The sequence below is a fragment of the Crinia signifera genome, chromosome 2, assembly GCF_055691185.1.
Source record: "Crinia signifera chromosome 2, ASM5569118v1, whole genome shotgun sequence".
NCBI classification, from domain to species: Eukaryota; Metazoa; Chordata; class Amphibia; order Anura; family Myobatrachidae; genus Crinia; species Crinia signifera.
The window spans coordinates 113,326,724-113,398,812 of NC_139218.1; the positions used below are offsets into that span (position 1 = coordinate 113,326,724).

The following is a 72,089-nucleotide window of genomic DNA, read 5'->3' on the forward strand; positions in this document are numbered from 1 at the left end:
AAAACACAGACTGTATCGACCCAAATTTACCACTAACTTGAAGTACAATGTGTCACGAAAAAACAATCTCAAAATCACTGGGATAAGTAAAAGCAAAAAAAAGTTATCCCCACTTAAGTGAGACATGTCAGATTTGAAAAAAAGGGCTCTGTCATGAAGGCACAAACTGGCTCTGTCATGAAGGGGTTAACAGGTTCTAGCTGTAGCCGAAAGTGCCTAAAGATCAAAAAGCATCTCAACAGGGAAGGTTTTGCAGGCATGGCCCTCTAGCTGTTGTGAAACTACAAGTCCCATCATTCCTCGCCACAGTTTTGCTATTAGGGAACGCAAAAACTATGGCAAAGCATGCTGGGATGTGTAGTTTCATAACAGCTGGAGGGTCACAGTTTGTTCACTCCTGGTTTAAGGTCTGAGACAAATTACATCAATGGTCCCTTTATACTGCTACTGTATGAGGGGTAATGTTGAATAGCTTCTAAAAACTAAGGTGATGGCTGCTATGGGCTACAATCAGATTATATTTCTCTATTGCTTCTTAGAGGATGATTGGTTGCTATGGGAAACATCACCTATTTTCATTTTTAGAAGCTTTGGTAAATTTAACCCTGAGAATAATGCAAAGTAAATTCAAGCAGTATCTCTGGTAAAATGCATTGTGAGTCCCTTACAGGTTTTGCACAGTAGAGGTCATTTCAAGACCGTTCTATAGCTTGTAGCTATAGACACAGACTTGGACTAAAATTAAAGCTTTGGTTAATGTTAGGTCCGGGGGGGGGGGGGTTAAAGGTAAGGGCATGTTCAGATATGTAAGGGATAAGAATACCAGAACATATTACTAAAGCCCACCTGAGCGCACACAGTTTTAGCAGTATTTTATTGTTAGCCCTCTGCTTTAAGAAAGTGAAAATAAGTGGGACTGTAAGCACTTTGGGGCAGATGTATGTACTAGCGGTAAGTGCATTTCTGCACTTAACACCAGTTAACTGGAGGGAATTACATTTTTGCAGCTGTACTAAAAGTGCACATAACATGCGCTAGGGACAGCCCGCTGAGTAATGCTCGGCGGGCCGGTACCCTGCAATAACCCCATTAGCGGCCGGGGCGATGTTTGAACAGCCACCTAGGCGTTAAATCACCCCAGGCGCATCGCCAACTCAGGCTAGTGTTGTCCTATCCCCACTGCGGGTACAATGCTGGCTCTGGGCTGCTCTGGAGATCTCGCGATAAGTGAGATCTCGTGCATGCCCAGAGAGCTGGCCAGTGGGGAGAGAATGTTTTGTTTTTTAAACGGGCTTGTGCAGCGTTGTGGGGGCGCCGATAAGGAGAGCCGTTAACTGTGGGCATAAAGGCTCTCCTTATTGATAAGACTTGTCCCTTCCCATATAAAAGTAGCAGAAATTTACAAAAGGCTGGGAAACAGGATAGAGAATATCATGCCTTTTATCATAGCCTTATTTGACCTCCCGAGAAGTTCTTGCGACCACCAGAGAACCCCACTGCACAAATCAAATATCGGTCTGTGGGCCTATTTGTCCTGAATTGTTTTAGGGCATATTACCCAAAAACATATATAGGGTTTCTCTGGTACTCTCCCTAGCAATAGCCAACGTGCATTCATGATCACAGTAGATGGTGCATGTGCTGGAGTCTCGGCACAGGAGTGAAGAGAACACCAATGGAATGCGCCACCTTTCCCTGATGGTGCTTGTTATATATGGGCAATATAAATGCATACTGCATTGCGATTGTGAGTCCTAATAACACACCCAGATCACAATACAAATGTGCTTGTTGATAAATGATTTGCCCCATATTGTCAAACTCGTGCGCACCGGTTTTTTTTGTAATTGAGATTTGCCTCCTTTAAATAATGTGCTGCAGTGGAAGCCAACAAGACAATACTATACAGCAGAAAGTGATGTTTTTAATACCCGTATCTCCCACATCATTTAATCTATACATGGATAACTTCATTTGATGCAGTTGCTTATCAATTTGGGCTGTGTTATTCTTATGCTGCTTATGTATTTTATTTTCAATTGCAAGCTTCATCATGAATAGTACAACTTTTTGCTGTTTTGGAAAGACGGAATCATACTTTTATCAAAAACCGTAGTATTTCATGGTTTGATTTGTTCCAAAGATGTATGCAGATGTTGTAACAAGAAGGGTTGATAATCACTTACTATAGTTTGCACATGATCGTGGCATGAGTGTATTTTTAAAAACCGAAGCTTGATGTTCTAGATTCTGAAGGCAACGCATTACATTTGGCCTTTGTTTTAGTGTGAATGAGGTTCTTAGGATTTTATTTATTTATTTATTTTGGGATGGGGTTAGGTTTTATTGTTGACCCTGTTTTTTGATTTAGTATGCTTACTTATTTGTTTTTTATACACCTACTTTGCATAATATAACAAATACAAGTCTCTGTTTCAAGGTTATGAACATTATTCTATTGTACGAGTATTAACACAAACATCGGAGAAGATTTTCATCCTGGAAACATTATTTATTACCAGTTATTTATATAGCGCTTTACAGAGGATATTTTGAATATTCACATCAATCCCTGCCCCAGTGGAGCTTACAATCTATATTCTATAAGACATGTACATGCAAACACAGACATTCTAGGGTTAATTTTGTGGCCGCCAATTAACCTGCCAGTATATTTTTGTATAGTGGGAGGAAACGAGTGCCCAGAGGAAACCCAAGCAAGCACAGGGAGAATATACAAACGTTGCACAGTTAGAGCCATGGTGGGAATTGAGCCCATGACCTCAGCGCTGTGAGGCAGTAATGCTAACCATTACACCATCCGTGAAACATAATTAGCATTATACGGTGAATATGAATTAATGGAAAACAATTCTCACACAATAGCACTAAAGCTGGGTACCATTAGCCAACGATCAGTAACAATAGATTTGTGCATATCAGCTTATTTCAGACCTGACCACAAAGCACCTTTTATCTCAAATGGACAAAACCATGCTGCACTGCAGGTGGGGCAAATGTAGAGAGAGATTTAGATTTGGGTGAGTTTTTTTTTTTTTTGTTTCTGTAGGTGTGGATTAATAGGGCAAAAGGCAGATACAGGAAAAAGTTGACATGAGTTTTTCACAGGTTTTTTGGTATCTGTTGACATTTATCACCATGATCACCATATTTGTGACCGCGTCGCCTTTCAAGGCTCGCTGCTCTCACCAGCACCTTTTGTTTTTGTCCTATATAGGCAGTTTTCTGCTCCTGAATCCTTTTATCTTCCCTCATAAATTGTGCCTGTTGCCCAAACACTACTGCAAAGACCACTACTATCTGGTACAGCTTCTTAATCTCATACTCCTAATAATAAACAGCCCAGGGAGATTTTGCTGGTGGGAAGTGCATGCCAGAGAACCAATGGGACGCCAATAACAGTTGCTACAGGCATTTAGCTTGTTGCCATTATTAGCAACCTAAATATGCCGAGGGCTGCAACAGCAGAAAAACAAATTATGTAAGTACAGTTATGAGTGGGTGAGGCTGGAGAAAGTGGAGGGGAAGTTAAAAAAATGGTCTGGGTTAGGGTAAAAAAGAAGCGTTGGGTTGTAGCAAAAAAAAAAATGAAGGTTAGCAGGAAAGTCTGGTTAGTCAAGATAGGGTGTCAAATGTGAGGAGCAGTTCAGCAAGAGTTAAAAAGGAGGCATAGGTCAGAGGCAGGACAATAGTCAAACCGAAGTGTGTATGAGTAGTTTAGTGATGTATAAACAGGAAGCATTTGTAATACCCCTTAAGATTCACATTAAACCTGGGTCGCCCATTATACAGAGGATGAGCTACCCTTCTTATTAACCGGGTCGAAATGCCGGGTTGATCGACCCAGATTATTTGGTGTGATCCGTTAACACCACACCTAGATCCGGGTTGACACGTCGCCAACCTGGGTCCGACTTGGGTTATTTGTGAGATGTGAAGGGGGTACAAGTGTGGGTAAGTGGCTTTAATTGAATTTCCTAGGGAAAAGTTCCTCAATTCCAGTCCTCAAGTACCACCATCAGGTCATATAATCTGTATTTCTTTAATCATTCAAATCTATTTCCTTGCATCCATACTGAATGACAGTCTGGTTCTGTTTAGGGATGACCATTGATGATTCAATATCATCAATGGTTTAGGGCCGATGTAGAGTACTTTTGCCATCGATGGGGGAGAACCAGATGGTTTACCTTTATCGATGACACAGTAAAAAAAAAAATGGATGACCATCGATAGGTAAAACATTAATGGTCCTCCATTGCATAGTTTAACACCATCGATGGCCAGTTGTAGTATTGGCAACAATGGCCATCACTACTTCTGTTTGGAGAGCGGGTAGTGGGCAGGAAGGAAGCAGCAGGGTAATTATATGTTAGTTTGGCGCCCACTATAGTAAGTACGCTCATACCCCCACTATCCATGTCGGCATGGAGTTGATTTTATATAGTGTGGCGAGCGGATGCGTAAAACTAAGCATATAGCTTAGTGGGCGCCCAACTAACCTATAAGTACCAGCAGCAGTAATTGTATCTCCAAACACAGCTTAATGTGAACATCCAAGCACAATATGTGTTTCTGGCCATTATACGTTGGATGTCAAGTATACCACTCAGGGATGCTGATTTATGTACACTTACCACACAATAAGGAACGTTCACTATCTCAAAGTATCCATCCAAAGGGTAATGCAGTGGTTCCCAACCCTGGTCCTCAAGTGCACGTTTTCCAGGTCACCCCTGCCGGGTGCACTCATTCAGGCACATTTGAAAAGATCCACAGGTGGAGCTAATTATAGCACTTGTCATTCTGTGTGGTTGGGAACCACTGTTCTAGGGGAACATTTACAAAAATAGTTTTTGTTTGAGATTAAAACCGCTATCCATCATTGGAATACAGTAAATTTGTTCACGACCAAATTATTAAGGAGGAGATGTATGGCACATGACAGGAACTCTGGGGTAGATTTATTATAGCAGCGCTAAAAGCGCCGCTATAACACTTCCTGCTTCGCCTCAGTAGCGAGGCGAAGCAGGAGGGGAGAGCGGCAAGATCTACTAAAATATTGCTGCCGAAGCGGGGGAGCGCTAACTCCCCCCTCCGGTGATGCCTCCTCCACCTGACAGCGTGTCAGTTAACACTGAAGCGCTGTCTGCTTCTCCCCGGCCGGCTGGACTGCGTGGGATCTCGCTACTCACGCGAGATAGGGGTAGTGGGATTAGGCATTAAGGAGGGGTTAGTTAAGGGGGCGGGATACATGGGGTTTGGTTTAGGATGGGTCAAGTATACTTACCTGTCCCCCAGTCAGGATTCCCTCCTTTAGGCTCCCAGCATCCGCATCCTGACTGTTGGCCACCCATATGTATCCCCTTCATACAGTTCATTTGATCTTGTCTACATAAGGGCCACTTTCAAAAATCTAAAGGGTAAATTTACTAAAGCTTCTAAAAATGAAAAGTGGGGATGATGTTCACAGAAACCAATAGATATGATTGGTTGCTGTGGGCAACCACTTTTCCCTTTTAGAAGCTTCAGTAGCGCTGATTGCTTCAAGTGTTACAAGGGAGGAATCTATGTATTAATATCTCATATGTCAGAATAATATGTACCCCCTCAGCGGTGATCCCCACCAGAGAGCACAGTGCACCAGCCCAGAGCTGCCCCTAACAAAAACTATGGGAACAGTCAGTGCTATGGACTGTTTGTGCTGTTATGGATTACTGTGCCCCACAGTAGTGCAGCAGATTTGGAGCTAAATTGCATAGTGAAAACTTTTTCTGCTTTTGTTTGTAACAATAATACAAAAAAACACATTAAAAATGCAATGTAAAAAAATCCCAAGGGGGTTGGGGTTATGGGAAACCAGAGATATCAATGTACCAGGCACCAACCCTGGTTGCAATGGGGTTATGTAAAGTCCCAGAATTTTTTTTTTAAAGTGACCAAGAATTATTGCCCCAAAAGCAGGCATTATATAGAATTGTGCGTAGACTAAATAAATCAAAATGACGATCCTAACCTCTGTGAAAATCAGGACTCGTACTGACCCCATATAAGTAAACTACCTATTATTCCAAAAGTGGTAAAATCAATACATTTTAACTGTAGGGAGCCAATTTATCATTAATTGCACTTTCAATGTGATCTGGACATGATAATAGAGTCCAGGATCCCATAACAAAATGTGATGACATTGGGTGAATGTATTATCATGCACCCATAGGGTTTTTGGCAAAGCCCTGCAACGTTCTGCAAGTGCTGCTCGCATGCACAGTCCTGCTTACCACACATGCGGAGCATCTATTGTTGGCCCAGGTTTTTGTGTGAACCTTCTGGAACTACAGATGCGATGTGTAGCCCATAGGCTACAATGTGCTGCCATCATCTTCAGATGGCCGTGGGGGCACTGGCATACCAATGCTACCACAGTCCAAGCGGTGAATTATTCCATGCTTTCTGGCCTCCTGCATGGAATCTGCTGAAAACGGCCACCGCCTTTGAGGAGACACGTGCTAGAGGTCCTACTGGATCTCTAGCACCTGTCAGGGGAGCGCAGCTAATATAGATTTACCTGGAAGTGGCAGATTCCAGGAATGCTTGCACACTTAATATTTACAGTTAACCCCCGAAACAGGTGTTTTGGGAGATTAAGTCTCAAATATGCAAAAGTGGGCCACTTCGGCAATACTGTACCTTTTCCAATATTGAAGATCTTCACTTAACTTCGTTCAGTATCAATAAATCAAAGGTAGAATCCTGAAAACACTGGTTTTGGTTGATAGAGCTACAGTGCAGTGTCTAGATCGACAGTCAATAAGTCTACCCCAAAAGATTGACATGCAATAGGTTGACAGGGTCAAAAGGTAGACAGATGACAATGTCAACATGAGTTTTTCACGATTTTCTGTTTAAACCAGCTTGTTCTGACTTTACCATTCATGTTGACATAAAAGGAGAATATGAGAGCACGCCAAGCCCACTAGCCATGCGTGGGAACATATCACACTAATTGGGTGTCCATGTCGACTGTTGTTGACATTGACAACATTTTAAAAAAACCTCATGTCAACATTTTGTTCCTGTTGACGTATTTCATGCTGACCTATTGACTGTCTGTCTAATAATCCACACCTGAAAAACATCCCTACCCTACAAAAAAGAATACAAGCGACCTTCCCCATGTATTAATGATGTCCATCACACAATGATATGGAATTCACAGGGACTCCCCTTCCTGGCAGCCATTATGGGAAATCACTTAGGATTGGACACAGCTGAAGGGGAGTTCTAGGAATCCCCTCTTCCTCCCCCTAATAGTACACGTTTTCTGTAGAACTGAAAATACAAATGTTACAGTGCAGCAATTGTGAAGATTAGGGGCAGGATTTAAGCACAAAAACTGGCTGTTATACAACAGTAAACAAGGTATTTAATACAGCTACTACAAGGAGAGTCTTTGTTGGACATAATCCTGCAGACGGTCTTTCAGTGAATACAACTATGTGTAATCATAAAGGACTTTTTACAGTGTTTTGTCAATGAACTTGAGGAAGAAACAACTTTCTTGCAGGAAGTTCAGTTCCAGGACTCCAAGAAAGCAAACGGCAGAAGTCTCCAGGTCATGGCAGATGAGACAGCCTCTGCCAGTAAGCCTCTATCGCTGTCATTCTCCGGCAGTGGGTTTTTATCTTTGTATCAGATCGGAGCAGTAAAAGCACTTCTAGAGCTGGCCCCTGAACTAGTGAAGTCTGCTCCTAAGGTTTACGGAGCCTCAGCAGGATCTCTTGTTGCAGCAGCTGTAGTCTTCAACGTGGATCTAGGTAAGCAATGCACTACTACTACTACTACTGTATATTATGGCATGTAACTAATCTTATTACATTGCATAGTATTTTAGGAAATAGACCGGTGACAGTGTGATGTCTGTTGTTATTCTGCTGATTTAGCTTACTTCTGCTTAGTGCTACTCAACCTGGGGAGCCCATAGATCTGACACACAAGTTGCACACTGACTGGGTTAGACAGTGTTTGCTAGGTGAATGAAACTGAACAGTTGTGTAGCAAAATCCCAGTATATTACCATGTCAATTAATCATTTATAGTTTTAGGTTTATTGCTAAATGCATCATATGAGTGCTACAATTTGCATTACTGTATGTCTCTTTAAAGAGAAATTACATTTAAAACACCTAATCCTTAATATTGTCATATATTAGCCATGAAGGTAAATCATATAGTTCAGTGTTTACCTGACATTCTCCTACAGCTCTGTTATAAAGCCTTACTTTGTTATTCCCATATCGTTAGTGTGCTCAGAAGCAATGTGCGGGAATGGGCAAAAACCAGAACTGGACCTGACGGGCTCTATTCATCAAACTCTGCCATTCTGGAGATTTTGGTGTTCCATCCAGCCGTGCCTGTGATACCTGTCACCAGGGAAACACAGGAGGAAGTGATTACAGCCTCCCTGTATCATACCTCCCAACATGACCCTTTCCAGGAGGGACACAATGCTCTGTTCCTGGACTTTCTTGCCCGGGCCGTGACAGTTGCCAAGGTGAGGCTAAAGCCCAGTTCAAAATTCAAATAGGGGAGCAACACCAACTGCTACCCCAAACACTGTTAAATATCACCAGCTGGGACTTACTTGCAGCTGGAGCAGCTCCCCTATTTGAGTTTTGGACTGTACCACAGCCCCACTTCTGCAACTGCCATTTGCAACTAGGTCCAGGAATAGAGCATGTTGTCCCCCCAACTGGACAGGGTATGATGACTGGAGCCTGTCTGGACAGTGGGTCCAGTCTGGTTCTGGCTTTTACCTATGGGATGTACAGTACGCAAATGGTTGGTACATTCCGCCCAGGGAGAGTTGGGACTGCTGCAGATACCTTGCTGGTTGTGATGTAAGCTGACACCAGTAGGTTGGAGTGCAACATCGGATTTGAGGGGATGTCGTGACAGGACCCATGCTTCGCTACAGAATGGGGATGGCAAATTAGAATTATAGTTGTTTGTTAATTTATGTTGGGTTGTGGAGGCGGGATGCAGTCATTTGGTCTACAGCATGATGGTCGACACCATTAGGGGTAGCCAACTCCAGTCCTCGAGAACTACCAAAGGTTAATGTTTTCCAGAGCTCCTCACAGAATCATAAGTGAAGTAATTAGCTCCACCTGTGGATCATTTAAAATGTGTTAGTGAGTAATGAGTGCAGCTGTGCAGCAGCTAGGTTGTCTGGTAAATGTGAACTGTTGGTAGCTCTTGAGGACTGGAGTTGGCTACCACTGTTCTAGGTCATTAGTTTGACAGGTCATTAGTTTGACAGTGTCTAGGTCGACATGGGGTTTTTCACAGTTTTTTGAGCCGACAGTTGGTATTTCATGCCCTACCATCCACTAGGGCGTGGTGGGAGAATAAAATAGTGTGCCGACGCATAGCGAGCGATGCGGTGCACTTTAAACTTTGTCTATGTTGACTGTGTTGACATTCAGGTAAAAATAAAACATGTCGACCTTTTGACTGTCGACCTAGACATTGTCGAACTAATGAACTGTCGAACTAATGACCTTTTGACCTAGAACCATGTCAACCTTTTCGCATGTCGACCCAATGGTGTCGGCCATCATGCTGTAGACCAAATGATCCCAACAGCAGCAGTGAATGAGGCGTGGGGAAGGGCCCCCCTAGAGCCGCAATCTGACCACATTTGTTGTTAAACCCCATGTACTCTACCCCCTCTATGCTATAGTATATCTTGCTTCCCCGACCCACTTAGTGTAGTGGCCGGACGCCTTTTTGGGCCCCCAAAGGACCCTTCTCTTCCCACTATACAGCTCTCAGTCTGTGGCTTTCTGCTGTCTCCATTCCCCTCCTCACATCATGTGAAATCATCAATTTATTTACAGTTTCTTATATAGCGAATACCATTATGCATCTCTTGATATACTCTGTTCTGCTGGGGGACCCTGCTACTGCCACTATAAAATTGTGTGGGTTTGTGTTATCACCATTCCTCTCCTCACATCATGTCACTGTCCCTGTCAGATGCAGCCCTGTCATTACTGACATATCATGCATGTCCTGATATGGTATGTGCTGCTGCCCCACCCCTAGGGGTGCTAGAGGTGTGTTACCCCCACAGTGTTTGTTCCCAAATTTTAAATAATATGTGTGCAAAGTTTGTTGTAAATTGCTGCATGCATTCCAGAGTTATGCAGTCTCCTGATATAATATGTGCTGCTGTTCCACCTCTAGTGGTGCTAGTGGTGTCTTACCCCCACAGTGTTTGTTCCCAAATTTTAAATAATATGTGTACCAAGTTTTGTGTGAATTGCTGCAGCCATTCCGGAGTTATGCTGGCTCCTGATATACTCTGTGCTGCTGTCCCACCCCTAGGGGTGTAATTTAATTTAAAAGATTTTTTTTAGTTGCCTCGGCCGTGTTTTAATATGCTTGTATGTAAAATTTCACGATCTTCGCTTGTAAACTGTGGGTTTGTATAGAAAGACAGAAGGGGGGTGTCATTTAAACAAAATTGCATCATCGTGGACCCAAAACAATGTAGAGGTTAAAGACCTGGGACGTGATGTTTCAACCTTGTCTAAAACCCCTTTCATATTATTGCAAAGCTGGGTCTGGTGTTTTCACATTATATAGAGGGCAACCCGGGTTTAACCCTTCTGATAATGCTGCTTTCCCACAAACCTGCTTTGACCCGTTTTTTTAAACGGTTCTTTAAACGGGTCAAAGCAGGTTTAACCCCTTTCCCACTGCATGTAGTAAACGGTATATTATTGGTTAATTACCGTTTTTGTACCTTTCACATTGCACCCCTTGTGAAAGCTACAAAACGGTAATTAACCAATAATATACCCTCCCCTGGTACCTGCCCTGTGCCCACCCTGAGGGTGGGCACAGGGCAGGTACCAGGGGAGGGGGAAGTAGTGTGGGATTTTAAATACTGTTTAAGAGGCATTCCCACTGCCTAAAACGGTATTTAAACGTGTAGGACTCTGCTTTTTAAACGGGTTGAAATACCGGTTAAATCAACTCTGGCGCTTTCCCACTGCAGCCTTAAACGGTAAATAGTGGGGAAAAAATGTCAATTTACCGTTTAAGAGCTGCAGTGGGAAAGGGGCATAACCCAGGTCGAACTGCCGGGTCCGAGGTACGATGTGGAAGGGGTATAGGAGGGACCTGACCACTAAATACACCTCTAGATCTAATAGAATCTAAGAGGTCTAAAAGCTGACCTCTGACACCCTACTGTGGTACAAAGTATTTTAACCCTTTCCCTATTTCTCTTAACCATATCCCACCCATCTTACAGCTTAACCCTAACCCCAAGGCTAGTGCTTACCTTTGGGGAATTTGGAAAATCTGATCATTGGGATTCTGCTGGCGGTATCCAACTGCCGAGATCCTCACCAGATCCCTTCATTGGCCCTAGCTTGGTCCATGGATTAACCAGTCCACTCTGTATACTTCTGAATGGCAAGGCTGATTAGCTGTCAGTTACTGCCACTGTGATTGTTTTCATAGAGAAGCAAGACAATATGGTGAACCTCTTTGACTGGGTTGGGATCGTTGGGTCGACCATCACCAGGTCGACATGGGTCAAGGTCAACATGACATTATGTCGACATGGGCTAGGTCGACAGTCAAAAGGTCGACATGAAGTTTTTTACAGTTTTTTTTTACCCGAATGTCGACATGGACACAGTTTGAAGTGCACCGTATCCCCTCACTTTGCTCGCAATTATTCGACACACTATTTTATTCTCCCACCACACCCTAGTGGATGGTAGGGCATGAAATACTGCATGTCGGCTCAAAAAACAGTGAAAAAACCCTATGTCGACCTAATGCTTGTGTTGACCTAATGTCATGTTGACCTTGATCAATGTCGACGTTAACCTATGTTGACTTTGCTGCATGTCGACCTAGTGGTGTCGACCCAATTCTTGTCAACCTAGTTGTTGTAGACCTAATGACCGTATCCCCTTTGACTCAAGTCATTTTTGTATATTATTTAGCTCCATAATATACTGCTTTTCATATATTAATGACAAATAGTGGATTTGCTTCCCCTTTAAATATGTATTATCTGCGCGTGGCTGCCAAATTTAAAACAAATGAGTATGTTTCATTGACCCGAGTGTGGAAACAAATTGTAAACTACTGTAAAAGATGTTAATATAATAATGTTTACATAATGCATTCTTCCGAACTGACCCTTTCAACTAGTATCTTTCTGTGCTAATTTTTTTTCTTTTATACAGTATTTTGCAGATCTTGACATACACATAGCTCGTAGCATGTTTGGGTGTTCTTTCAGTTTTAATCAGTGTATCATAAGCCCAACAATAATGCCTCACCTCCCCCCCCCCCCCCTTCTGTCCTTTTCACTTGTACACCGTTATAGATATGCAGCGTTTTTCCAAATTTAGAGCTGTCCCTACCAGTGGTATAACTAGATATTTGCAGGCCCCATAGCAGAAGTATGTAAGGGCCCCAATGTGCCACCCAGTGGTGAAAAATGTTTATAGCACATGTTACATTGACAGGGAAGGTGGGCCGCTTTCAGCTGCGAACCCCATAGCAGCTGCACTCCCTGCACCTATGGCATACCCTCCAACTGTACCGATTTGTCCGGTACAGTTCCATTTTTTAATGTACCAGCAAAAAAACAAAGTGTACCGATTTACCGTTTTCCAGCCTGGTTCCAGGCGGTCTTTCTTCTTTTCCTGGTCGGCGATCTGCCCTGGCGGGTAGTAAACACTGTAATGTAGCTGTAGTCCTTTCACACCCGTTCCCAATGGTGCTTTGCGGATCCCGGCCAGCATGTGTCGCTCTGACGTCACGTGGCTCCGGTGCGGACCCTCCCGCACTCCTCCTCGTGCACCCACCGGCGCATGCGCTGTTGAGTATACAAGACGCTATGGAGGAGGATGACTTGGGAGCACCTGTGGTGGCTGGCGAGACACGGTGAGAGGGGAGCGTGGTTCAGCAGCACACAGTGAGTGGGCATACACACATATATATTCCGGTATGATATGTTGAACGTCAGTAGGTTTATTGGCATAATATTGCCTGCTGTCCTTTATTCCCAATCAAACTTTCCTTCTGTCACCAAGCTCACTTTAGGCTGTTATTAGGGCTAGGATACACCAGAAACATTCTAGGGGTCATACAGTGTTAATTCTCCAACTGAACCTGGAAGCTGTGATGTAATCTGTACTTTAGTTTCAACAGTATACCTGGCAGATCGCTCTCTCGCAGTAAAAACTCCTATCTTGGATGGGCAGTACCGTCTTTTAGGGTCCCATATATCAACACTGGCCCTCATTCTGGTTAACTCACGACCACCATGGCTGTCACCCAAATTCCCTGTGCTGTGCCCAGCCCTAGGTCCTCCATCAGCGTGTCTCACACTCTGGCGCTCACCTCCGCTCTTGTTCCTTGTCTTGGTGGGGTACATGTTCCCACACTGTCACCGCGTGGTGACAGTGGTGCTGTGTGCTCCGGTGCCATGCAGGGCATGAGTGGCGTGAGACATGAACCGCCATGTATGTTTGTGCCTGGTTAGGCCGCTGACTGAACGCCGGCAGCTGCGCACGCTCACTGCCGGCTGGATTCCGTCGCCTCCGCTGGCGGCCACCATCTTTCCGGATTCCTCCGCCTCTCCCTGTCAAATGGCTATCCAATAGCCGCGCAGCTCGCTATTTAAGTACTGACTGGCCGGGCAAGACCGGCAGTCAGTACAATGATGTCTATGCCTAAGCATCATTGATCTCTTCTGGCTCTGTAGTACTCACTACAATCCTGTGCCTCCGGTGAAGTGTTCAACTCCTGCTGATCGTCTCACTGCTCTCCCTGTGCACCAAGGAACCTGCTGCCGCCAATACGGACTGGACAAGGTTATCCCCCCAAAGGGGTATTATCTTTATCCTTATTCCCGACGGTTATTATCCACGGTCACTCCTGATTGCAGCTACGATCTAATCCAGCAAGGACAATAGACTTCTTCACTTATTCTTTATCCAATCCTTCAACCAATCATCCAATCCTTCAACCAATCATCCAACCCTTCAGCCAATTTTCCAATTCAATTCAACCAAGCCTCCAATATTCTTTCCAACTGCCAAGCATCTTCATATTCTACAATAAAGTATTACATTATTGACTTTTATCATCGCATAAACCTACAGTATACTATTTGTGCCATCATTAACAACTTGTACTGCAGTATCTTTATTAAACCAGATTTATATTATCTCATTTCTTCACTCCCTTCTGTCGTTGATGCAACAACCTTATATTAAAGCAACAACCGTTATACTCCAGCTGGTGCTTCACGAAATGTGGTCCGTTCAGAGCTGGAAATGACCGGAAGCGTAGGGGCTGACTGGTATATGAATTGGGATGCCCTGATAAGGCTACAACGCATAACCAGGAAGCACCCAGGACCACAAGGTAAAAAGCACTAGTCTTTATTTATACCACAGGTGGTACAGATGGTACTGGTGAGACTTGAGGAGAATATGAATGGCAACAATACAACAGGATTCAGTACCGTTAGATAAACATGAATAACAATAAGGTGCAGTTTATGAAAGAACAGCATGCTTGGTAGCAAATGGAGCAATGTAGCACACTGAGGAGTCCTAATTAGATGTGATAACAGATGAAGGACTGGCAATTGGTGCAGTGTGAGAACACTGAGGGAGTCCAGATAATAATAACAATAAGGTTCAAAAGATAAAGGGCTCTACGCGTTTCTTCATGGAAGGACCCACGTCTCCTTCAAGAGCATAAAGCAGAATCTGATGGTGGAACATAGATAGCGCTGAGGGTCACTGATGAACCTGGAGAGTTGTCAATGATGTAGGAGAATTACCGATGGTGGAAACCGATGATGAATATAGCAGGAGCTGAAGAATCACCAATGATACTGAAGAATAATCAATGGTGAATACCGATGATGGAACATCAATGGAGCTGAATAATTACCGATGGTGCTTGGAAGTCACCGATGGTGGAACTTCAATGGAGCCAGGCGAGCTGCAAATGTAGACTCACAAATATAAGTTAGTGGAGACTGACTTATATTTGCATGTGACCAGACGAAGACAGGACAGGCGGCTGACATCACACGACCCCCGGCACGTCCTCATTTACATAGGAACGCCCAGTGGTTGCATGGGAACGCCCATGAAACACTGCCACCGCCCCCTGTGTGAATGCCATGCCGACTGTGCAGGTCGGCGAAAGCATCTGCACATGCGCATATAACAATATGCGCAGTGCCAAACCATTGGTCCCCCTTGCGAACGTGCGGGAGACCGAATAAATCAGAATCAAGGCCAATATTTGTGGCTATGTCCCCGAAATCAAATATTTCCTGGTAATAGCCACAAATATTAAGTATCCCTGCAATGAAGGAGAGCTATTGCAGCAGGCATTTCTTTTTTTATTTTTATTTTTTATTGAGTTTTGACAAAATAAACATAGCGAAACATAAGCCCCATAAAGCTAGAACAGAGGCATCCTCGACATATGCTGGAAGCACAGATGAAATATAGGCAAATGTTACATATTCATACAGAAAAATAAAGGCATTAGGAGATAATTCAAACAGTGCAATGTATCCGCTCCCCCATTATCTGTGCCTCAAGACTGGTAGTCTAATCCCGAGGGCGCCATTTGGGTAAGACTATATAAATTTGTGCAAAATGTACATCAATACATTAGTCAGGATAAGGCAGCAGTTCCCAAACTTTTTTGAATCATGGCTCCCTAGAGTATCAAAAACATTTTCAAGGCACTCCTAGGCCAAATGTTTCTTATTGAGAATTTCAGGGAAAAAAAATATTCAGTACATTGTGATTATGTCACAGTTATGTGGTGAGGGACAGGATTTTCTTCTGTTTGTCCACATATGTTATGATTGGAAGCCACCAGCACTGGTTTTGCCTGTTACATTTCCCATTAATAATATGAATTGATCCTATTCCACGAACCCAAGGCACCCTTGCAAGTGTCCTGAGGCACTCCAGGGTGCCTAGGCACACAGAGCCTTATTCTAGTTCACTCTTTCTGACAAAATCCTTCTTAGATGGACAACACCATGTGCACTGCAGGTGGGGCAGAAGTTACTTGTGCAGAGAGAATTATATTTGGGTGGGGTTTTACTTCAAAGTGAGATCTATATTGCAGTGTAAAAATAAAGCAGCCAGTATATTCCCTGCACAGAAACAAAATAACTCACCGAAATCTAATTCTCTCTTTACATTTTACATCTGCCCCACCTGCAGTGCACATGGTTTTGTCCATCTAGGAAGGATTTTGTGAGAGAGACTGAACTAGAATAAGGCCCACAGTTTGGTAACCACTGTGATAAGGGTATAAGCTTCCACCTGTATAGTGGAGGACACAGAGAGCGTATATAAATAAAACTGCAAATAGATCAGTTCTACACAACACATATCGAAGCACCAGAATAGTAAAATAAAATATTAAATGAAAAACCAACACAATCCCATCCCAAAACTCCCCACCCTGTATAGCCTAGCCCCAAACTTTAGTTATACCTGGATCCCTTGAACTATTTTAACCTAACACATCTAAACTACTCTAACTACCTAATTGAATATCCCTAACCGACCACAAAAAGGTAAAGGTAAATGAGTGGTTTTAGCCATTAGTAGTTCAGAAAATATTAAGAAAGTAAAAAGAAACCAAAAAACAAACCCAAGTCAACCTCACTGTTAACTCCAATTAACACAACTATATCTACAATTCAAGCTTATAGAGGTGGACAGGAGCAGAGTATTTTGTATTTGTAGCACATAGAGAGTTGGAGATCAGTTATCGTCATACAAAACAGAGATCCAAAATATAAGGGAAGGGTAAGAGATGGAAACAAGAAAAATCAGAGGCATTGGTGCAATAAAAAAATAATTAGTCCGGCCAGTCTTCGATGTCAGTAGATGAATAAGTTGTGACACCTGGTTTTCCATCAACAGGATAAGTTCCAAAGCAGTTAAGACTACAGAACCGAAACGGTGTAGGGAGCATTAGTCGTAAGCATGACATTTGAAGCGACTCAGCAGGGAGTACAGGTTGGTACAGCAAAGTATTCCACAGGGCCTTGTCGGAGGTTATATGTTCCTGAAGGTACATGTCATGAACACATATAGGGGTTATGGCTGGGTGGATTACGGAATGAACAAGCATATCTCGAGGCATTGTAGCAGGCGCATCATGGAGCGTAAAGGAAGAAGTCTTATCCCTGGAAGTGCCTGAGAGTGCGGCAATGAGTCTAGTTGTAGAGGCAGTAATGGCCTCCAGGATCTGTTGTATTGGGTTTCCCATCTTGCTCCTAATATTTGGAGGGGACAGTAGCGCAAAGGCAGTCTCCCAATTATGTACACGGAGGAGAGAGTGGGGGGCGGCTAGCACGCCTCCTATATCGCAGTGAGGACCGAGAGCACCTCCCGCACAATGTCCCAATGTAGAGATGGGAAGACTGAGTGATCCAGTCCCACACCCTGAGTATAGAGAGGATGGCGCCTGAAATAGCCCCATGAGGTAAGATGCCCGCTGTCCCTACCTATGTCCACAATGCACGGCAGGATTGCACACAGCTCTGGATAGGAGAAGATGATAGGCTCTACAGGTGACCAGCAGAAGTGCGGCAGCACAGGAGCGCACAAGAGGTGTAGCTCCGTAGGGCTCTGAAGCTCAGCCTTTGTGTGTGGAAGCAGCAGCAATATGGCGCTGGCTCACAAGCACCGCCATGGCACCTCACCACCACAGGACAAATATTCAAACACCAGGTGGCCGGTTCCAGACTCAGAGACAGCCGGAACGTTGCCTGGAGGTTCCCCCCACAGGCCTGTGGAGCCAGGAGCACCAAAGTGGTCGCAGGATGTCCACAATGGATAACTGCTGCAGCAGGTATTTATAATACCTGCTGTGGCCCCTCCATTCACAGCGGCAGCCACATCCCCCATAGGTTTCTTTGGGGTATGTAATGCTGCCAGATTCCAAATATTAGCCCCCTCTGATATTAAAATATTCAGTTTGTGGGAGCCTATTGTAGCCTACGGGCTACACATAGCAGACTGTAGTTCTGCCAGTGTTAGCCAGGAGACCCCTGTGCATGGTGGTAAAATGGCCCCTGTGCATGGTGGTAAAGGTGACACCGCATGCACCTGGACACCACGCTCGGCACATCACAAGTATGGACTCATTTTGGAGCCTTTGTCCCTGGTAAATGGGCCTTTTAGTCTGGCAACTCCCTCTCCCTCAGCAGAGGGTGACACCCCAGACGGGGACAAGGAACTCCAAGGGTTTGGATGCAGGGTGCTAGAATAAACACTACCTCAGTCTATTTAACCTGGCTTTCATTCAAACAGTCCGTGCATTGTAGTGATGATTCTTTTATCAGTAATAGGTCTTCTTTCGTTTCATACAAACACTTATTATTTATGTATACTGTTCCAGTGTAAATTATATAAATCACATGACAAATGGTTAATCTTTAAATGAGAACATCATGCACTATTACTGCGCCCTATTCAATGTCACGGTTATCATCTGAGCAGCCACAACATTGCAGTAATGAGTGATCTCTCAGTAATGGATCTTCTCTCAGCCCACATATAAACACATATTATTTATGGGTATTTTTTCTAACTTTTATATAGGTTATATCATGTGGCAATTGCTTAGTCTTCTGTTGGAAGATCAGGTACTTTTACCACAACCTATTCAGTGTCTTTGCTACCTTCTTAGTAGCCTGAGCATTGTAGTAATAAATCTAATATACAGAGGCGGAACAAGCGAGATGTGGGCCCAGGTGCAAAAATATGGTTTGGGCACCCCTCCACCTAACACATAAAATAAAGCATTGTGTCTTTTTGTTTTGTTGACTTCAAATTTAAAGCCCATTACACATTATGCCACATACTGTAGTGCCCATTACACATTATGCAGCACACTGTAATGCCCATTACACATTTACACACCATAATGTCCATTACACATTATGCCCACACACATAATGCCCATTACATATTATGCCACACACCGAAATACCCATTACACATGATACAATCAGTACCGGAGCCCCCCAAGGATGCGTCCTCTCCCCTCTGCTCTTCTCTCTCTACATAAATGACTGCACCTCAGCTGAGCAGTCAGCGAAAATGATAAAATTCGCTGACGACATCACTATCATCGGCTTAATCAAGAATGGTGACGAGACTGCATACAGGTGTGCAGTGGAGAAGCTGACACAGTGGTGCAGCAGCAACAACCTCGATTTAAATCCCACCAAAACAGTTGAGATGGTGGTCGACTACAGCAAAATAACAAATGCACTGGACCCGCTAACAATAGCCAACACAGTGGTGTCGTGGGTTGAATCCTTCAAATTTCAAATTCCTAGGAACAGCCATGTCCAGCGACCTAAGATGGGGATTAAACATAACCACAAATATCAAAAAGTCCAGATCCGCAAGAAGCTTCTTTGCATTAGCCGTCCATCACCTGAACAATCCAATCAAAGCAAATGCAATCCCAATATCAACAGCCAAACAACATGACCCTACTTGGCAACCTATTCACCATAATTGTAGCTAGAAATGGAATGCATGTAATGTCTCCCCCCCCCTTACTCCTGTTTAATGCTGCACTGTAATCGCCAAAAAATACCTAGTGTGCGCAAGCATACATGGCCAATAAAGTTGATTCCATTCTATTGTATATCACACATCATAATGCCCATTACATATTACACCACACATCGTATTGCTCATTACACATTATGCCAAACACTTTTCTTTGTCTTGTAATTGTCTACCCCCCTCCCCCTACAACCACCCTGTAATCCGTTACCTGTCAGAGCACCTGTAAATGGGGAGGGGGGAGAAAGTGAGATGGGGAAGTGTGGGGACCAGAGAGACAGAGAAAAAGATAAGAATTATGGGGCAAAGAGAGATGAATTGGTTACAGAGGGATGAGAAAAACGGTACATGGAGAGAGGCAGAGGAGAGAGGGTGAGAAAGGGATTAGATGGGGGAGCACAGGATGGAAGAAAAGGGGAGAGAGACTGGGGTTAGAAGAGAAATAAAGAGGTAGGTGGAGCGAGAAATAGAGGACAGGGGTGTATGGAAGGGCAAGGGAGAGGTGGGGAAAACATGCAGAAGGGATAGAGCCTAATTAACCCCTTCTGGACCCCCCTTCCCTGATATGTTGCTCTATTCCCCCATTAACATTAAAAGCTGTGTACCTTCAGCTCCTCCTGATACGGAGATCTTCTCCAAGCTGACCACCACCACTGCCGGACCTCATTCATTGCCACTGCCAAGCCTCCTGTACTGCAGCAGCTGGACCTGCTGCTCCCCAGCTGACCACAGTCACCAGGACTCCTGATCCTCTGCCGGGTCTCCTCCCCTGCTGATGAACGCCGCCGGGACTCATGCTCTGCCGCAGGTCTCCTTCTCCCCCTATAACTTCTGCTGGGTGACTTGCATTGCTGCAGCGGGGGCTCCTGCTCCCCCCGATCATAATGCTGCAGGGCCTTCTGCTCTGCCACAGGTCTGCTTCTCCCACATTACCGCTGCCAGGCCTCATGCTGCCCCATGCACTGGCAATGGCTGCCTGGCGCAGCAGACACCGGCTCTGCTGCAGCCTGCATATTCAACCCAGCGCCAGGTTTCCTTCTGCACCGCTGTGCACGGTCTCCAGCTCCCGCTCACTAGATGTGGACGATTCTCTGTCTATACTACAATGGTTGCTCTAAGCAGATCAATTGGTGTATAAATTACTGATGAGACCATATTCATTGGATCCCGCCTTTCTTTCTTCTAGAGAAAAACTGACAGTGGTAAGCGTTCATTTAGACCATTTGGTTTTGTTGAGTTAAGGTGATGTACCCTTCTTGATTCTAGTCTTAACAGGATGCCCTCTCTGTCTCCTCTTTCGATTGATGGTGGAATACTGTATGGTCTATGGCCATATGCTTCAAGTCTGATAGTTTGTGTTGTTTTAGACAGAAATGTTTTGCCACTGGTTGATCTTGGCTACGGTGGTGGGGTGTAATAAGCAGAAAAGTAAACTTCCCTGGATGTTGCTCCCTTCATCACTGCCTTGTTCAGCATAGACTTTAGTTCAATTTTATAGACAATTACTTAGTAGTGGGATCCCCTTTCATGGTTCTATAGAATTTAGTATTACCCAGTTGTCTATAGGCTTCCACCACAGTCACTAGTATTTTGCACAACCAATCCCCATCTTTTTTTGTACTCCCTTTATCACTGGACAAACTCTTAAGAGCCTTCCTTTCATTCGGATGTAATTAGTTGTCTCTATCACTATTTCCAAAGGATCTTAACTTTTTTTCTATATTTGTGGTCTCACATAGAATATGAGTTTGGTGGTTGCATATTGTTGAGCTTGTCAAGAGCAGATGTACGTATACATTTTTTAAGTGTACTAGTATCCAGATCGTTATTACATGTTTTTTTTTTTTTTATTCCAGTATATTATTGCTTATGTACTGTATTACATTATTACTTTTTTAATATGCCAGGCTTATTCATTTTTCAGATGAGCTGAAGAACATCATATGTGACGCAGCAAGTGAAGCAAGGAAGAGCATACTTGGGCCATTCCTGCCAAGCTTTCATTTACTCACAATTTTACGAAATGCTCTGGTAAACTTTTTGCCTGACAATGCCGCTCAGCTTGCTACAGGCAGACTCCACGTAGCTCTAACACGTCTATCCGATGGAAAAACTATACTGGTGTCTGATTTCACGTCTAAAGATGAGGTCATGCAGGTAGGAATATTGTATATCGTCATTACTTCCCTGAGGTGATTATTATTTATTTATTTATTTATTTGCAGTTTCTTATATAGCGCAGCAGATTCCGTTGCGCTTTACAATAGTAAACAGTGATAAAACAAACTGGGTAACAACAGACAGACATGGAGGTAGGAGGGCCCTGCTGCAAGCTTACAATCTATAGGGATATAGGAGGGAAACACAAGGACAGGCACCAGTAATAGCATAGCAGTCCCAACAAGTTACAAGTCCAGAAGGGAAGCTATATAATACATAAGTGCCTCAGAGGGTTATGCGTGTAGAACTTAAATATGATAGGCTTGCCTGAAGAGGTGAGTTTTCGTGGCGAGCGCAGATTTACAGTCCTGTGTTTAAAACTATAGATCAAATAGTATAAACATACAAAGCCAGTTAAATTGGATATTAATAAGTAACATAATTATAATCTATAATTTAATTAAAACTTCAATCTAAACAACAATACTTACCCAAGATAAATGTCAAAGGCAGACACGCCGACAGAAGATGAAAAAGCGGAGGACACTTTTTGTTACATTTTTATTAACCTTTTCGGTACTTGTTTCCTAGCACGGCCACACCGATTTACATCGGGGTGGTCGTGTCGGAAAAATCGGGTCGATCGCATCGCATGCGATTTGGTCGCATGCGATGCGATCGACGCGACCGACCCGATTTTTTGATTGAATGAAATGTAAATCGGGTCCCTGGGACCCGATTTTACATTGGATTCAATGTTAAATATTCCCTAGACCCCCAAATTTAACGACGTAAACCCCACCCCACGATAGACGCCAACCCGAAGCGTGGCGAGCGCAGATTTACAGTCCTGTGTTTAAAACTATAGATCAAATAGTATAAACATACAAAGCCAGTTAAATTGGATATTAATAAGTAACATAATTATAATCTATAATTTAATTAAAACTTCAATCTAAACAACAATACTTACCCAAGATAAATGTCAAAGGCAGACACGACGACAGAAGATGAAAAAGCGGAGGACACTTTTTGTTACATTTTTATTAACCTTTTCGGTACTTGTTTCCTAGCACGGCCACACCGATTTACATCGGGGTGGTCGTGTCGGAAAAATCGGATCGATCGCATCACATGCGATTTGGTCGCATGCGATGCGATCGACGCGACCAACCCGATTTTTTGATTGAATGAAATGTAAATCGGGTCCCTGGGACCCGATTTTACATTGGATTCAATGTTAAATATTCCCTAGACCCCCAAATTTAACGACGTAAACCCCACCCCACGATAGACGCCAACCCGAAGCGTGGCGAGCGCAGCGAGCCCGCGAGGGGCGGCGGTGCGCGTCCTGCGACCTTTTCATTCCCCTACTATCCATGTCGGCGTGGAGTTGAGAATAGAATAGTGTGGCGAGCGCAGCGAGCCACCGAGCCCGAAGCGTGGCGAGCGGACGCGTATACCTGTGAAGTTATACGCGTCCCCTCGCGGGGCTCGCTGCGCTCGCCACGCTTCGGGCTCGGTGGCTCGCTGCGCTCGCCACACTATTCTATTCTCAACTCCACGCCGACGTGGATAGTAGGGGAATGAAAAGGTCGGAGGACGCGCACCGCCGACCCTCGCGGGCTCGCTGCGCTCGCCACGCTTCGGGTTGGCGTCTATCGTGGGGTGACGACGGGGACATCTATAATGTGAAATGGGTCATATTGGCCCATTTCACATTTTCACATTTTTTTAAAGGTGAGATGGACTTAATCAAGTCCATCTCATCTTGTGCCATTATAATGGCACAAGACCGACGCGATCCTCCCGATTTCAATGTTAAAAAATATTTTAACATTGAAGCCTATGGCAAAATCGGGGGCATCGCGTCGGTCGCGTCGGTCGCGTCGGGACCAATGTTAATGGTCCCAACCGACGCGATGCCCCCGATTTTGTACCTTTGCCGGCAAAATGGACCTGATTTCAAAGATTGTGGCCGTGCTAGGAAACAAGTACCACCTTTTCCATAGTCTCCCCCCCCCCCCCCCCCGCTTTGCATTGATAACCGACAAAGCAGTAAAATCTGTGGGGGTCCCTATAAATAAGAGTGATATGATATAATGGAAAATAGTATATGGTGCTGTTGTTTATCAATAATTCACAATAACTGATCTGTTCGGCGGCACACAGCTCAAAGCGTGCTGCCAGCCAGTCGCACACTACCGGCGCCACCTCACTCACAGCTCCCGGATGTCACAGAAATCCAAGCGGCCATGGCGGTGTTTGTGATATTCCATGAGAAGCTGAGTGACTTCAGCAGCACCTCGGCAGGCGGTGCTGGAAGCGGCTGTGTAGTAGGAAAATCAAAGACACAGCTGAATCATGCTTTTCTCAGATTTCAGTACCTGAGACATGTGCGATTCAGGGGAAGACGGCGGCCCACTAATGCCAGTCCCACTATACATTCACTTCCGTGGGACTGGCAGGCGCATGCCCTATTAATTCCTATGGGAGCCGGCAGCAATGCAATGAGAAATATACTTGGAGGGACTGTTTATGAACTATTGTATGGAGGCGGAAAAAAATTGGTATTTTTGTCTGTTTATTTTGGCATCACATAAAAACGATTAGATCAATGTGAATTGTATTTTAATGACCTAGAAAGACACAGAGTTATGTATTATCTCAATGTGGCATCAAGGAGTGGAGCAATAAATGAATAAACAGGCGCATTATACTTGGTGTGTGAATTAGTTAAGTTAGTTCTGCTGAGCAATAACAGACACACTTGCAAACATATAGCCACAGGTAGACGCTAGTTCAGGGCTGTGCAACACCGGCCCTCCAGATGTTGATGAACTACATATCCCAGCATGCCTTGCATCAGTTTCAGCATGGCCACATAGCAAAACTAATGCAAAGCATCCTGGGATGTGTAGTTCATTAACATCTGGAGGGCCGGTGTTGCCCAGCCCTGCGCTAGTTATTAATATTTTTTGCCTGATTTTTATTAGGATAATATTGGTATAAATGAATATTCTAGTGTAGCCTGTGTTGGAATTAAATGGTTATTCAGAGTTGATCGCTGTTGTAAAAATTTGTAAGGCGATCGATTATCGAATGACTACACATGCGTTACGGATTGTAGTATGCATGCACGAGGCTAAACAGTGTTATGGACACTTACACATGCTGAGAAAATCATTCAATAGGGAGGGAGTTGCGTATGGATTTGCTACTGTGCGATCTTCAGCGATATTTTCACAAGTCTATTGTAGACCTGCACAGGGCGGGTTTTAACTCTGTCTATGAGGCGACTTTCTGATCACAGACCTCTGCAAATTCCAAATTGGCACAGCAGCGATCAGCTCTAGAATAACCTCCTAGCCAGGCAGAGTGATTTATCGAAACAGATTTTCATTTATACATTTTATCCAGGTAGTTATTAAATATTGGCAATACTGCTGTTCACATTTATACAGAGAGCTCTTCTTATTCCTCAGTTATAGTTATATTTGAGGGATGATAGGCTTATTAATAAGGCAAATGTCCATGTAAACCTGCTGCCATTTCTAACAGAGAGCACACTCTCCCTTGTGCAATACAGTGATAGATACACAAGTGTTTTGTCAATACATAGCATGTTAGTACAGGTACATAGCATGCCAGTGTGGCCTGCCCTCAGTCTGTTAATTATTATAGGTAGCTTAGAACTAAACTTCTTTTAGTTTGTAGTGTAAAGTCAAGAAGATTATGACACATTAGCAGCTCATTGTAGTATTATAGTATGTCATAAGCAGATTGATGGGGCTACTAACTTGTGAGCAAGCCACATAAAGCTGCCCATGGGAGAAGCAGAAAGCAGCTTGTCCTGAGATCTAGGTCTTCAGCTTAGAGTGGGGATTGTCATAGCGAAACAGGCACTTACTGTACATGAAACTGCAGGTGCTTGAATTGTAAAGGAAAACTGATGGGGATAAGGGGTATACATGGTATAAACACAGTCTCCCCTACGCCACATCCCAGTTGAAGCTCTATCTTAAGGCCCCCATGCACTATGTGATTTGGGCCCCATTTCACCTGATTCTGGCAGATTAGGAAGAGAAATCAGATGAAATCCTCCCACATCGCATTTGTATGACATTTGATCCGATGCGCGGTCCCGTGCGCATTGGATCAGAACTGGAGATCATATATGCTGTCAGCAGCAAATATTGGGTGCTTATTGGCACCCATGATGTATCGCATCCAATGGGTGAGGTGCCTAGAAGCAGGGGGGTGGACGGCGAGAGCCAGGCGTAGGGAGCCAGGCAGCAGGCGAATTTAAACAAAACATACAAATGAATAGGCAGCTGCTGTTTGACTGAGAGAGAGCTCTCTCGGCCAATCAGTGGCTGCCCATTCACCCCAGGGCATCTAATAGTACCTCTAGGAATTTGGTATCAATGCTGCTTTTTAGGTGATGGCTCAAACCAGGTAAACTATGTCTCCAAATACTCTGAGGGTGACATGCGATTTTGTGACATTTGCAATTTTTGGGTAAAAATGTGCACATTTACCAAAAATTGCAAATGTCATAGGGTACGATTTAACTCGCACATTAAGCGGTAAAAATATTTTGGTATGCGAAAACAATCTCACTTTACAATTCACATCCAAATATTTTCCCATTATAAAGTCTAGAATTCGCAAATGTAATAGGGTGTGCGATTTTTGGTGAACCTTACCATAAATCGCCAAACATATACACCAGATTCAGGCTGATGAATTTGACAGAACCATGCACAGATCTCACTTTTGTCAAAAAAAATGTGTTAAAGTAAAAATTGAAAAAAAAAATCGGCATGGGGGCCCTCCTCCTCATTGAGCCAATCCGGTTCCAAAAATACGGGGGGTCAAAAAGTCTAGGGGTCCTCTGTATTTCAGAAACCAACCCCAGGTTCTTAGACTGGTTGTGGTTCCAAAAATATGGTGGCAAAAAACTGGAATCGGGGTCTCCAACAGCCAGCTGTGTAACGACATAGCCAGGCGACACTTTTTATACAAGGTCCCCCTTTATACAAGGTACACTTTTTATACAAGGTCCCCCTTTATACAAGGTCCTCCGGTTGGTTCAAGAGCTGGGGCTGGTTTCAGAAATACAAGAAACGCCTTCGCTTTTTGTCCCCTGTATTTTTAGAACTAGGACCGGTTCAATGAGTCCGGAGGCGGAATCCCACGCTGTTTTTTTGTTTGTTTGTTTTTTTACTAAAAACCACACATTTCCATTACCAAAAATCGCACATTTCCGTTACCAAAAATCGTGGGCATTCACATGAGCATTCTGAATTAGTCTAAAAAAAATCGCTCCTTGTTACATTTGCAAATTATACCCAAAAATCGCTGCACAATTCCTTCCTAAAAATTGCACCCTATTATATTTCACCCTGAATATTTATTAGGTGCAGAGAGAAAAATGCCTAATTTTTTGGGAAAAGGAGATGCTGGCACCAATTTCATATCTACGGAGGGCTAGGTGGAAATCCAACACACTGGAATCACCACTCTAGCCGCATGCCGCATTGTTGAAATATATGTTAGGATTGAAACAGGTGAATACCAACCAGTATACCAATTAGTTCAACAATTTATACACAAATCTAATAAAAAGTCTGTGTAGTTGGCAGTTTTTTATTATCTAGCAGGGCCGGACCTGGCCATCTGGCTCCTCTTGAAAATGCCAGAAGAGCCGATGGCCTTGTGGGCCGATTTTGTGCAGCAAGTTCTTATAACTTTCAGCCATAGCACCGAGCTTAGACGAGCCCACTGCTTCCTGGGCGTCACTGTGCTCACTGCTGCTGCACGTCGTGGACATATGACATCATGATGCCACAGCATCATGACGCAGCTGCACCTGAGCTGCTTCTGCTGGGGCTGCCATCCAGTCTGAGCGGAAGCGGTACATCTGTCAGAACAGACTTAGGTCTACAGTCATTAGGTCGACCACGGAAGGTCGACAGGGTTAAAGGTCGACATGGCTCAAGGTCGACATGGATTTAGATCGACAGTCATTAGGTCGACATGAGTTTTTCACTGTTTTTTCGAACTGCAGCCCCTTGCTTTGCTCGCAATGCTTCGGGCACAGTGCCTCGCTGCGCTCGGCACACTATTTTATTCTCCCACCACGCCCTAGTGGATGGTAGGGCATGAAATGCTGCCTGTCGGCACATGTCGGCTCAAAAAACAGTGAAAAACTCATATCGACCTAATGTCTGTCGACCTAAAACCATGTCGACCTTGGCCCATGTCGACCTTAAGCCATGTCGACCTTGAGCCATGTCGACATTGAGCCATGTCGACCTTTAACCCTGTCGACCTTGGGGACAGTCGACCTTCCGGGGTCAACCTAATGACTGTCGACCTAAGTCTGGTCTGACAGATGACCGTTTCCCGTCTGAGCAGCCAGCGTGGGTGGGGGGAGCTGAGGGGGCCGTCCACGTGTAGTCGGAACCGTCCTGGCCTGCATGCTGTGCCACAGTGCGAGTAAGTGTCCTGCTCTTTTTTGGCTAGTCCTAATTCCTGCGCCTACCCTGCACACCTCTGATTTATCTCTGCTGCCTGTGGCTGAGCCAAGGTAAATTTGCACCCAGCCTCCAGCCAGCAGGAATAATTGCCATGGCCCATAATAATGTGTAATGGGCGTAAGGATTGTGTCATATTCTGTAATGGGTGTTATGATGTGTGTGTCATAATGTGTAATGGGCATAAGGATTGTGTCATAGTCTGTATTGGGTGTTATGATGTGTGTGTCATAATGTGTAATGGGCATAAGGATTGTGTCATAGTCTGTAATGGGCATCACGGTGTGTGCCATACTGTGTAATGGGCATTACAGTGTGTGTCAAAATGTGTAATGGGCATAACAGTGTGTTCCATAATGTGTAATGGACATAATGGTGTGTTCCATAATGAGTAATGGGCATTACGGTGTGTTCATAATGTGTAATGCCTCCTTTTTTGTGATGCCATGCCTCCTTTCCATGTGGCCATGCCCCCTTTTCACAGCGCAGCTTCGCCGCGCAAGGGTCCCATCTGCTGCAAGTGGGCCTGTGTGCTCAAAATGCCAGGGCCAATTTGTGGTCCCAGTCCGGCCCTGTTGTCTAGCAAAACTTAATGGATTCCTTTTAGACCTAAAACCATCATCATGGTTTTACGTCTATCATTGGAGCATCTTAGTGAGTTATACCTACTGTATGTAATTCATGCTTGCCGATACTCCCGCATTTTGCGGGAGCCTCCCGCTTTGGCCCCCAGTCCCACGTGGCCCCGCAAAGCCCTCCCAATCCCCCGGAATTTCAAAGCCCAGGCTTAACATCCAGACTGCGCATGCGCTTGGCTGGCGCAATGGGGGCGGAGCTTCTCACTAGCATGGCATATACTTGCATGAGTGTGTGAGAGCTGCCGCCCAGCAGAGCCTTCAGGGACACTGTACCAGGCTACCAGCAGCAGCGGAGTCTATACCTCAGCCCCGCACGATGGAAGGAAGCTGCTGCAGGTTGGACTCCGGAGACACAGAGGAGGAGGAGTGACGGGCCGGCCGGGGAGCTAACACATGAAGTAAGCAGCTCGGAGGAGAGGCTGGGGGAGGAGCAGGTTAGTGTCATGCTGCAGGCAGGTCTGTAATGTGGTGTGTTTGTGTGTTTATGTAGCTTAGCACTGACTACAAAGTGTGTTTGTAGGTGGTACTGTCCCCTGTGTGTGTGGTCAGATACTGACCCCTGTCAGTGTGTGTGAGTACACTGGCATTGTGTGTTTGTGTATAGGAGAACATCCTGTGTGTATGTTTGTGTGTTAGAATGGTAGTGACCCATGTGTGTGTGTGCGTGCTGGTAGTGACCCCTGTGTGTGTGTGTGTGTGTGTGTGTGTGTGTGTGTGTGTGTGTATGTATGTATGTATGTGTGTGTGTGTGTGTGTGTGGGCTGGTTGTGACCCCTGTATGTATGTATTTATTTATGTGTGTGTGTGTGTGTGTAGGTTGGTAGTGTCCCCTGTGTGTGTGTGTGTGTGTGTAGACTGGTAGTGACCCCTGTATGTGGGTGTGGGCTGGTTGTGACCCCTATGTGTGTGTAAGTTGGTAGTGACCCCTGTATGTGTGTGTGTGTGTGTGTGTGTGTGTGTGTGTGTAGGCTGGTAGTGACCCGTGTGTGTGTGTTTGTGGGCTGGTTGTGACCCCTATGTGTGTGTGTGTGTGTGTGTGTGTGGTTTGGAAGTAGGCTTGCTGACACTCCCGCATTTTGCAGAAGACTCCCGTTTTAGCAGCCGGTCCCCCCCCCCATGCCCCGTTTAGCCCTCCCAATACACCCAGAATGCTCAATCCCCATCTAAAAATCTAGACAGCACAGCAGAGCATGCCTAAGAGGCCTGACAAGCACTACTGGCCATGGTCAGCACAAGAGCCACCCAGGCCAGCAAAGCCTGCTAGAAGCCAGACACCAGGGAAATATGATGAAAAATGGGTGTCACTGCACTGGGCCATGCCCACTTTAATGGAGACCACACACACTTTCTTTGTAGCCACACCCCCATCCCGGGTCGGCCGTGTAACACTAAAATCTCTAGCGTAGCAGGGCGCGTGGTTTAAATAGCAGCTACTTTGGTGCTAGCAGCTTCTTTGTCCATTTGAATGCAAAACATACGCATCTTTATCAATACTTTATATATATCAACATGTTTCATTTTATGCATCACAGAAGTGCATCTTATTTGAATTAACATATTTAACAATTCCGGCAAGGCTTGGGATCCACTGTTATAGATCCTTGTTTCATTATTTTGAAAATCCAATTGTTCTGATTTATTGTATTACCACAGGCTCTGATCTGCAGTTGCTTTGTTCCTTTCTACTGTGGGATGGTACCACCTACATTCCGGGGAGTGGTAAGTCATTCTGTTTTCTGTGTATATGTACTTTGTAGCACAAATTCTCTAACTATTTAGAATGCTTAATTTTGTCTCAAAGCTGCCATACCAAGCAGACCAGCCCACACTGATTGGTCAGTGATGACCACCAATCGGGATGCTGTGTCAATCCTGAATAAAAAGAACAAAGAGACTCAAAGGAAAAGTAGCACCTCCATGAGCCCACTACTGGTGGTAGTTCACAAGGTCTCCACGCACTCATGTAGAGTTGGATTAATTCATGTAGACAGCATGTGTAAAATGCTTCTAAAGTTCCATCCAGCTCTGGAGCAGCAGATTACGTATAAGAGTAATAAAAGCAGATATTAAAGTTTGCGGGGGGCAGGGGGGGGGGGGGGGGGCACAGGACGGAGTGGTACTGAGTTTACACCACCTCTAATGGTAGGGGAATTAGTTCATCCTATACCACAGCCCTGCACAGTAATTATAATAGATTAGACTTTCCCAGCAGCTTCCTTTTTAAGCACGGTGTATATGATTTCAAGTCGTCAAAAGGTACAATTGCTGTGGGCATTATGGGCCTTATTCTAGTTCATTCTTTCTGACAAAATCCTTCTTAGATGGACAAAACCATGTGCACTGCAGGGGGGCAGATGTAAAATGTGCAGAGAGAATTAGATTTGGGTGAGTTATTTTGTTTCTGTGCAGGGTAAATACCGACTGCTTTATTTTTACACTGCAATATAGATCTCACTTTGAGGTCTCCATTTATGAATGGGTTTTATTTGTTGTGAAATATTGGGGGTTATTCTGATTCACTCTGATCCACAAAGGCACAATCATTCTCTAATGGACAAAACCATGTGCACTGCAGGTGGGACTGATGTAACATGTGCAGAGAGAGTTAGATTTGGGTGGGGGTGTACTTCAATCTGAATTCTATATTGCAGTGTAAAAATAAAGCAGCCAGTATTTACACTGCACAGAAACAATAAAACACCCAAATCTAATTCTCTCTGCACATTTTACATCCGCCCCACCTGTAGTGCATACAGTTTTGTCCATTAGAGAGTGATTGTGCCTTTCAAAGTGAATCAGAATAACCCCCATTGAGCAGTGGCAAAACCTGGAGAATTTCCAGAAGTAAAATAAGCTGTAAGTTAAAAATACCTGCTTGTTGTGAAAAACTAAGGCCACTGATTTTGTCTGGGCAAAAGAGAACTATGGATGCTGTCACACATTAGAAAACCGTGATATCTGTTCTGTTAGACAGCAGCAGCACCATTGAAATAAAGAGTGATAAAGCACTTATTGCTCATTCATACTTGGGTTACATAATCTATTAAAGGAGCACAGATTCAGTAGCTAAAGAATAAATTATATGTTTATTAACTATTAAAATTTTAGTATGACACGTAGATATCACATAATCAATATAACTGAAATATTCATAAAATTCCAGTTATAGCTTTATAGTACAGGTTGAGTATCCCGTATCCGAATATCCGTTATCCGAATTATTCCGAAAACCATACTTTCTAGAAAGTGGGAAAAAAAATTTGTTTAGCTAAAAACTCACTGGGGACATATGTAAAAGCCCTACTGAGGACATGATATGTAACTGGCACTATATATGTACAAGAAAATGATTGCTTGGCATTCAAATTCAATATCTGAGATAGTACACAAATTTTGTTTCATGTTTTGAAACCTTGTTTTTTGAACAAATAAAATATATTTGTGTGTATTTTATGAGGTAATAAAATATATTTGTGTTTATTTTATGTGTTTATACAGCATAAATGCAAGATACTTCAAAATACATCATTGAAATATTAAAATATTCCAAAATACGGAATAATCCGTTATCCAAAATTCTCCTGGTCCCGAGCATTTTGGATATGGGATACTCAACCTGTATTATAATCATAATTCACCAAGCCCGATGATCTGGTAATATAGTTCCAAAGGAATTGGAATATAAGTGCTGCTATACTTACCACCTTAGTGGTAGGTAGGTATATATGTGTGTGTGTGTGTGTGTGTGTGTGTATATATATATATATATATATATATATATATATATATATATATATATATATATATATATAGAGAGAGAGGAGAAGGAAGGAGGCGGCACTCGTCAGGCTGAATAATAGGTGTCCTTTAATCCTACAGTATCGGGGTTACCCCCCCGTCATCAGGGATGGACAACATACACACAGTGATACAAAACTGAAATGACCTTATAAACACACCCAAACAGACCCTCCCGCACACCAACCCCATTAAAAACAGATTGGACTCACCTGCCGGACAAGGGAGCGTCCCACTAAGCCAGGTGAAACCGGAAGTGTTCCCCCGGCAGCAGGCGTCCCTCCGGTCCAGCTGACTACTCCATACTATCGTCCTCACTCACGTGCCTGCCAATCAGGGGTGCGCACTACAGGGACGGACGGCCGGGAGCAACAGTGTATACACTGCGCTTCCGCCAACCATCACCCGTTTTCCGCCTTATGCCAACCACAAGATGGCGCCCGCGATAGAGAACGTCCATAGAGCTAGTCGGAGCACAATCTGTTGCCTAGGCAACGTATACAAACCAGCATCTAAATCTCAAAATTTAGTTTTAACAACATTGGTAGTATGTATAGCCATTATATAACATTAATGCTGGTACTGCAATGGAAATTTAAACAGCGGATGTGACTAGTCTCTACACCTGCATCCCTCATGATGCAGGTGTGGAGGCGGTCAGGTCACTGCTAATTAACAACCCTTTATATAAGGGTCCTCCCATAGAGCTGTTTATTTCATTATTGACTCTGGTATTAACCAGAAATTATTTTTTGTATAACGGAAAATGGTACTTGTTTCCTATCTGGGCGCCCACTAAGTTAATTGAGCACCATGCTATTCTCCGTAGTGAAATCTGATCGCATCGCATCGTACACATACACGATATTGAACGATGCGATGCGATGCGATGCGATCCGATTCGATTTCCCATAGGAAACAATGTTAAATGGCTCAATTTAGCCAAATTATCATAGGAACAATAGTAAATGGGCCAAAAACACCCCTGAACATTGAAATGTCCCCCCAAAAGTAGTTGACGCCACCCCGCCATCAACGTGAACCCGAAGCGTGGCGAGCGCAGCGAGCCCGCGAGGGGCGGCGGTACGCGTCCTCCGACCTTTTCATGCCCTACTATCCACTAGGGCGTGGAGTGAGAATAGAATAGTGTGGCGAGCGCAGCGAGCCACCGAGCCCGAAGCGTGGCGAGCGCAGCGAGCCCCGCGAGGGGACGCGGATACCTTCACAGGTAAACGCGTCCCTTTGCGGGCTTCCCAGGTGTCCGCGTCGCCATGGACACCTGGGAAGCCCGCGAGGGGACGCGTATAACTGTGAAGGTATCCGCGTCCCCTCGCGGGGCTCGCTGCGCTCGCCACGCTTCGGGCTCGGTGGCTCGCTGCGCTCGCCACACTATTCTATTCTCACTCCACGCCCTAGTGGATAGTAGGGCATGAAAAGGTCGGAGGACGCGTACCGCCGCCCCTCGCGGGCTCGCTGCGCTCGCCACGCTTCGGGTTCACGTTGATGGTGGGGTGGCGTCAACTACTTTTGGGGGGACATTTCAATGTTCAGGGGTGTTTTTGGCCCATTTACTATTGTTCCTATGATAATTTGGCTAAATTGAGCCATTTCACATTGTTTCCTATGGGAAATCGGATCGCATCGCATCGCATCGCATCGTTCAATATCGTGTATGTGTACGATGCGATGCGATCCGATTTCAGTACGGTGCCGTACGTAGAAAACCTGGGCGCCCAGATAGGAAACAAGTACCCGGAAAATTCTATATCCAACAGCTGGGCGTGGCCATGGGGTCGGCGGTGGCCCCGGCCTATGCCAACACATACATGTATGGGGTGGAACAGGGGTTGTTCTTTGATGGAGTTCAGCACAGAGAGGGAGTGTTACTATATTATCGTTATATAGACGATCTCCTTATTTTTTGGTCCAAACATCCCTCTGAGCTAGATTCTCTTCTTACTCAGCATAATAACAGTGGCAGTGTTATTCAATTCACTTTTCATATGGATGCTAAAAGTGTTCAATATTTGGATGTTGACATACAGTTGACTGAAGGGCAGCTGACTACTGCCCTATACACCAAGAGTACTGATAGGAACACTCTTCTAAGGTACAATAGTTCTCATCCTTCCTCATTACGGCGTGGACTACCGTACTCGCAACTCTTGCGGGTGCGGCGGATTACGTCTGATGAGTCCCAGGTACCACAAGCACTGGATTCCATGGTGGACAAATTTGTTCATCGTGGATATCCCAAATCTACTCTTTTGCCCATAAAGAAAAAAGTGTTGGAGACACCCAGGGATAAGACATTACAAGTCAAATCTAAGACCAATAACAGTCCAACTAATCGTAAGATCCCTTGGGTCAACCAGTTCTCTTGGGATAGTCAGCATACTACTGCCCGGGTTAAACACTGGTGGCCTATAGTATCTACTGACCCTGACCTCCCTCTTTAACGCAACACTCAGTTGATGCCTAGCTATTCCAGGCAGTCGAATCTGAAAGACAGTCTGGTTAAGCTGGATATCACTGGTTGGGATAAAAAGGTTCCCACACATTTCTTAACTAGGAAAAATGGGTGCTTTAGGTGCCTGGGATGTACCACTTGTAAAACCATGGATACTGGGGACAAATTTGGGCATCCTCATTCCAATAAGTTACTTACAATCAGGTACCCGCTCACATGCAGTTCTACCTATGTAATTTATTTGCTTACATGCCCTTGTGGGCTGTCCTATGTGGGGAAGACCCTACATGGCCCTACATAGGACAGCCATCAATTACACAGGACATAGCGACCAACCGTTTTCCCGACACTGTTTGTCCCACCAGCATACTGTAAATGAGATACGTTCAATTATCATTGACCATGTCCCCAAAAACATTAGGGGAGGAAACAGAAATAAAATCCTCCTACAACGGGAAAGTAGGTGGATATTCATGCTAGGTACTTTGGCCCCTGGTGGTTTGAACGAGACCTTGGGGTTACAGTGCTTCTTATAGAGTTATATCTATTTGTACCTGTTTCATGGTTTTATGATTCTCATGCCATTTCTATTGTTCCATGACACGGTGTTTAGTCAAATTATGGTCACCATATGTCTAGTGTTAATAACATGTCATCTAATTTGGAGTGCTTTGGATGTTATGTCAGCTCCTCCAAATCTATACATCATGAGTTATTGTATGCATTGTGTCCACTGCTATGTAGCTTGTTACTGTGTGTTTTTTTTTTTCTAGTTTCTCTGTATTGCCCTGCATCAGTTATGGTCATCAATTTATGTTTAAATTTCCAATGCGGTACCAGCATTAATGTTATATAATGGCTATACATACTACCAATGTTGTTAAAACTAAATTTTGAGATTTAGATGCTGGTTTGTATATGTTGCCTAGGCAACAAATTGTGCTCCGACTAGCTCTATGGACGTTCTCTATCGCGGGCGCCATCTTGTGGTTGGCATAAGGCGGAAAACGGGTGATGGTTGGCGGAAGCGCAGTGTATACACTGTTGCTTCCGGCCGTCCGTCCCTGTGCACCGCTGTAGTGCGCACCCCTGATTGGCAGGCACGTGAGTGAGGACGATAGTATGGAGTAGTCAGCTGGACCGGAGGGACGTCTGCTGCCGGGGGAACACTTCCGGTTTCACCTGGCTTAGTGGGACGCTCCCTTGTCCGGCAGGTGAGTCCAATCTAATTTTAATGGGGTTGGTGTGCGGGAGGGTCTGTTTGGGTGTGTTTATAAGGTCATTTCGGTTTTGTATCACTGTGTGTATGTTGTCCATCCCTGACGACGGGGGGTAACCCCGATACTGTAGGATTAAAGGACACCTATTATTCAGCCTGACGAGTGCCGCCTCCTTCATTCTCCTCTCTGTTTGTTGGCCCCATGTGGACTCTCAATTTGGATGGCACCGCAGCATTTGTTTACCTACAAGAACTTCAGTAAGTGTTTTTGAACATTTCTTTCCTGAGTGCCGGATCTTGGATATACATGTTTGGACTTTATGTGTGCTATATGGCCCGTATAGAGTACCCATCAAGGCACCTATCCGTATTTATATACTGAAGAATTGACCCACTGTGTGCACCCCCGATCATTTTCCCCTGCCCCCACACCCCCTGCGATTCTGCTGTTTAACACATTGGCTATTTCACCTGTATAAGCATGACATCAGCAAGTCAGGAGTTAGACATGGCACTGGAATTTATACAAATGGATGTCAGGGAATTGGTTAGTCTCTCTGATAGTGATGCAGAGTCTATCCTTTTCAAATTGACTTTGGCCGATGACGCCACCACTGAAGTGCCAGAAGCTCTATTCAAGCAACTCCTTCGTCTGAAACAAAGGGAATGCGACTTCAAATACCACGCCATCAGCTTGTCTGATTATTTTAGAAGTAAGCTAATTCCCCGAGGCTTTCGGGTGAAAAATACACCCACCATTGGGCGACATAATGCATCCTTTTGTCGCCGCTGGATAGGGGTGTTAAACAAATGTTCAATGGACCTGCTCCTCCTGGTGGTGGAGGAATCCACGCGAGAACAGCAGGTATACCAACAAAAAATTGAAGAATTTGAAAAAACTCACATTCCTGTGTTAACGGCAGACCCTAGCAACCAATGGATAGAAAAACTGCAGGTGCAAATGGAGCAGTACAGGACTAACCTCATTAATTTCAAGCGAGACAAGCTTAGGAAAGTCCAGATGGACTACGACCAGAAAAGGGTCTATGAATGGCTGAACCCTAATCGGCCACAAGGTAGACCACGACCATATAAAAAACGCCAACCTCGGGCTACCGAAGATAGAGCCCCTGGAGCATCAAGTACCTCCCAGAGTGAAACTGACTCAGGTCCTTCGGATGTCAACAGGAGACAGTTCCCTTTAGGGACTCAAACACGGGCCATGTATTCAAAAGACCTGACAGCAGAGTTGGAAGGAGGACTAGACGTGCGGGCCAAAACCTCAGGCAGGAGAGGCGCCAATGCGCAGAAGGGCAAAGGGAATTAGTTTTTAACCTGTCATCAGTCACGTTGTCCGAAGTGGAAACTCAAGTGCTTGCTAAAGGACTGTCGTTTATTCCAACCCGACGGGGTGATCCATTTCAGTGGAAGGTTGACACCTTCAGGCTCAACCGATCATTACGTCTGAAAGATCATTTTGGCAAACAGTCTACAAGTCTAACACCAGTCTCCTCCACTTCGACTATTCCTCCTAAACTTATGAAACTCGCCCCTAAGTCTAAGTTTGATCCCATCTCCACCAGTCCCACCATTAAAACTTTCACACGCCTGATGGAACAACAAGAGGAACACCTGCAGAATCCAGTGGCTAAGATACATCACAATCTCACCAAAGATGAGAAGACAGCCCTGGAATCCCTGGCAGCACGCCAGGATATAATAATACGCGGAGCAGACAAAGGCGGTGGAGTGGTAATATTGGATGTGGATGATTATCGCAAGGAATGCGATCGCTTGCTGAGTGATTCAAACACATATGGACATCTAGAGAAAGATCCAACTTGGGGCTTCAAAGTAGAATTGGATTCTATCCTCAACAGAGCTGTACGGGAGGGTTTGATTTTGCCAGAGCTGAGACAGGCACTCACAGTGGACTTCCCAGTGACTCCCCTGTTTTATTGTATACCCAAGATCCACAAGGGTCTCAAGGATCCCCCTGGTCGACCCATTGTGTCGGCCAGGGGATCCTTGTACCATCCAATATCGGTATTCTTGGACAGCTGGCTTAATCCTTGTGTTCAAGCACTCCCGGCCTATCTAAAGGACACAACTTCTTTGTTGATCATCTTGAGGGACCTACATCAAGTTCAAGACTTGACCAGTATCACTTGTCTCTGTACAGCGGATGTGACTAGTCTCTACACCTGCATCCCTCATGATGCAGGTGTGGAGGCGGTCAGGTCACTGCTAACTAACAACCCTTTATATAAGGGTCCTCCCATAGAGCTGTTTATTTCGTTATTGACTCTGGTATTAACCAGAAATTATTTTTTGTATAACGGAAAATTCTATATCCAACAGCTGGGCGTGGCCATGGGGTTGGCGGTGGCCCCGGCCTACGCCAACACATACATGTATGGGGTGGAACAGGGGTTGTTCTTTGATGGAGTTCAGCACAGAGAGGGAGTGTTACTATATTATCGTTATATAGACGATCTCCTTATTTTTTGGTCCAAACATCCCTCTGAGCTAGATACTCTTCTTACTCAGCATAATAACAGTGGCAGTGTTATTCAATTCACTTTTCATATGGATGCTAAAAGTGTTCAATATTTGGATGTTGACATACAGTTGACTGAAGGGCAGCTGACTACTGCCCTATACACCAAGAGTACTGATAGGAACACTCTTCTAAGGTACAATAGTTCTCATCCTTCCTCATTACGGCGTGGACTACCGTACTCGCAACTCTTGCGGGTGCGGCGGATTACGTCTCAGGTACCACAAGCACTGGATTCCATGGTGGACAAATTTGTTCATCGTGGATATCCCAAATCTACTCTTTTGCCCATAAAGAAAAAAGTGTTGGAGACACCCAGGGATAAGACATTACAAGTCAAATCTAAGACCAATAACAGTCCAACTAATCGTAAGATCCCTTGGGTCAACCAGTTCTCTTGGGATAGTCAGCATACTACTGCCCGGGCTAAACACTGGTGGCCTATAGTGTCTACTGACCCTGATCTCCCTCTTTTACGCAACACTCAGTTGATGCCTAGCTATTCCAGGCAGTCGAATCTGAAAGACAGTCTGGTTAAGCTGGATATCACTGGTTGGGATAAAAAGGTTCCCACACATTTCTTAACTAGGAAAAATGGGTGCTTTAGGTGCCTGGGATGTACCACTTGTAAAACCATGGATACTGGGGACAAATTTGGGCATCCTCATTCCAATAAGTTACTTACAATCAGGTACCCTCTCACATGCAGTTCTACCTATGTAATTTATTTGCTTACATGCCCTTGTGGGCTGTCCAATGTGGGGAAGACCCAGCGCCAATTTAAAGAGCGTATGGCCCTACATAGGACAGCCATCAATCAGGCGCTTCACACAGGACATAGCGACCAACCGTTTTCCCGACACTGTTTGTCCCACCAGCATACTGTAAATGAGATACGTTCAATTATCATTGACCATGTCCCCAAAAACATTAGGGGAGGAAACAGAAATAAAATCCTCCTACAACGGGAAAGTAGGTGGATATTCATGCTAGGTACTTTGGCCCCTGGTGGTTTGAACGAGACCTTGGGGTTACAGTGCTTCATATAGAGTTATATCTATTTGTACCTGTTTCATGGTTTTATGATTCTCATGCCATTTCTATTGTTCCATGACACGGTGTTTAGTCAAATTATGGTCACCATATGTCTAGTGTTAATAACATGTCATCTAATTTGGAGTGCTTTGGATGTTATGTCAGCTCCTCCAAATCTATACATCATGAGTTATTGTATGCATTGTGTCCACTGCTATGTAGCTTGTTACTGTGTGGGTTTTTTTTCTAGTTTCTCTGTATTGCCCTGCATCAGTTATGGTCATCAATTTATGTTTAAATTTCCATTGCGGTACCAGCATTAATTGCGGTGGCGGGGGCTGGGGTGCTATAGTTACGCCAGTGCTTCCTCTGTAGGGGGTTGTGGACCATAAGGGACAATAGCCCCTGTTGGTCAGGAACTCAACTGTCAGGCAGTCGAACATTCAGGATTTTGACGTCAGTATCCTGACCGTCGAGATCCTGACAATGGGACAGTCATCCAACTTCTTTTACCGGCCTCTGGTCAGTAGTAACCTGATTCCATCCCGGGCAGACAGGATGGTACCAAGATACAGCAATGGTCGGTTTCGGTGGTCACAATTCCACATAGGGAGTACACCACTTAAAAGCAAGATATGAAGAAGCAATTACCGATCAATCTGGACAAGGTGGGAAGACCCTTTGGTCCTTAACACGTTAACACGTTTTTCCATTATTACAATAGAATGGTTTCATCATGACTAATTTAATACAGTTAGGAGTCTTTTATGTTTTTAGGCATAGTATGGAAATAATTTATAAAGAAACACATACACATCTAACTTTGCATGAACACCAATCTTCTAAAATACACATTCTCAAAAGCAAAGTGTCTCTGGAAATGAATGTAGTATGTTGCCAACAATACAGAAAACCATACATGTTTATTTATTGTGTATTGATTTTGTAGCTATAGAACTGGTTAAACCTGCCATATTTATACATGGGATGTAGTCTAAATGTCAACAATTACACAATGTCAACAGTAATGATGTCAACAATGTTAATGTGTTGACATTGAACATGTTTTAATGTCAGTATATTAAATGCCAATATTCTGCATGGACTTGGAGTGGATGGTTAGAGTTTAACTGCGAGAGGGGAGGTTAGGGTTAGGCTACCATAGGGGAAGTTGGGGTTAGGCACTAGGGAGAGGGCAAGGGACACTCACCCTCAGCAAGTGCCTCTGTATTACCTAACCACCTGACTTGAAAGATATCACTGGAGCTGCCGAACCTGCTAGACCACCAGGAATGTTTTGTTGACATTCTACTCGTGAACATTGGTGGATTTCATCAGTGTCGACATGATGAAAGTGGATGAGGTCAATGTCGAAATTGCAAGCATGATGACATGAGGCATGTTAACATTCTGCTCAATTCAACAGTCTCATAGTGACCTAAAATACAATATTGCCTTAACAATTTCTTTAATATACCATATTTCCACAAGATGGCAGCACACATACAGGTACTGTATGGCACAAAATAAATATATAACTTAGAACTTCTAGCCCAGAAAATACACAGTATTCTAATGTACATAAGTAATTTAAAAATGTCAGTGTGATTTCTTTGAAATAATTTATTTGAGATATTTAAGGACCACTATCTAGATCTTATAGAAATTATATACATTAATATTTAATAAAATAAAAAAACTTTATTTTCCACAGAGATATATTGATGGTGGATTTACAAACTTCCAACCACTGTATGATTTACAATCGATGATAACCATATCTCCATTCACGGGAGAAATTGACATTTGTCCCCGAGATTGTCCTGTCAGCCACTTATGTTTTGAGATTTTTAATACCAGTTTCCAGCTGTCAGTACCGAATCTGTGCAGAGTGAGCTATTCTTTATTCCCACCTTCAGCCTATGTAAGTATTCTTTTATAACCGAACAACTTCGGTATTTAGCATTAGAGATTCTCAGACAGAACTAGATTGGCAATACCTATGCTACATAAGGTGCTCCAGTTTAGCAGAACATTAAGGGCCAGGTGTACTAAGCTTGAAAAGGGATAAAATAGAGAGTGATAAACCACCAGCCAATCAGCTCCTCACTGCCATGTCACAGGCTGTGTTTGGAAAATGACAGGTAGGAGCTGATTGGTTGGTGGTTTATCACTCTCCATTTTATCTCTTTTCAAGGCTTAGTACATCTCACCATGTGTCACTGTGCTATATGCCAGCCACAATGTTATTATGGAACATAACGTTTATACAGTAACTCTGTGATATGGCATAGAAGTGAGACGAGACAAGTACCAGAGTTAATGAAGACAACGGTAATACCACAAACACTGCACAGAAAATGTAGGCAAAGGTTAATATTGTGTGCTGCCCTGTTGGGATTTTCATTGTGAAGGGCTTGGACACCTGTGAAATTCATGTAATAAACCATTATTCAAGAGAAGTACTTACTATACCATATGTGTGAGTGCCAAAATGGTAGGGGATTATATACAGGAAATGCCCAGCCCGACCGTCGTGACCCAACGTTGTATACCCCCTTAGTCTAATTGTTAGATGGTAAATGTAGCAATATGGTCATTTTTCCAATCCGTTTTTCTCTTTATAACGTCTTCTCAGTAAATATAAGAAAATAAACAATTCATGGTGTAGTATGTAATTTAAGATGGGAAAGACCACTCTCCATTTCATCACTTTGTAAGCTTAGTACATATGGCCTCTGGAGTTGCTATTCTGCTGTACTAAATATCTTTTTATATTCCAAACGTGATAACATAGCAACAACCATGGAAACAGGCAGAGAATGATTCATAAGCATAGTTTAATTACGTTCTAGTTCATATCATTTATAGGTTTTTATTTGCCTTTTCGCAGATACTGGATGAGTTCTACTACCAGGGTTATAAAGATGCCATTGTTTACCTTGGAACAAATGGCAAATGCCATATGAACCACGAGAATCCAAGAACCACCACCTTTGTCTCAAAATGTAAAGATACTAAAAGAAGAAAAAAGTTCAAAGCAAATGGAAGGTTTTTGTAGATAAGCTTTTGTGTAGAGAAATAATATGAAAGAAGACTGCACTGAAAAATAAGGTACTTTGGAACTTCATATCAGAGCTGATATAATGAAAGAAGACCGGCTGGTGCTATTGTATGTTCCCTTCCCAAACAGAAATGGATCTGCAATACAGTGTCTTTGGCATGTTCTGGCCATTGCCATTTTATTGATATGGGGCTATATCAATGTGAATTTAAAGTACAGTGTCTGAGATATTGTAATATTTTAACACTTACTTTGAAAGTGGAATTAAAGATGCCCAGAATTATAGGGTACTGGTGGGGGTGTGACCAACCCCCCTCCACCAATGTTTTACTATGTACGGCTCATATTTGCCTAATTTAAATGTTTATGGGCTTGGGCAATTAGTGCCTGCCCCCCTCCCCTACCCCTTGTCTCCCCTGAAGACCCTTAAATACTTTAAAGTGTAGAAAAGGTGGTTATAACTACCTTCTGTGTGCATGTCCAGAAGTGCTTAAATACTTGATCTGTTATGCATAATATATACTTTCCTCGTAAAAAGTGAAAAACTGACCTTACTATTGCTGGTTAAAATAGCCATTTTTGCTGGCACCGTTTACTAAATTGCCTGCCATATTCTAACAACACAGTTATTCCATGTGTATAATTATTATAGTTTGCATAATTATTATTATTATTATTATTATTACATATTTTATTTCAAAACAGAACCATCCTGTTGATTCTATATGAAAATCATATATAGAAAATATTGCTGTATATAGTGAATGATATTACTATCCAAATTATTTGTTCCATAAGTAAAATGTATTTATACAATAGTCTATTAAATAGAATTTGTACTGCAAAATGTATGACCTATGCTTAGAGGATATTGAACAAAATCTTCAAACATTAGTGACTACGGGGTTTATTTACTAAGATGGGAGTTCTATTGAAGATGGGATGTTACTAAGGGAAACCAATCAAATTCTATTTACTATGTTCTAGAACAGGAGTGGGCAATAAGCAGCCCTCCAGCTGTTGATGAACTACACATCCCAGCATGCCTTGCCTTAGTTTTGCTATTTGGCCATGCTGCAACTGATGATAGGCATGCTGGGATGTGTAGTTCAACAGCTGGAGGGCAGCCTATTGCCCACCCCTGTTCTAGAAGGTGCTAAATAAATAAGCAGATTCTAATTGGTTGCTGTGGGCAACATCCTTTCTTCAAAACCACTCCCATCTTAGTAAATTTACCTCTATGAGGTCAAAAGATGTATGTTACTGTGAATTCAGCGCAAATAAGCCCTTGTTGCATGTGACAAAAAAAGAAGCATTGGCAGCTATGATAACCCTTATCATCTAGGTTAGGTATGCTTGGCTGAGTCTGACAAGGCAGGCTTTTTTCATGTTGCTGATCAGCCTGTGGATAACTTCTTGTGCCCTTAACATACCAGACATCTTGGGTCCCACAGATCAGGTTAATCACCTGACCCTAAAGCCCCGTAAGGAAGCCGTGCTGAGCGAAAGTGCTTAAGCACAGATAGTTTAGCACACATGCAATGTGTGCTGAGCGATCTGTACTGAGCAGGCAATTGCCTATGCTTGAAGGCAAAATCCTGCCATCTAAGCAGGAAAGACTTTCACTGCGGGGGGGACTACATACAGTGCGATCCGTACTCCATTTCTAAACGATCTAGTCAGATCGCTTAGAAATGGGCTTATTCCGCCATGTGTGTATGCCCGTTAAGTAAGCAACATTGTGTGTTTGTTTTTAACTTCTGGAATTTAATCCAACGTAGACTTTTTTATGTTTGTGTAGAATTAGTATTTATTCTGTAGATATTTTATACCTCTGCTACATTACATGCACTTTCTGTGTTGTTTTTTTTGTATTTATGTTTTTTAATACAATATATTGTTTTCAAAAACAGGCTGCAGCCACTTGTCACTGACTGTTTCTACAAATGTTTTATTGGTTACAAAGTTTATTATTAATCAGTTGTTCACAGGCAACAGTCACACAAAAGTTTATTAGTAACATCATTAAATACTGATTTTCCGTTTTGTTGTATGACACAATATCCGTGTACAATTTAAAAACCCATTGCCTAATATAATGTGTTTAAACACTATTTCGATGTTAATTACTTTCATTAATGTTTAAATAAAATAAAATAATGATTTTTGATAACTAAATAAATAATTTTATAATTACCTTGTGTTATTGTATGTATGTATGTATATATATATATATATATATATATATATATATATATATTACTAGGCCTACATTGACTACTTGTTCTCTCTTTTCTATATTCTTCATTATTTATATGACGTTTCATACACCCTTTTTGTTACATCGATAGACATGGTGTAGGACTAAGGGTCCATACACAGTGGGCGATTTTGCCCAGCGTGTATGCTGACCGATGGTGGGGAAAATCACGGTGCAGAAAAACGCTCAGTGCATACACAATGAGCGTTTTTCACATGTTTTAGCAATTTTCCCCGCTATGTTGCTCACCTTTAGCACTCGAATTTTTACAACAGCTGGAGAGCCACAGGCTGGCCAGGCATGGACAAGGGCGACTAGGACCTATCCCAAAAATTCTCTGTAAAAGCAGACCTTATAGTTTCAAAAAAGCATTGGGTATAGGTCATCATTTATGCTTATTTTCAGACTAAACAATACCCTCATGCAACATGTGCCCAGCAATTGCTACACACACTGGGACTCCCATTTAAAACTCAATATCAATTAGTTTGGTTAAATACACATTGCTTTATGGTACCAAATATGTATACACATACTACATGTCCATTTACGTATACAGTATGTTTTACATGCCATGCCTGTGTGGATCCAGTAACTGTCAGTGTGTTGCCTTTTTGTTGGTGGGGAGGGACAGCGATGACGAGCTCTTGGGAAAAGCAGTGGTGTTGCTACCTTTGAGGGAGAGAAGAAGCCAGGGATCTCTGTAATGTTGAGTCCAGTGATCTGATGCATCAAAGGACCATCCACCATTTTGATATTCACCAGAAACCACTGTCCTAGGTGAAATTTTGGTACTTGTTTAGTTTCATGGCGCCACCTTACGCTACGCTGTCAGCGTAGGCCAACGGCAGCCTAGCGTAGTCAGCATAGTGTCCCCGCACCAGCCCTGCGTAGTCAGCGTAGTGTCCCCATCAGGCAGCATAGTCACTGTACTGTCTCAGCGAGCTGCAGCTCTGTCCCCTGTGTCCCTCGCAAGCCTAGTGAGCACCTCTCACACAGCCACAGTAACCGCCAGATCCCCTGCGCTGGCGTACACCGGCGGAGAGGCGATCATGCGGGTTCCGGCGGAGAGGCACTCCATCCGTCTCATACGCTTGTGTATCTCAGTAATTCATGCGGCAGGGTATGGCAGGGTAATGCCTGTGTTTGCTTCATAGAGACGTCAGGGTTCGGTAGCGTGTGCGTCTCCTGCACAAAGGGGTAGTGCATGCGCAAGTGCATCTCATGCACAATAAAGGACACATTTGAAAGTGCTCCATGTTACATGTTGGCAAATGCCTTCATTTCAAATACCCACTATCCACGCCAGCCCGAAGCATGGCGAGGGGAATGTGGTATGCATCCTCCTGATCTGTTCATACCCCCACTATCCACGTCGGCTTGGAGTTGCTTTTATAAAGTGTGCCCGAAGCGTGGTGAGGGAACGTGGAATACACGTCAAAGGTGAGGTTGTGACTAAACTGTCTTCCGCAACCTCTCCTTTGTAGCAGACTTTAGCTGTTCCTCACCCAGTTCTAAGCCTCCTGCACAGCGGTTTCTGTTTCAGTTAGTTTCAACTGACATATACAAATTCTGATCATTATCAGCTCTTTGGTATGATTAGTCAATCATACACCTGACTTTAATCCTATAAAAATCCCTGACTCTGTGCTAGAGTGCCTAGAAGAGCTGATGCGGTGTTGAGGGCAAACTGTTGTCACACTGAGGTCATGAGATCAATTCCCAAAATGGCCCTAACTGTGTGGAGTTTGTACAGTGTATTGGTCTTTTTTCTGGTTGACTCGCAAGGCTGCGAATTCTTATTAGATCTGAGAGTGCTGTTCATTTTGGCCACCATATCAACAAGTCCACTTAGATTTGCATACAGGTTTATGGAAACTACATTGAAACACCGGAGCCAGTATTAATAAGATAGTTTAGTAAACATACATAAATTATTATTTCGCTTTTTATTATTGTTTATTTTTAGCTTATATAGTAATAAAATATTTAAGTTTGTTATGAAGTTGTGTTTATTAGTACTGCTTTCGATGTACTACTTTTCTTTGTTTTTTAAGTAATGTATGTACCAATGCATGCCCTGTGTGTCATGAACTACTTATTAAATAGCAATGAAATATATAGTTATTACACATATTTTTTTTCCTGTTTAATTTATTCACTCTTAAAAAATAGGTTTTTATTTACAGTAATATCTATACATTTTCAAAATTACATGTATTTACAATTTAATTGCAATGTACAAAATTAGTTGCAAAAATTAAAATCTATAAATTCCATAATACAAACATTAAGTACGGAACATGTAACACAGTACCCAGTGGTATATGGGTCTGCACCAAACATGTGTTACATGTTTGGTGCATATTTACAAACTGAGGGTATTTAGAAGTGAAGATGTTGCCCATAGCAACCAATCAGATCATTTATTTATTGCTTTTCTAGAAGATAATAGCTAGAATCTGATTGTGCTATGTGCAATGGGGGTTATTCTGATTGAATAGCAAGGCTGCGAGTCGCCCAAACCCCCCACCCCACGCACATGCTGCAAAGGATGTTTAACATAAATATCCATTGGCATGCTGGGGGGAACACCCACATCTTTTGATGGTCGGTGGTCGGTGACCATCGAATAATGTGGAAGGCCCATGCATATGTAAGGTTGCTCTGAGGCAATATGCGTGCACCCTCGGGAGGAAATGGGCAGGCAGCTGACATACGGTGATGTGAGCTGCCTGCCCCCTCACCCGTGTCATGGCCTCATTACCATGAGAACGCCCAGTGACCCCACTATTCGCAGTGAGTGCACGCAGCCAGCGCATGCACATATGCACAGCCCGACCATCGAAACCAGAATACCCTACAATATCTCTATTTCCAAAAATACCCCATGATGTTAAACAATATAATCTATTTGTAACTGCTGTCTAATATCCAAGCCACATTTAGTGATCCACTTTACTGCTTGGCTACAGTATGTCTTAAATATAAGCAGTTTATTTGTGCAAACCAAACTTCCTGTAAACAAGTCTAGAAGACCAGAGTGGGGGAGGTTATCCTTAAAGTACCATATTTACTACAGGAGTCACATATACAAGTGGAGTCAAAGTTACTTTGATAAATGCTGTTGATGTAATAAGTCTGTTTTTTCAGACCTGTTTATATACAATAATTATTCTTTATTTTACCTCGTCTGTCTCACCATCACTTTAATGTTGGCTATTGTAACCCAGTGGGCAATTATTGTAAACTGTATAGATTACATATGCTAATGTTATGCTACTGTTATGCATCTACTTTTTTTAAGTAATTGACGGAATGGCCCTTCAATATGTTTTCCTTTTCCAAAAATGCAGAAAACACAGTAACGATGAATATGAAGTAATGCAAATGTTTATAGTGCAAAAATAAGTGCATCAAATCTATTACTGATCCAGCAGTATAATAGCTTTCTAGAAAAACATCATTTTCGAAAGAAAGAACATTTAAATAACTGGTACTTATGTAGTATCTGGGCTGCCGATTTTTTGATTGTATGCCTTAAGTTAAGGCATACAATCAGATGCGATGCGATATCACATCGCATCGCATACGACCATGCGATGCGATGCGATGCAATGACGCGATTTTTCCATAGGATTCAATGTTAAAATGGACTGAGTCCATTTTAACATGGAATTCAATGGGAAAAAGGGGTCCTTTTCATACCCCTACTATCCAAGTGGGCATGGAGTTGGATATAAACCTGTGGCGAGCGTAGCGAGCCACCGAGCCCGAAGCGTGGCGAGCGAAGCGAGGGGACGGTATTCTGTGTCCCCTCGCGGGGCTCGCTACGCTCGCCACGCTTCGGGCTCGGTGGCTCGCTACGCTCGCCACAGGTTTATATCCAACTCCATGCCCACTTGGATAGTAGGGGTATGAAAAGGACCCCTTTTCCCATTGAATTCTAGTCCATTTTAACATTGAATCCTATGGAAAAATCGGGTCCATCGCATCGCATCGCATCGCATCGCATCGCATGCGATATGGTCGGGTGCGATGCGATGCGATGGACCCGATTTCAAAATCGGCAGCCCAGTTACTACATAAGTACCAAATAACTCTATATTGCAAAAATAAAATCTAGTTGCCATGTGCCAGCTTCATGGACTGTCCGTATGTACAGCAAGTCATTTTCTTCTCAGTCAGGGCTTATACATCCATCTGTACCAACACAATTCACCTGAAGCAAAAGGAAAACAAAATATAAATAAAAGAACAATATAATAATTAACAATAATATGCAGAAAAAAATAAGAATTTAGTACATTTAACTGTAAACATAAATGTTCCTGTTCCTTGTTTTTGAATAAAATAAATACAAAAATATTTCAGCTTCTGTTTTATAACAGTAACTTTTCCACGTGTCCCTTCTGCGTCTGAAAGTCAGGAGAAAGGTATGAATACTTTACAGTGTTTATATAGTTGTTGATGAAGCTTTTTTGACAAAATGTAGCCACCATCAAAACACTTATACCAGCTCAATGCCTATAATATAGTTTTAAAGTTCTTCAGGATTTAGCCTGGAAAAAGAGTTTGTGCTAGCAAGGTATCTTTTAAAATACAGAAAACAAGTCCTGATCATAATTCTGGTAATAGGGTCTATGTACTAACCCTTAGGCGCATAGGCGTTTCTATAATTGGTACAAGGTGTGCATTGCTCATGGGCCTCTAGGTCCAGGGGGGCCTACATCGCACACAATACACCAATATATTATACTTACTTCTACGGAGACACGTGGTGGCATCCCTGCAGTTCTGGCAGAAATCAATAGGAAAATGGTCGCCAAGGCCATTTCCAAGTGATTTGCACATGTTCCCGGAGACCAGCGCATGCTCTGGGGACTAGGGGCCCATACCTTATATTTCTCCTGCTTGGACAGAGATGAAGTGGATGGAGAAAAAGCCAACCAACTAGCAGCTGTACTTTTTCAAGCACAGCCTATAACAAGGCAGTTAGGAGCTGATTGACCGGTACTTTATCTCAGCCCACTTTATATCCATCCAAAGCTCAGTAAATAGACCATAAAGTGTGTTGGTAAAATATCTATGAATCGAGCTTTACTTCTATTTTTTCTCAAAACTAGCTTACCAAAGTTAGTGAAACTGCACTATTATGTCTCATAAGTGTACATGGCAATACCACATTATGTGTTACAATGATAATATCACAGTTACACTATACTATGTATAGCACATGTCGGCAATCTGTCTAGTCACTGTACAGGTCTGGCTGCAAAATGTTTCACTGTTTCATTTGGCAGTGTGTTCATGAAACACTAGTCATCCTCAAAAAACCCAACTCCCATTATACAGTAGCTCACCAAAAATGACAATGACCCAAATACTCAGGCAATCAGAGTGATTAGCTCTCATAGTTATGTTGATTATCACAGTTGCTCCTCCTACTGTCTTCCAGTCATTTGATCTGTCTAACAAAGGCCGGCCGCAAGTATCTTGTAAACATATACCATATGTCGTAATGAACATAGCTTATGTTACAACATGTAAGCATTACAGTGCATTGTTGTTATGTGCAGATGAGTCATTGACGAGAATGCTATTTTGAGCAAGTAGATGAATCAGCTACTCTCAACAACACACTGAACACAAGATAACATCATCTATTCCCCTCTGTATAAGTCAACAGTATTGTAGTGTTTTGGTCACTTAGAGTTTCTCAGTGCTACTACGTAGTCACTTGCACACAAACGTGTTATGTATACGTAGATTCAGTTGTGTGTGAGACACCCCAGATGCAGGGCCATCCATATATGGTCATTTTATTCTCGTCTTTCCCTATTTTTGTCACAGGAATATTATAGGGTCATTCATATAAACAAACAAAAGAACCAGAATTGTAATCGAAGTACATATTTGCACCATATTATGGTGTCAGGAAAAAATATTGCAGTACAGATGGAGCCGGCCTAGTTCTTGCAGGGGCTGACGATTTCTCCGTCGCCTGCCGCCTCCCCCGGTGCCCCTCGCCGCCACGCCGTCCCCCCCCTTATGGTGGCCCGTCTTCCTGAAGTGGAGATTGGCAGGGACCCGCAGCAGCGCCGTCCGTAAACTGGGACGCGCGTGCGTGTGAGATGGAGCTTCTCTGCGCCGGCGATCTCCATCTGTATTTATCACAGTGTTATTGGTCTCTGCATCATTTTGCAAATTCTATGTGTAATTTCTAATAATCACTTTGTAAAAAAATGTAGGCTAAACAATAAGGGACAGTGGGGGACATTTTGGTTGGCTCGCTAAGCAGCGGTAGTTGGAATGCCCCCCGCCCCCCTGTGCGAATATCCCCGCCGCACTGTGAAGGGATGTTTTGCTTAAACATCCATCCATGGGGTAACACCGACCATCAAATTATTTCTACCATGTTCGCAAATCTATGTCAGTCTGGGCTGACAGACTTGCGGCGTCCAGGTCCGAGAATTGGGGGCGGCTGATATCCTGTGACATCAGCCGCCCACCCCCGGAAGGCAGGTGCCCATCTGTGTTCACATGGGGAGCCCCAGCATTTTCCTGGGTGCATCCAGTGTTTTGGTGGGTACGCCCAGGAAACACCCTGACCAACCGCTGCTAATATGCGCATGCGCAGGACAGAAACATCAGCTCCTGGTGCAAACATGCCGGGGACCAAATCAACCAAAATGAGGGCCAAAGTACCCTACCCTAAACCTCAACCTAAATATTTACCTTAATACTCTATACCTGGCCCTAATACCCTAACAACCATGTCCTCTCCATTGCCACAGTCCATATCCCTAAATTTGTATCTTAACCCAAACTTCTGAACTAACCCTAATATTCTATCCCTTATACACTAACCAATATCCCCAACTAACCCTAATACACTAGCCCATAAACCAGTCCTAATATCTTATCCCTAATACCAAAACCCCATTCTTTTAAATTAAACCCTAACTCCCTAAACCAAACCACAATACCCTATCCTTATTACTTTAGACCGCAAGTCCTGTCTGGATAAACCAAATTGTTCTTATTTATCTTCTGTCCAATTTTATGTTTACAATCTGTTTATTAATAATGAGCAATAAGAAAGAGTTTCTTTTTTAGATTAATTTACCTTTAAATATTGCTGGGGCTGTTTAGCCTGAACTTGGGCATTTATTTGCATATTTACTATAAATAAATAAAAAGTTGCAAAAAAAAGCCCTGAATTATCTAAATAGAAGATGCTTTATTTTAGTAATAAAGCCATGTTATTCTGTCCTGACCTTGGGATATTGTCAAACTAAAGGCCCCCATACATTAGGACAAGTCGGATAAGTCGGACCTAATCTACTGACAACTCCCCGGGGAACAGGGCCAGATTATAATGGAGGCGCAAGGGGTCAGTGCCCCTGGGACCCCCTCTAGCTAGGGGCCCCCTGTGGTTGTCATTTTTTTTTTTAAAAAGAAAATGTTTAAGTTATGTGTTTTTTTTTTAGCTAAATGTTTTGTGCATGGGTGGGGTAGTGCTGCAGCTTTACCTATCTGCCAATGTGACAATGATTTATGGTGCTGAGCATCGGGAGGCAAGGCACACTGATTGCACAAGTGTGCAGTGCATTTCTGGGAGTTGACTAAGTCCCATGACACTTTGCACCAGAGGACAGAGGCTGAGAAGTTTGTGCTGAGCTCTGATTGGTGGAGCTCATTACATACTTCTCAGGTCCATGGAGAACAGCAGCAGCAGCTTAGTCATAGGAGGGTTTTTAATCAGAGGCAGCACTAGGACTGTGAGGTCTCCTCCAGAGTAAGGGGCAGAGGGACAAACACAGGCTTTTCATGTGGTGTGTGTATATATATATATATATGGTGTCTATTATTATTCCGAGTGCCGCCAACCCCCTGCCTATATATATATATATATATATATATATATATATATCCCCTGCAGGTAACCATTGACCAAGTTTATTCTGCCTTTACTCTATGTTTTGACAGTATAATATTTGCCCATGCAGTGTGCGGCCAGTAATGACAAGTGCAAGGGGGCCCCCCGCTCTAAAGTACCCCGGGCCCCCCAAAGGCTTAATCTGCCACTGCCGGGGAGGGTCACACACAATTTGGCACTTGATGTGCCAAGTTTTGCATGTGATGAATTGCATGCGATTCATCACATGCAGTCCCCGGGGAGCTGCTGTCAGAGGGAGCCGGGAGCTAAGCAGAGCGGGGCGGCGGGGGGCTGAAAGCACAGAGCCAGGACACAGAGGCAGTGAGGTTACTTACTGGGCGGTGAGGGGACCAGATTGCCGGGTAGCGTAGGGGAAGATGGGCAGCAGCGGGCGCACATAGTAAAAAAAACACAGAAATGAATGGACAGCCAGTGATTGTCTGAGAGCTCTCTGACTGAGAGACCTCTCTGCCAATCACTGACTGTCCATTCATTTCTATGTGTGCCCGCTGCTGTCCGGCTTCCCCCACGCTACAGGGTCTCTGCTACCCATCATTGCGTTCACCGCCCCGGACCACCGGCTCCCTGCTTGCGGCGATCACCGCCCAGGTCAGTGCGCCTCCCCTGCTCGGCTCCTTGAATCAGCCCCGCTCAGCTCCCAATACCCCGCGTCCTCTGCCTGCCTCCAGGCTGCACATAAGATTTACCAAATCTAATGTGCAGCCCGTCAGACCTCCCGACCCTGACCCAATGCGCATGGGGCCGCGGAGGGGATGTCTCCATATGCGATTTGGGACGATTTCACTGTCCGATTCATCCGAATCGGGCAAAATCGTGCCCAAATCGTATAATGTATGGGGGCCTTTAGATTGCAATAGTGAATGAAGGACAGAGTTGGCCTGTTAATTACAGTAGGCTTCCCCGTGCTTTGTTAAACCTATCATGTGAGAGCCCCAGTGTTGGAAACTGCTAATGTGTTATTCTGTGATAGACATGGCTGCCAATAACTTTTAATAAATAGGGAAAAAACAAAAAAACAGTAGAAAGGAATCTTCTCCTATCAATCAATAAATAGGCTGTTTAATGTAACCGGTTGTTAAAATATTTTCCATGGCTTTATACTAGATACATAGTTGCTATATTAATTTAGCTTAGATCATTATTCCTGACATTGTGACTCACCACGTTATCCATATTGCATGAGAGCCATGTAAATGTGTCTTGTAGATACTGATTTCCAAACCCCATAATCCTGTTTGCAGGATGAGTGGAGAGTCCTACAACCTGTTTTGTAAAGTGAACAGAGAAAGCAAATTTCATGTCCTCGGGAGTCGCATCTGTTCCCCTGTTCTTTACTTCCTTGTCTATATAGACATCTGCAAGCTGCTTGAATGAATTATAGGAGATGTCTCTGAAGAAGTTATTGAGAGTAGGGTCTTCCTTAATCTGGAAATATAAAGAAAAGTAACTTTAGTAAACATCAATATATATCCGATAGAACCTAAAGCCGAAAATTATTATCAAGATTGTAATATTATCACATGCTAAGTAATTATAAGCAATCATAATTATTATGCTTTTATAGCATCAACATATTATTACACAGCTCAGTAAACTGCTTTACTCCCTGACCCATTGCAAGATACACACCCGGAAGCTCTTGCAAGGCGGCAATGCAAATTACTATGTGTTATCTACTTATCTGTGTAACTATAGACACTAGATCCTTACTTCCTTCTGAATGAATTTGCATTCCTTAGCAACATCATGGACTGATTTTGGGATAAAAAAAATCAATAATCCCTTTGGTGACGGGACACCTGCAAAGTTCCACTCTTATATTCCCCCAGGCCAATGTTGCAGGCTCTGAGACGCCCTGCTTTTTTACGAAGGTATTAAAAAATTGGAAATATGACGTGTATCACCTACGAGGGAGTCTATGTCATGAAATAAGGCAATTTTAACATAATATATAAAAGACATTGATGAATGAACATCTAGGAATTTTGATACCTTGAGTGCTGCTGCCGCTTCATTTTACCCAGCGGTGGAATATTCCCCTCCATTTTATTTGGAAGGTATTGAGCCCACACCTGTAAGGGTCCTGATGGGAATCAGTACCATTCCCCTAGCAACAATGGGTGCTCTGACACCATCTTTTATGCTGTAAACGAATTCCTATAATCTAGAATAAAATGTTATCTATCAAATAAGGACTGATCATTGGTCCCTTATTTTAGGTCAGTGGTTCCCAACCCTGGTCCTCAAGTACCCCCAACAGTGCACGTTTTCCAGGTCACCAGACAGGTGAACTCATTATTCAAACACATTTTAAAAGATCCACAGGTGGAGCTAATTATTTCACTTGTGATTCTGTGTGGAGACCTGGAAAACGTGCACTGTTGGGGGTACTTGAGGACCAGGGTTGGGAACCACTGTTTTAGGTAATTTGGTAGAGAGATATACTTTCAGAGTGCATAAAATGCACCAAACCACATGTTTGCGATATCAATGAGGGTTCAAGCCAAATAACCCGTTTTTAGAGACATTGGGGCAGATGTATTAGACCTTAACAAGAGATAAATTCAAGTGTGATAAGGAGAAATAAACTTCCAGCCAATCAGCTCCTTACTGACTTTTTTCAAACACAGCCTGTAACATGGCAGTTGGCAGGTGATTGGCTAGATGTTTATCTCTCCTTATCACCCTTGGATTTATCTCTTGTTAAGGCTTAATACATCTGCCCCACTGTTTCAAAAGGAATTTTCACAAGTACACTTATGATATCACATATGGTATAACTCCCTTTGAGTTTTTATTTGGATTTCTTGATCTATGCTAACAGATGAAGGCAGCACTCAAAAACAGTACATGCAGAGGAACAGTTGTTGCCAATGTTTCAGAATTTTATCCTGGTCTAGATACACAATGGGGTGGATGGTCCATTTACCATTCTCTGGCCACAAAGTCAGTAAAAAATTGTAATTGTAGTTTTTTCCCACAAAACATTGCAAATCTGTTAATGTTACAGACTTAAATAGACAACGGACCTGTGAATATTTTCTGCCCATGTGGTTCTTAATCTGGACTTGGTTGTATTCCTGATGAAAAAATTTATTCTGAAACAGCTGTTCCCCATTTTTTGGGGGGCCTGAGTGTCACCTTCATCTGCAAGTTTATTTCATGGTTTATATCAGTACAGGTATACACATGTTTTATTCAGATACACACATTATTGTACATATCCCAGTAGAGTAGTTGGCATAACTGGCTTGTAGTAAAGGGCTGGAGTGTACCACTTACACAGTTTTTAATTTGTGCAATATTCTGACACTTATAACTTGTATGTGAATACAGTAGAAAGGCACGCTTTTCAGAATCCTATACAGTATATTCATTACATACCTTTCTATCATATACATCCCCCTGTTTTTGGAGAATGGAGACAATTTTCTTAATGACCGTTTCTAGAGAAAAAAAAATTAGACAGGTTACATACAGACTAAATACAAAAACAGTAGCACACAACAACCAATTCTGATGTTATTTATAAAGCTAAACTGCATTTTGTAGTTTATGGAACTAGCTACACAGACACTAGTCTGTTATGCTGCTTTCACATTGCCTAAATGTTTGAGACCCGGTATTTTTAAATGGTATTTAAAACGGTATATTACCGTTTTAAACCCCTTTCACACTGCACATAAATACCGGGTCTCAAGCAGGTTTGCAGTGTGAAAGGAGGACAGACAGTAGCTATAAGACAGTGTAGTGCATATGTAATGAGCCGCTCATTACATATGCGCATATGTAATGAGTGCAGTGCATATGAATGAGCCGCTCATTACATATGTACATATGTAATGCGCAGCTCATTACATATGCACTGCGCTCTCATAGCTACTGCCTATATACCGGTTCAGAGCCGTTCACACTGCATAAAAAACGGCTCTGAACCGTGTAGGACTTTTTTTACCCGTTTGCAAATACCGGTCATTTGTAACCGGTAAATGCAGTCTGGTGCTTTCACACTGCAGCTCTAACCGTTTTAAAAGGCTAAAAAATCAGCAATATACCGGTCAAGAGGTGCAGTGTGAAAGGAGTATAAGTCTGTTGTTTTTGTTTTGTTTTTTGAGTGGCTGTAAACTTTCTGTGATTGTACTTTAAAGTACATAAAGTTATATTTTTTACAACTTTTCTTGATGAATGAAACTGTAGAGAATGATATGCTAACTAAAATAGCAGTGCTATGCAGGGCTGCCATCAGAAATTGCAAGGCCCAGGATTGAAGGAATTAGCAGGGCAAAACCCCCACCACATGCTTTAAACCAGAAATGCGGTAAAAACTCCGTTATTGGAGTTTTTACCGCATTTATGTATTCTCTAACCCCCCTCCGCAGGGTCCGCGCTGCAGAGGGAATCGCCAGCTTCTTACCGCAGTGCTGTGTGAGGGATCCATCACGGATCCCACCCAGCATGCCCCCTGCCGTCCATGTCGCTCTGCGCATGCGCAGGCGGACCCCCGGGTCTCGGACCCAGAAGTCCAGCGCTGGAGACGCATCGCAAGGGACAGCTCTTATCGCAAGAGCTGTCCCTTGTGTTAATGATCGCACATGTTAGAGCATATGTGGTCATTAACAATTGCGAAGCCCGGGAAGGGGGGCGATATATGTTAGGGCATCCCACCCTCTGTCTGGGCCCGGGGCTCGAGTCCGGCAGACCTGGTGCCATGTGAGATATTGTTGCAGACTCAAAGGCATCAATTTACTAAGATGGGAGTTCTATTGGAGATGGGATGTTGCCCATAGCAACCAATCAGATTCTACTTCTTATTTATTTAGCACCTTCTAGAATATAATAGGTGGATTCTGATTGGTTGCTATGGGCAGCATTCCATATTCAATAAAACTCCCATCTTAATCATTTTACCCCATAGTGTCTAATTGTCAAAGAAATTTCGATTTTGAGACTGTCTACGTCAGTAGTTTAAGGTTTCAATGTGTTGCTATTGTAACCATTAATGGTACACATAATTATGCAATCATAGTAATATAAATGAATTTACCAGTGTCCAACACTTCTTCTGAGTTTAATTCTTCACCCAAACTTGGCTTTCTTGTTCCTAATTCCAGATTATCAATATCTTTTACTAGGTTCTCAATCTCCTCGGACACATGCTGGTAATAACAGTTCTCATTCTTTTCACCTATAGAAATGACAGAAATATGATGATATATTTGTATAATCTGTAAATATCAACATGATGGGAGCAGCATGTAGCAGTGGTAGCAGTAAACTGGAGCTATATAAAATGATTTGAATTTAGTGGAAAATGTGTACTGGGGTCTACTCCTCTGTTAAAATTCCTCAGAGTCAGCCAAACTTTGGAAAGCAAATCTGTAAATGTTTTTGTAAAAAAAAAAAAAAGTCTACAGTGTATGTTGGGGTGCTGAATGACTGCCCGACAGTCGGGATCCCAACAGATCGGCTATTCTCCCACGACCCCCATAGAGAGAGAACCTGTGGTGAGCGAAGCGAGCCACTGAGCCCGAAGCGGGGCGAGCGCTGTTCCGACTGTGGAGTGTCAAAACGGCTTTAGATTGGCAAAAACGTCCATGATTTGATGCAAACTGACACGGATTTGACAATCCAAACGGTTAATGTTTTACAGGATCCACAAGAAACCCTGTAATCGCTACAAAAATAGCATTACATATTAGGGGTTAGAATTGCCATATTTCTAATAGAAAGCAATGAGATGCTTTTACATTCCACAGAGACACAGATACCACTCATTTCATTTTGGTAGACATGTTTTTGCATGCCACTCATTCTTCAAGAATTTGCCTGTTTTCAATGGTGGAGCTTGTTGGTTTTGGGCCCAGGTGCAAAAATATAATTTTGGCCCCCCTCCTCCACTCCAACTCAAGTTCACAATATGCAACATGGCATTTGGGGACATGGAGAGGCAGAGGGTGACAGGGAGAGGCAGCGGGAAGCAGAGTGTGACAGAGAAAACCAGAGGGTGACAAGAAGAGGGTGACAGGGGCAGCAGTGGTCTCCTTATTCCTCAGGGGCCCCAGTGCACTGTACCTGCTGCAACAATGTTAATTCCGCCTCTGTCTGTTGTTATTGCTCTATAGTTTCTACTTTGTATGGTTTAAGAATTGCTAGAAATACTTACATAGTTTGAGTGGTAGTGGCTTAGTGATGCCCTTCAGTGGCAGATAGGTGGGCCTCTTCAGCTTCTTCTCTTCATCGGATGCATTCTTCTTTAAGGAAAAGGCTCTTCGGATGCTATTTCTTTTTAAGCTGTTTTTTTTGGCAGTCTGCTTTAAATGTCCATCAGTGGAAGTACTCGCAGAGTCTGGAACCACCTTATTGACCACAGTTACATTTTGCTCTGAAAGATTTCCATCTGTTTTAAAAAAGCGACTCAGAAAAGTCTTAAACCATGAAGCTTTTTTGACTTTATTAGCCTTGGTGCTGGTTGCTGGCTCAGGCTTGTGTGTTGCCGCAGTGTCATTGGTTTCTGTGTGTTTGCCATTTATAGCTATTGTATTTGGTTCTTGAACTTCTGCCTTTGTAGATATCAGCATCTTATTTTTCTTTGCTCTGTGTTTAGATTTGGTGCGTTCGCTGTACGATCTCTGCACCCTTTTATCACTGGGTCTCATCTCTGTTCTTGCTTCACAGTTGCTCAAACTCCTTCTCACATATATTTCTAGCACCATTTTGGCCTCTTGCTTGTTCAAAGAAACAAACTTCCCTCTTACTTTCCTTTCTGTTCTTGGGCTATTGCTTGCCGCCTCTGACATTTTATGCCTGTTTGAAAAATAAAATAATACATATTACTATTTACAAACAATAAGGAGACAGGTTAAAGCCAGGAAGCTTTTCTAATTATTCATAGTGACATAATTACTGGCACACACCAACCCAAAGTAATACTTACATTTTTGCTTTCACATATGCACACACTACCATATAACCAGACATATGAGGAACACATGTACAGGAACTTGCACGCTTACAAGAAAAAAGATACACACAATTGTGTAAATGTGCTTACACAAAAACAGGAAGGTCATACTGTACTTCTTCACAAACACAAAGTAACCCAGATCGTCTACATTAGTTGTAATTCGTTTAGTAACTCACAGATCATGCTATAAGTGTCACTTTCCTGAATGCCCCCCCCCCCCCCCCCCCTTCCTTGTGGTATGGATAACAATTTGTTATGTTTTTGTTAATAGATAAGAAAACATACAGTATGCTTAAGGGAAAGGCATAAAGCTACTCCAAGCTTTAGAACAAAGGAGATGTAAAACTGTTCTCTGGCATTTTCTTGTTCTAAAACTTCAAATTCATTTATTGGAGAGTGTTGTAGTGTCTAAAATTAAGGAGCTGATTCTCAGATGGGAGCAAAGCAAACAAGTGAAGCATAATTTTATTTATTTATTATTTATTTATTAACAGTTATTTATATAGCGCACATATATTCCGCTTTACAACGAGACTAGTTGAATATTCAAATCAGTCCCTGTCCCAGTGGAGCTTAAATTCTATATTTCCTACCACACGTACACCACACAGACACACACACATTCTAGGGTTAATTTTGTTAGGAGACAATTTTTGATTGATAAAGCAAGTCTTTATTGTACAGAAAGATAGCAAAAAACAGACAATCATATTCAAAACATATACACTGTGCCACAGCACAGCACACATGCCTACAGTATAGTACATATTACAACATACAGCATAAAATTACACTATAGTCTATACTAAGTACTATGCATTCTAATGCTGGGTACACACCAGGACGACTAGGGCCCGATCCCCTCAATCTAGATCCAATTCCGACCAATTGGATGTAGAGTGTGTGGTGATTGGGCCCTTTTCTGTCCTGGTGTGGACCGATACCGATCCGAAGCACGGTCCCGCGGGTCGGTCGTTATTGAGATCCTACCTGCTGCAGGTAGGATCTGAATGACGACCATACAGCCAGGTGCGGGTCGCCATCGGATTGGACCCGCTCACGGTGCAAATCGTGAGCGGGTCGTGCCCCCCCGCGTCACCGTGAGCGGGTCGGACGAGACACTGACGACCTGCTCACGATGTGCATCGTGAGCGGGTCGTCGTGGTGTGTACCCTGCATAACGGTAACAATACAAAACAGTATACAATACTGTGGGTGTGGCGGGTAGGGGGTGGGGGAATCACAAGCCCGAAGCTTTATTGATCAGACAGACAAATATAAGGAGAGGGCAATAAATAGAAAGACATAAAAAAAACAACAGACATTGTTAATTCATTTTGTTAAGAGCCAATTAACCTACCAATATATATTTTGGATTGTGTGTGTGTGTGTGTGTGTGTGGGGGGGGGGGGTGCAGAGTACCCAAAGAAAACCCACACAAGCATTGGGAAAATATACAAACTCTGCACAGTTAGGGGCATGGTTGGAATCAAACCCATGCCCTCAGTGCTGTGAAGCAGTAATGCAAATCATCAACACCATCCGTGCTAATTGCACCTGAAGAACCCATGTTGCAATACAAATATATACAAATATATACAGGCTGCTTTTTGTATGTAGCTTACAAATACTGGACAACTTTATATTTACACTGCTGTAGATTTGAGTATTGCTCTTAAATCTACATCTGACTGCACATTTTATACCTGCCCGTACAGTGCAACATTTGTTATGCCGACATGGTCAAAATGCAGACATTTAAAATATCGACATGACAAAAACAATTTTTTTGTGTCTATGTCGATATAGGTCGACATGGACACCATATAAGTGTACTGAAACCCCTCGCATGGCTGCACTCGCCATGCTTTCAGCACACTTATAATCTAACTCTATGCCCACTTGGATCGTGAAGTAAAAACAAATCCGTTTCAAAGAAATAAATCATGAAAAATTACTTTTTGACATGTTTACATCTTAAATGTCGGCATTTTGACTGTCGGCATAATGAATGTCGGCATTTTGAATGTGTCAGTATTTTTACTGTCTGCCAAAGCTTGTAGTAGTTTGTCTGTATTTTGATTGTCGGGAAATTGATTGCATCCCAAGGCCCATAGGCTGCAATAACGTATATAATGTATGTAATGTATATAGCAGCGGAATAAAACATAAGTGACATTACTTTAGAAAGTCCTACATAGCTTGGTACAAAATACAGAAAAGAATCAGTCTCCGGTTCTAGAATCTATTTCACAATATATTTTTATTCTATAATTTGCTTTTTTTAATTAACGATTTTAGCTGTATATTTGTCTTAATAAATAAAATAAATCATGTTTATAAGTACTCTATGGGTTATTTTACTTATATTCTTACCTAACTTTCACTTTATTATTTTTGAAATATAATATCACTTAAATATATATTATGGTTTCAATTTAATTTACCTTTCTGCTTCCATAATATCTTGCAGTATGTCCCAGGTGCTCTGCTGTTTGCCAACTCACACCATACTGTGTCAGTACAGTAAATAGTACTCCAGCCAGGTGATCTCAATGTCTATATATAAGCTACCAATGAGCAGGTAGAGTACAGATAAGGACAGCCTCCTGTGGTTTCCCCACAATATGTAGAAAGCACAGCTCATCCATACATGGCTCTCTCCGTTTTACTTCCTTATTGTTAAATGCCTTGAGTTCTACAGTTACTGGAAACCTGTTTTTCCAAAAAGTGATAAGACAGCCATTTGTGCAGTAGGAGTTTCTGGTAATACAGTCCTATCTGCCCCTGGCTCTACAATAAACAATTGGCACCTTGCTTATACTGTAGTTGCCACAAGCTGAAACGGACGTGAATTTAATTATCTGACTATTCAACATGAACTTTGAACTTTGATTTGTTCCTGGAAATCCATTTGTTAGAGGAAAAGAACATTTTTACATGTATATTACTCTGTCAAAACTATGAACTAATGTGAGGATTTGAAGTTCTGCTGGATCAGTGATATTAACCCTTTGAGTGCCAATATCTCTGTGCGCGATTTGCGTAATATCTGCAAAAAAAATGCCAGCGTTACTCACATTTGTTATATAAATTCAAATAAAATATGTTGTGTAAAAAAAGATTATATTTCCTATATAAGGTAAACTTCACAGGTCATTATGATGAATAAAAAGGTTTGATTGGCAATTTTCACACCTATTTTTAACAAATTTTGGCAGGTTAATATTTGCCCATTATATGAATAGAGATGAAATTTTACTTTTCCAAAATATCCACTTAAAGGCAATATAGCATAAATTGCGTAGTTTGCAACAATATATATGGTATTCAATTTGGATTCCGACTGTCCGAGGGCTCCCACAGTCGGAATCATGGCTGTTTTTGCCTGACTCAGACATCAACTCAACAGTCATCATTTAATGTTTTGACTGTCGAGTGTCGAAATGGCTTTGGATTGGCCATGATTTTTCACAAATGGCCACGGATTCGACAATCTACGCCCGTTTCCAAAAATACAGATACGCCTCCATAGGGAGAATACCCCCCATAATATATAAAAGCTTTTGCTGTTAGGTGTTAGCAGGGGTTAAAGTGAGGGGGAACGGGGTGGAACTGAGTTCCACCAACTCTAATGGTGAGGTGGAACATTTTATCCTCCACACTGTCCCAGCACTGTAATTCTCGCAAAAAAGCATTCTAGTTTGCAGGGGGGTCTTAAAAACCCTACCACTTGCCCTGTCTCTGCCTAATGGGGGAGGGGAGGGAGTGTAATTAGGTGGTAAAGAGAAATGAGTTCCCCCACCTCTGCATGACCACTTTATGCCCAGGGTGTTAGTTGCGAATATGCACCGTAGGAGGTTCCACCACTTTTAGTATTATCACCATAATATTATCACCATAATGGAGTGTCCCTATTTCCCCAACACAGAAGTTGGGAGGTATGCTCTTGCCAGCAGAAATGTGCTTCCAGACCGTGGGAGTCCTTACAACACCTTTCTACTAGAGAAATTGGAGTGTTGGAGACTAGGATTACAAGAATTGGTTTCCCCAATTACTGTAAATAGTATGCAATTTTTGCATCAGTGACTCACAAGACTGCTGCTCCCGACACATGGTCATTTCCTATTTGCCCCAGGATAGAACACACATTCTCTGTTGTAGGTTATAAGATTTTGGAACACTGATAACAGAGAGTTGTTTCTCGCTTGGCTCAATAAAATGACATATTTCTATCTTAATGCTTCCTCTTTTTGCACATTAAAATCTGTTATCTATACAAATAAGCCATGTGTATCATGCATATTTGTAGTACAATGGTCCATTTCTTCTGTCATCCAATAGTTTGTTTATGCATATTACTTTAGGTATAGGCAGGGGCGAATTTAGGGGTCAGGCCGCCCCTAGGCACAACATTTCTGTGCCGCCCCCCCCCCCCCCCATTTTAATGTAATCATATATGTATATACATTGTTATTTATATATTTCATTAAAATTTAACTGTAGCCCACCTTAATATTTTTTTAAGCACTCTGGACTGCTCACTGTACGGAGGACCCGGAGGGAGGGAGGCACTTCTTAGTACAGTGATTAACACAGTGTCTCTGTCAGTCTCTCTCCGGCTCACACACTGTGACTGACTGAGCTCAGGGAGGATCTGCGCGCCGCTCAGCTGCTGGATACACAGCAGCCAATAGACTGTGTGTGTGTAGAGTAGCCAATGGGCGGGAGCCGGCAGCAGTGAGCCTGAGCCATTTTCGGACACAGAGGGGGACCGTCGGACCCAGCCACTAAGCGGTGATGTAATGTGCATGGCAGAGTGGGTGGGCAGCGGCGGGTGACGAGCGGCGCTGCCGCCGACATATGATAATTCATGTCTGCGGCGGTGGCGCTCGTCACTCGGCGCTGCCCACCTGCTCTGCCATGCTGCTATTTAACAGAATGTCAGCCTGCCTGCCGCCCTTAATTGGTGCCGCCCTGAGGCCGGTGCCTCACGGGCCTAGGCACAAATCCGGCCCTGGGTATAGGTCCACACCTCTATTGGGCAAAATCGGTCACAATTTTATTTAACGCTTAAACACTTCAAAGCATAACCACACAATATGTCGCAGGGCGAGGAAAAGGAACCACCCCCCCCCCCTTTACCCCTCCGCAAGCCGCCGCCAGCGCCGTTGCATTCAGGGTCCCGACTCCAGTCCCGGCTGCAGCGCAGATCTTGCTGCAGTACTTCTAATGAAAAATAACTATCAGAAAATGGCTGCCCCCTAACAGCAGACAGTTTTTTGGGATGCTAGAGGAGGCGCGGGCCTCCTCTAGCATCCTTAAAAACTGTCTGCTGTTAGGGGGCAGCCATTTTCTGATGGTCATTATAGCACTGCAGGAGAAGACGTAGACGGAGCCGGCTGCGGGACCCTAAATCCGGCAGCGGCGGCACGCAGAGGGGTAAGGGGGGGTTTTAACTTAACTTGGGAAGGTAAGTGGGAGGGGTAGGGGGGGCGGCGCTGCCGATATCGGCGGGGGGGCGCATAAATTCTAGCTACGCCGCTGTGTTGGGCCCAACTGAGTAAGCACGACACATCCTGCCCCCCCCCCCCCCTTGCATACCTATTGGTGGAGGCCATGCAGCGTCCCGCGTCACGCCTATAATTGGAGGCTTGCTACTGCGTTAATAGTCTTGAAAAAGTTCCAGTATTTGATGGGACAAAATGCGTTGACTAGCTGCCACCCCCAACTGACCCGGCTTACACAGATTGCGATCTTCTTCCCTGACGCTATTTCAAAATCCTGTTATTTACCACGTGGCACAGCGACTCATACACTGCAACAGCTTCCTCATTACTAGCCTACTGGTGGGCCGACCGGTCCACATTATCAGCATAAGAGACCTAACCGGCCCTGTATATCGCCATCTCATCGGGCAAATCTTATGCTTTGAGATCTATTGGCCATCAGCAGCACCGGATGCCATATGTGTGAGACAGCCAGGGGATACGAATAAGCGTCTGTACTGCAATATTCCACTCTCTTCAAATGGAACCCAGTACATCTATGGGACTTCCTCATAAACAACCAGCACGGTTGTTACCCGTGACGCCGGTCACATGAATGCATAGCCATCATTTAATCACAATCTGCATTTTGTACCACATTGACTGCTTTTACATCCTTACCCTCACTCCACAATGCTCAGATTACCAGCATTTAAAAGTGGGTGTGCAGGCGCTACTATGATGCGCTTCAGCACAAATTGCATTATAGGCACCCCAGACCACCCACTTTCACAGCCAGGTACAGAAGGGTGCCGGCGGCTGTAGCGGGAAAGAGGGACTGGAGGCAGGATCTCGAAGACTTGCCCACTTTCCCAAGGTCCACGGAGTGCCACCTGATTTTTGAAAGCTGAGAAAGTAGGCAAGTATGATGTAGACTATAAAAAGACCAATGTTTTTTTATTGTTATTATTGTTTGAAAAAGGTTAACCAAACCCCGTTCTCACTGCACAGGGTCAAGTATTTTGAACTGGTAATTTGCCTTTAACACTGAGGTTTTCTTTTTATGTGAGCAGGACAGGATGTGAGTCGATATTCCGGTTCATGGGTCATATGGTTGACAAGAGGAAGGCCATAGGTCGCCAAAAGGAAAGTCAACATGCATTGGATCGACCACTGGAGGCCGACATGCATCAAGATTGACATGCCTGTAAGTCAACATGGGGTTCGGTCGACAGGTTCATTAGGTCGACACAAGCATTAGGTCAACATGGGCCAGGTCGACAGTCAAAAGGTCGACATGGGGTTTTCACTTTTTTTTATACTGAATGTCAACACATGGACACTAAAAAAGTGCAACACATCCCCAATCTTCGTGCACGGTGCTTCGCTACACTCGGCACACTATTTTACTCTCCCACCATGCCCTAGTGGATGGTAGGGCATGAAGTACCACCTGTTAGCACATGTTGGCTCAAAAAACGTGAAAACACCCATGTCGACCTTTGACTGTCGACCTAGCCCATGTTGACCTAATGCATGTGTTGACCTAATGTCCCTGTCGACCTATAACCATGTCGACCTTCAGACATGTTGACATTCATGCATTTTGACCTTTATACATGTCGACCTATTGCATGTCGACCTTCCCCTTGTCGACTTAGTGACCGTAACCCGATATTCCTGGGTCTTCAGCGTTGCTTTAATCTTGGGTCAAAAAGTCAAATTACCTGGTCGACATGCTTGACCCCTGCAAAGAGAATAGGGGGTACCTTAGACCCGGAAAATTTACCGGCAGGTACTGTAAATGCCGAGTAGTTGTCTGGTAATTCAAACTAGCCAGTCTGAATGTAGCATACCAACTGTGAAAGATATGACCACCTTCTGCACACTAGAACATAAAGACATAGATAGGAAAAAACACAAGAAAAAGTCATAAAGGGGAGAGGCTGACTCTCTGGCGGTCCCCTCCGCCCACGCTTTGACCCAAATAAACAAGGCAACACTTTCAATTGGGCCAAAAACTGTCACAGCTTTTATTAAATTAAAAACACTTCAACCATAACCTTACACCATATGTCGCAGGGCCAGGAAAGGATTGGTGAGCAATGTTCTATCTAAAATGGATGGGGCGTGTCTGGCCCGACATCCCGCCCCTCCTGATCAACCTATGGGTGGAGGCGCGCTCGGCCCGACTATGCAGGCACGATGCGTCCCACCTCCCCTCCTCCATACCTATGGGTGGAGGCGCGCTCGGCCCGACTATGTGGGCACGATGCGTCCCACCTCCCCTCCTCCATACCTATGGGTGGAGGCGCGACCTGTGGTCCCGCCTCCCCTCCAACAACAGTTAGGGATGGGTTGCAGCTTGCCCTGACGGGTATTGGCAACCCCAGCCCCCTCCCTTACCACCTGGGGACCATGCACCTTGCGCATAACACCTTAACTTGGCGCGCCGCCCATGCGGCCCAACCGTCGTAAGCTGGAGCCAGGCATGCGGCCTGGTGAATATGCTTGGCCGTCTGACGTCCCCTTCCGTACCATTGCATACCATGTCTTGCTCACCCCTTTCCCCACGCTGCTTAACAGGCCTGTGAAAACCTGCACTTAATGACAATATACTCTGCACACACCGTCATCTGTAAACATTTAAATACTTTAAACATTCCATTGCATCTATAACATAAATTTTTATTGTTTATCTTTCTCAAACAATGCTTCTTCACTTTTTTACACCGGCCAGTTGCCTAACATAAGCATCAATTATTACACACATCAAGAAAAACAACCCATTTGACCGTTCTGTTTTTTGCCTTATTTCGCCCCTCTACGCCCTCTTTCTCTTGGGGATGGGTGGGTGGGAACTTCTCCGGTGAGTGAGTGCTCCCCCCGCCCCCACTTACTCTCTCTTAACTCTCTTTACCTCCCCATCCCTTCTGATAAGGTCCGGCTGCCCTACTGGACAGCTGACCTTCAGAGGTGACAAAATGGGGACGGGGCTTAGCCTCACAGCCCCTTCCCTATGCTGGCTTGTGTCCCCCCTTGCAGCCCTCCCCCTTATCTGCCGTCGGTCGCCATGGTGGCTCCCTTTGTCCCCAATTGCTGTTACATGTCCATATTTTTTTATTACCTTACTATACAGTTTGCATTTTAGCTGAACCTGTAAACAGATCTTTATAAGTGTCAGTTTATGATCAATCACTCTGTGTCCCTCTGGTTATAAAGGTTAAGAGTATCCCAAAGAATAGCACATATTATAATATACAGTATAGATAGTTAAGTGAAATGAAGACCATCACACCGGTAGTGAAATGGTTAATTTAGAACATAAATAGAAAAGATTCCGTGTTAGTGTATACTGTAACCAAGTAACACGCACACTGAGAAACACCACACAATGGAAAGGGGTAGGCAACATGGTGAAAAGACTGTCAAAGGTAACCTTAGTTTGTCTAACTGACAGTAAATACCACAGGTACACACGAATACAACATAAACAAAACATAATGCAAGAAAAACAAAAAGTTTAGTGACCATATATGAACAAACACCTGGTGAAGATTGTTTAGTCTATATATGGATGTTTCTTTTTACAATGATGGCTACAAAAAAATGTAATTCTTTGTATTTTCCATTGCTTACATTGACAATTAAGTTTAAGGTTGATATTTCAGTTTATGTCAAGAAAAACCTCAATATGCACATTGTACAGTAGTAATGTAAAGTTCTAAGAAACATTTAATTAAGAAAAATAGTTATTGTAAGCCCTGCTTACAGATGTCCTCATTCACCCATATGGCGTGAGACACGTGGTGTGACTTATGGTGCCCATGCAATTGTGCGATGGTATGCGATACGATATATCGCTTCTATTTCCATTAAAGCGCCCCGTGCGATAAATCACATCTCAAGTGTTTTTGGGTTTTTTTGCATTCCATTTTCATACTATCATGTGATAAATCGCATGCCCCTTGCAAACTGAAGTCAGGTAATGTAATGAGGGTTGGGCAATCTGGGGTTATATAAATTGACAGATCGCACATCGCATTGTGTTAAATCGCATGTGTTTAAAAACCACATACCATCGCACATGCAATGCGATAAATATTACTTGCAGCACATAATATCTTGAGCTGCGAGATTTGACCAACATACCCATGCATCGCATTGGTTGATCATATGCGATTGGCTTGTGATCCATTTGATTTGTCGCTGTGATTCATTGAATTTGCATGATTTGATTGTACGCTATATCTCTCAAGTGTATGGACTGCATAAGATTGCATGTCACTGATACTGTAGCTATTTTAACCTTTAGCATTTTAGCAACTTTGTCTGGGTATTTTCTGAGATTGGCATTATTTTCACATTCCTATAGCATGTATACCCAATAGTGATGTACATGCATGTATACCTTGTGCTGTTATCACAGTAGCAGTGCGACAAACAAGCATATTATTCAGCAAAAAAGAGGCATGAAGCTGCTCAGTGACATTTTTCATGTGGCACCAATGGAGCTATTTGCCATAATTTGAAAATAGGTTTATTCGGACTCATTTGTCTACATGCCCCCTAAGGTCACTTTGAATAATTATATAAGTGAAATGATTAGAAAATCTGGTACTAATATGTTAGTTGGGTGCCCAACTATTGAAGTGATAGTAAAAGGGATAGGGGAAATTATATGTGATAAGACTTACCTAGGTAAGAGGTAATAAGGGGAGCTGAGGGCTGCCTAAGCATGAAGCAATATAAGAGCCCTGACTTAGGGTCAGTAAAAGTTCAGGCAGTGAAAAAACTCTGTTCAGTTTTTCTGCCTAGTGATAAGGTTGGCAGAAGTAGTTAGCCTATCAGGAGTTAAGGGGGAGGGTACATTATAGCACTACTTAAGCCCTAGGGATCATGTGACCTCCACCTTCTTACCTTTGGAAGTGCTGGTATCCTGTGGGCTCCTGCGCAGAACTGGTAAGTGTACAATTTTCTCTCTCTTTTTCAGCATTAATATGCCTAGGCCTAGACGCTCTGCTCCCCCTCCCCGTCGTTTGGTTGATGCAGCCAGGCCCCTAGCGGGGTACAGGCGGCCCAGGGTAAGGGTGGTGGGGGCTGGGGACATGGCAGAGGCTTTGCCTACCCCCTTAGCTAACACAGTCAGTGTTTCAGTGATGGCGGCGGTTCCCCCTCCCCCCTCCCTTTCTCCGGTGACGAGCGTGGGGTCGGGGCCGGTCATGGTGCAGGCCGGGAGCCTGGAGATTCCCAGGCTGGAAGCAGGGATAACTGGTGGGCCGGGGACGTCGGCTCCCCCGGCGGGGAGCGTTCCGACGACGGAGGTACAGAACGCGGCGCTGGCTAGCGCGCGCCCTGTGCTGACGGCGGAGGACGCGTCAGTTATAGTGCCGGCGCCTGATGACGGAGGCGCCGTGCGGGAAGCGCAGGCCTCGGCTCTGGTGAGCGTGAGGCCTGGCGCGTTGATACAGGCGTCGGGGACTCACTCGGGGCCGGATGAGGCTCAGGGGTCCCCGGCGCTGCGGGCACACAGGCCGGAACAGGGGCGGGGGGAGGTTTATGTGACGTTGTCTTCCCTTGCGGGGAGCAACGCAGAGTCTCAGTCAGCTACAAATGATGGAAATGTCTATGTTGCTGCGGGCAATGGAGGTGGTGGGCGGGCGGGGGATGCCCAGTCAGTGCCTGGATGGATGGTGGCAGGGGGAAGCTCTGGGGGGATGAATGTCTCAGCTGGGGTTTCTCAGGGAGGTCCTGCACTAGGGGGTTTGAGTTGCCTCAGACCCCAGTATATGGTGGGTATGGGGTCGAGTGGCATGGCTCCCCCCATTGCTGGGGCTAGTCAGGGGTTTGTTAGTGAAGCGGGGCCTAGGGGCATGGGGTATAATGTAATGTTGGGGCAAGGGGGTGGTGCACCAGCGCCATCTGCAGGGGTAGGTGGGGCAGGGAATGTTTTTCATGTTAGTAGTTCCGTGGTCACTTCAGTACAAATGCAGGGACCTGCAGCAAGTGGGTATCCGGGGTTTTCCTCAGGGGGTGGGGGGGTGACGTCTGCAGCAGCCTGGCAGGGGGCTCATTCCATTTCAATACCGCAGGGATCCCCCATGTTGGGTTGGCAGGGGCAGTGGGCGCCCCATAGCTCCCCGTATTTTCAGCCCCCTATGGGGGGTGGTGGTCAAGGGGTGTGGTCCCAGGGGGCTCCCTGGAGACCTTTACTT

General features: G+C 43.7%; 2 protein-coding genes across 2 annotated transcripts; one reads left to right on the forward strand and one right to left on the reverse strand.

The window, feature by feature from the left end:
* The first annotated feature begins 7,276 nt into the window (after window positions 1-7,276).
* On the forward strand, window positions 7,277-45,394 carry LOC146059981 (omega-hydroxyceramide transacylase-like). Its single transcript, XM_083172725.1, has 5 exons — window positions 7,277-7,838; window positions 21,637-21,869; window positions 30,706-30,771; window positions 41,849-42,058; window positions 43,028-45,394. Exons 1-5 carry the CDS (start codon window positions 7,640-7,642, stop codon window positions 43,193-43,195), a joined length of 876 nt encoding a protein of 291 aa, XP_083028851.1. The 5' UTR covers window positions 7,277-7,639; the 3' UTR covers window positions 43,196-45,394.
* A 4,164-nt stretch (window positions 45,395-49,558) lies between these two features.
* On the reverse strand, window positions 49,559-60,218 carry LOC146058430 (uncharacterized). Its single transcript, XM_083170709.1, has 5 exons — window positions 59,585-60,218; window positions 58,466-58,606; window positions 56,806-56,867; window positions 54,583-54,846; window positions 49,559-49,680 (listed from the first exon to the last, which is right to left on the reverse strand). The coding sequence occupies exons 1-5, from the start codon at window positions 60,216-60,218 to the stop codon at window positions 49,639-49,641; spliced, it is 1,143 nt and encodes a 380-aa protein (XP_083026835.1). The 3' UTR covers window positions 49,559-49,638.
* Window positions 60,219-72,089: the final 11,871 nt, after the last annotated feature.

What these genes read in the sequence shown, in the direction of transcription:
- LOC146059981 (XM_083172725.1), top strand. Translation starts at nt 7,640, where the DNA reads ATGGCAGATGAGACAGCCTCTGCCAGTAAGCCTCTATCGCTGTCATTC. An exon ending in CTAAAGATGAGGTCATGCAG is followed by an intron (nt 21,870 to 30,705) that starts GTAGGAATATTG and finishes GTATTACCACAG; the next exon opens with GCTCTGATCTGCAGTTGCTT. An exon ending in TATTCCCACCTTCAGCCTAT is followed by an intron (nt 42,059 to 43,027) that starts GTAAGTATTCTT and finishes GCCTTTTCGCAG; the next exon opens with ATACTGGATGAGTTCTACTA.
- LOC146058430 (XM_083170709.1), bottom strand. Translation starts at nt 60,218, where the DNA reads ATGTCAGAGGCGGCAAGCAATAGCCCAAGAACAGAAAGGAAAGTAAGA. An exon ending in GCCACTACCACTCAAACTAT is followed by an intron (nt 58,607 to 59,584) that starts GTAAGTATTTCT and finishes TCATTTCTATAG; the next exon opens with GTGAAAAGAATGAGAACTGT. An exon ending in AGAAGAAGTGTTGGACACTG is followed by an intron (nt 56,868 to 58,465) that starts GTAAATTCATTT and finishes TTTTTTCTCTAG; the next exon opens with AAACGGTCATTAAGAAAATT.